This window comes from Cydia strobilella, chromosome 9, assembly GCF_947568885.1.
Source record: "Cydia strobilella chromosome 9, ilCydStro3.1, whole genome shotgun sequence".
In the NCBI taxonomy this organism is placed as follows: domain Eukaryota; kingdom Metazoa; phylum Arthropoda; class Insecta; order Lepidoptera; family Tortricidae; genus Cydia; species Cydia strobilella.
In genome coordinates, this window is record NC_086049.1 from 6885542 (window position 1) to 6953460 (window position 67919).

Consider the following 67919-nt stretch of genomic DNA (forward strand, 5'->3'; position numbering starts at 1 on the left):
CCCTTTTGGGCAAACGGTTATCTTCCATTTGAAGTTGTTTTACCTTAAGCTGCACCTCACGTTTGTTCGAACCTGAAGGAAAACAAAATTATAATATTATACGTATAATTTTTAATAAATTTTGGTTTTAGTCTGTCACTATAAATTTAAGTTTTTTATGTCACCAAATTTATTGTTAATACAACTTTTTATCATCAACTGTATTTTTATTTCTACAATAGGCTAAGATGTCAAATTTTTATTTATGGTATCAATCGATCAGGTTTGTTTTTAGGATGGGATGAGATCCATTGCAAAAGACAAAAGTCAGAAATGATAGTCAAAGTCCGACGTCAACTACTGATGTGGAACACATACGGGCAGAAACAATGCCACTAACGGGAGCACACGCTCACACGCAACTAGCATACAGGGTTAAGCATTCCCTAAGTAAGGCTACAGACGAAAATCGCTAGTAGGCTATATAAACCCCCCATTGTAAAACTGTATCCTCGTCTATCATTCCAAAACTTAATCTTCTTGAGCGGTTGTTCAATATTCTTGCGGTATGCGGCCGGAGCGATAATATAAGTATATCAACTTTAGCGGGCTACAATTGCTATTCAATATTGTCCTGTCTCGTTGGCCAGTAGTCCTAGTAGTAGTACCTTCGAGTTTTTATGTAAAAGAGGTTATGCCGAAAAGGAATTTGGCGCAGCAGCGCATAATGCAGAGGTGGTGGCATTATAATCACACACCAGGAATACTAATCCACACCTTTTTGTAAAACAAAATATAACTAAATGTCAAAACTAAATGTAACTAAATATAACTAAATCTATATATATATATATTACGCGAGGCCGATTTTTGTTCATCCCATCAGATCTACAGTTATGGTCCGATTTTAATAAATTATATGTCATTTGATTCGTCTCATGCTACAGATTTGCAATAAGCTCTTAGTTTTTTGATTTTTTCCCGAAAAAGTACTAAATAGTTAATTTGAAAAAATGTACCACGTGACCTTTGTTCTGATTTGAGATTGAATTGAACTCAAACCTATATATGTAAGGTATGTAAGGTATCCAATCCATTCAAATCATAGACCTAGCATTACATAGACCAGCTATACGCGTGCGCCCGTAAGGGATAGACATAGATGACGTCATAAACGTGGGGATACCATGTTGGTAAAAATTACCCCAATATTTGATATCACGTTGGGGCGATTACCCTGGAGGCAAAGTTAACTTGTTTGACGGTATTCAAAAATTGTTAAATAAAATGTCAATGGGCCGTTCTTTTTAGGCGTATAAAGAATGAAATACCTCCTATAATGCGCGCAGGTGGTACAAACCTTGATTTACCGTATCATATCGCGGTCGCGTATCATGATTTTTAGTTTAGAAAGATGCAAAAAGATAGACAATAATTATGTCTTTTTTGCATCAAAACTAACGATCACAAAACATGCTGGTAGGTGCTACGCGACCGAAATATAATACGCTAAAATTATACAAACGTGTCGCCATTTTATAAGAAATAATTATGTGTAAGATTTCATATTCTGTGGGTATAGTCAGCATCAAATAGATAGTGACAGCCAGTGATTCATCTGAAGGCGTCACATTTCCTGATTTCATTAAGCGTTCAGTTTTAGGCTGCCTGTCCACAGAAGCGGAGCGAGGTGGCGGAGCGATGAGCGAGGAAAAAATCCACCGACTGAATGGCATAAAATCTCCGCTCTGAAATTTTAATGAAATTCTATTGCTGGATTTTCCCCGCTTATCGCTCCGCTTCAGTGGACAGGCAACCTAACTTTTAGAACCATACTCTAGCGGCGTTTTGACGCCGCAACAGGTCTCTAGTGTTATTATATATCTTGTTATAATAATTGGTGACGTTATAAATATTTACCTTCATCTAATGTCTTTCTGTTCGAACGACTCATCACACTATAATTATGTTCTGCAAATACAGAAGAATCTGCAGTACATATGTTGTTGATGATGGTAGGCACCTCAGACTGTTGTATAGCGGGCGTAACTAGAAGAAAACAATACAAATAAATCTACATAATTTTTGTTTAGGTAAGTACTTCCGAAAATAGGAGACCTAACAATTTCACCACTATTTCATAACTATCGAGACCTTAGAAAAATATTTAGTATTCATGTTTCTCACATGTATTTTAATAAAAAAATAAATTAATGGTAATTGATTCCCTTTTTGATCCAGAATCAAAATACAGAAAAGAAAATACAGCTTTTTATCGCTAAGAGCCCTATATCACACTGGCGATTTACGAAATTCACCGAGACTCAATTAGGTTGTGTTGTTTTATCGCAGAGTTCTTATGGCCACTTCCTATGTCCATCATAAGATAAGCTCGATGGAACCATAATATGTACTGTATTGTCACCCGACTTACATAATAAGTAAGTGAACTTTTAGCTCAACCTAATAATGAGAAGTTGGTCTAGGCTTGTAAGATTTGACCCGAACATGCGTACAATATATACGTACATACAAATATTGCTAGAAAAATAAAAGCTTGTAATAAAAACCGGTCAAGAGCAGGTTGAGCCATGCTCAGTGTAGGGCTCCGTAGTTACCATTCTGTCCAAGAGAAGACCTATCCAATAAGTCCAATAACACGTTGGATGTTGTACAGGTTAACATAGGGTTGAAGCGAAAAAAATACGTGTGGGGGAGGTACGCTAAAATAGTTATTTACGATACAAGTGCGGAAAAGAGAAAATTCGAAACGAGTGGCGATAAATTAAAACACGACCGCAGGGAGTGTTTTAAATCGACACGAGTTGCGAATTACCTTTTCGCACGTGTATCGTACAATGTTTTACAGTACATATGGCCCTTTAAACTTTCGACATATGGACGAAAAGTGCTCTTTACGCACTAGTGCGAGAAAGTAGCACCATATGTACTGTAAAATATTTTTTCACCTCAGCAGCTCGAACAAGCCTACTTTCGTCACTCCCTGGAGTGAGGAAAGTGCGACTTTCCTCACTCCAGGGAGTGAAACAATGTAGCTTTTTAATTTAGTGAAGGCCATGAACTTCATACTACGGTACGGTACGGTACGATACAAATAACTATTTCTAGTCTTTATTCTACCATTTGTCGGCATCATTGTTTTTTATATATCCATATCAAATTGCAGCTTTCTAGTACTAAGGCACATGGCACACTGCGTCCGATTCCGACGTGCAAGCGGAATGTCGCTATAATACGCGCATAGCGTTTTATCGCTAAAATACCGGAGCGATGTGCGAATCGGATGCCTTTCGATCATGTAACAAAGCTACGGACGGACAGACATACAGACAGGCATGTAGACGGACATGGCGAAACTACAAAATAAAAGCTTCCTCGGTATGTAGTTGACTACTACTACTCATGCTCTTCAATCCTATATCACTTCACTTGACATAATAGAAACCATCAAATACCTGGCATAGAAGCAGCAGAATGAAAGATGTGCTGATAGTCAATTCTAGGAGCAAATGTTGGGCGCTGGCAGTGCCTGGTGCCTGAAAGTATTATAAAGCTTATATTTATAAAAAAGAAAACTCCAACGTAATGCTACGACTTATGACATAAAGGGTCAAACTCTTCAGTAGACTTAGAGGTGTCATTCATAATTCTAAACTATATGTACCTACTTCGTATTTTTTACATTAGAAAATTTAGAAAGAAGGTAAGCGATTTTGAAGTGTCTTTTTATTAAAAACACTCTTGAAAAATAAGTCACAGCAAATATATAACAATTATAAATCATAATCATGCAATGAACCTGCTTTCTGTAGGTACCTAGTAACTAACACAGTACGTCAGTATAAATCCAATGCGTTTATGTATTGCCTGCGTATATTATTTTTAACTGTCCATAGCACGCAAGCGTAGGATTGAGACTAAATTATATTGCCGTCCCTCTACCAGATAAATTAAAAATATAAAACAAATCAAGACTACCTGCAGGGCTTAAACTTTTTAGCTTCATGCAGAATTTCACCTAAATCAGTTGAATCGGTTCAGTTGTTTAGCCGTGAAAATGATAAAAAAAAATTTTTTATTTTTTTATTTAATCATTTAATCCAGATAACATTGATCCATAATTAAAACATACAAAACATTTGCAATACAAATAAAAATAAATAAGATTAAGTATAAAAGATAGATCCATTAAAATTAAATTGACTAAGCATTTGATAATTGAATGATAAAATATAAAAGATCTTGACAATTAATTGATGGGTAATAATAAAATTAATTGATTATTAAAAAGATAAAAAATTTAAAACTATAAAATTGAAATTAAGATATATTATGCACAGTCAAATTTAGTTAAAATGTCAAAACTTAAAACTAAAAAAAAAAGAGTCAGACAGAAATATTTTCACGTTTATAAGCCACCTCTCAACTGCCTAGCCTCTCGGATCATGAATCGTCAAGCCCCAATCTCAAAACACCACCCTCTACCGTCTTCAGTCTTCACTTCTCACACCTACCCCTCACCTCTTAGTCTCTTTAGTCATTTCCAGTACTACCTACATTGTAAATCATAATACACTCAATCATAATATACCCAATAATAGAAAAGTTCCACTATATAGTCCGTGGTCTACATCACCAGGTCCACCCCCTAACATTAGTAGTTTTCCGGATTAAATGCTTGAGTTACTTTATAAGAAACCGAAATCACCATATACGTGCCTTAAAAAAACTGGACAAGTGCAAGTCGGACTCGCCCACCGAGGGTTCCGTACTTTTTAGTATTGGTTGTTATAGCGAACATCATCTATCATCTGTGAAAATTTCAACTGTCTAGCTATCACGGTTGATGAGATACAGCCTGGTGACAGACAGACGGACAGCGGAGTCTTAGTAATAGGGTCCCGTTATTACCCTTTTGGTACGGAACCCTAAAAATCAAGGAGTTCCCTCAATTCCTCATGGATAACATATATGTATTCCAACATTACTATCATCAGATCCAAAAAATATATTATGCGACCACTATGGAGGTAACGTCTTTCAAATTAAAAAAAAAATTGTTCAAATCGAACCACAGTGCACAGGAAGGTGTCGGAGTAATCGCTGAACATACTGCATATTATAAAATAACATTATTATCAAAAAATCATCATCATCAGATTCACTTCATCAAATTGATGGTTTTCGAGAGAAAATGTTCAGTTCCTTAAGAAAACACCCAACTCACTATACATGTAATGTACCTTTAAAAATCGGCCAAGTGCGAGTCGGGCTCGCGCACGAAGAGTTCCGTACCATTACGCAAAAAAATCACGTTTGTTGTATGGGAGCCCCACTTAAATATTTATTTTATTCTGTTTCGAGTGGGCCCTCCACACTCATGCGCGAATCACGGCGGAGTATTTGTTATTATAGCGGCAACAGAAATACATCATCTGTGAAAATTTCAACTGTCTAGCTATCACGGTTCGTGAGATACAGCCTGGTGACAGACGGACAGACAGACAGACAGATAGACAGACAGACAGATAGACAGCAGACAGTCTTAGTAATAGGGTCCCGTTTTTACCCTTTGGGTACGTAATCCTAACAATTGAGGACCTCCTTTCAAACTAAAAAATAATTACTCAAATCAGTCAAATCGGATCACGGGTGTCGGAGTTATCGGCGAACATACATAAAAAAACTGGCCAAGTGCAAGTCGGGCTCGCGCACGAAGGGTTCCGTACAATTACGCAAAAAAACGGCAATAAAATCGCATTTGTTGAATAGGAGCCCCACTTAAATATTTATTTTATTCTGTTTTTAGTATTTGATGATAAAGCGGCAACAGAAATATATCATTTGTGAAAATTTCTAATGTCTAAGCACTCACGGTTCATGAGATATAGCCTGGTGACAGACAGACGAACAGACGGACAGAGGAGTCTTAGTAGTCCTAAAAATAAGTTCGGCCAAGCCATGCTTTACCTATTTGTATCATTTCGTATTAATACATTATGTATTATTATATCAAATTTGAGCGTATAGCGCGAGCTAGGTAGTGCTAGGTGTTGGACATCTGTCGATTAAATAAATAAAAACACACACACACACACACACACACATGTACGTAATTTTACGTGTTAGTGTATAAGATCTTCTTCTTTTTAAATTTGTATGGTGCTGTATGTAGATTTTTACAATAAACGTTTTCTATTCTATTCTATTCTAATTACGTGACGCACAGTTAGTATGTGAGTGCAAGGATTGTTATTTACCTGGGGCCACCCTGGGGCAGAAGTAGCGAAATGAAAGGTAGGTTGATTGTGAATCCCAAGAGAAGTACTTATGTTGGGCGCATGATGTGCCTGAAAAAGCGTATTAAACATATGTTTACATACAAAATTTATGTTAAATATAATTTATATCATTTATTTAGAGTTCAACGAGGGTGCGTAGTTTTAGGGTCGGCAACGTGCACGTATAACTATAACAGTAACACCTCTGGAGTTGCAGGCATCCATAGGCTACGGTGACTGCTTACAATCAGGCGGGCCGCATGCTTGTTTGCCACCGACGTATTAAAAAAAAAAAAAGTATATTTATCGGGTGGAAAAATAGGTACGTAGGTAGGTTTGGGACGCAGGTACCAAATCCCGAGTAAATCGAAATTACGATTCGAAAGTACCGTTAACAGTATACCTATATTGCTATAATTAATAATTATAATAATAAGCCCAGACACTGGTGAAGTGATGACTGAGTGAGCGAAAGCAAGCGAAACATCTCCTTTTCAGCTTAGGTAGGTAAATATGCTTTCGTATGTACGCCGTTTGTCATTTCTCAATCGATTCTCATGACATTTTTGAGCAGCTTTGATAATTAGATACATTCGTTTTGCACTTTTTACAAGCTTTTATTTAACTTGACTGTTAGGAGGTAGGTATGAACTGAATGTTAGTTAGCGTGGGTCAAATCTTGGATGTTAAAGCAAATTTGACCCACTACTATTACATAAAAACACTACTACCAAACACTACTACTATTAAATAAAAACATTTTGAACTGTACTCGACTTCCGGTTGAGCTGAAATTTTGCATACACATGTAAATCGGATGACAATCCAATATTATGATGACGTGGAGCTGATCTGATGACGGAGACAGGACTTGGTCTTGAGAACTCTGTGATAAACCAACGCAAACTAATTGTGTTTCGGATTGTTAGCAATGTCTCGAAGAGTATATTCGCACGGCACGTGGAAAGAAAAGTACCTACCTACAGTCAGCAATACGACGACAACAACGTACAAGGTGCAAAGTGCTAAAAGGTTCGAACTACGTCAGCTGTAGCATAATGATCTAGAAGTCGAAACCTATCACCTGGTATAAGAATTTTCTTAAAATGTCACTTAGTATACATTTTTAAATGACGCATACAGTGCCATCTGAGTCGAAAATCTGTATACTAACACGAACACCATTCCAAGTGCCACATCGAATCGTACGCGATGAATGCCATCTCACTCACTCGCGCGTACGGAGCGCTATTTACCACATCGCACTCAGTTCGCGGCGGACCGGCTAGTCAACGGTTGTGAATGCTTCGATCGTTTTCTAGAGAATATTAACATGTTATTACGTTAATTTTGTCCTAATTTTGAGTTTTTGTAAGAATTTTGTTGAATTCATTCGATCGATCAATTTACTACAAATATAAAGTTTGTTAATCATGACGGAGAAACGTGCGAGATGGTTGGAATCATTAAAATCAGGAGCAAAAAGATCGGGTACGGATTACATCAAAAGAGAACTAAATAAATCGACCACAATAAAATGGAGGTATGTAATATTTATTTACATTTTCTTTATATTTTTATGTTTACACGTTTAAAAATGTGTAAAGTGTTCGATGTGACATATAGAACTACATACGCGAAAAGTATTATTTAAGAGAACTACGCCCGCAGGACTATCTGCCACTTAGAACTGTTTACGCCATTTAATCAGTCACTTAGAACTATTTACCTTTTTTTTATTTGTTTTTGAACACACTCAAAATAGTCATATCTTTCATTGCAAGTGCTAATTTAAATAATAAAAAGCGTAAGCGTAATATTATGTTATAATGCTATGCTATGTGTAATAAAATAACTATCCTAGATGAATGTTTTATACGGGCAGTTTTTTTGTACCTATAGCTAATCCTTATTTTGATCACTGTTTACATTGCACCACTAATATAGCTTTACGTATGAATATATGCACATAATGTTAAAGCTTAATCTATGTTGCTTTTAATATGCATGGTAGGTATTTGACTTTCAGAGTCACCACTAAGGATGGACGAAGCATCATGCGAGGAATTATATTAAAAAAAAAACATTGTCACCCCAGTTAGCAAATACAGTTCCAGACAGGTAAGACAACCAAAACTTTGATTGTATGAATAATTTTGAAAATATTAGAGATCCTTCTTTGAATGTCACGAATTATGTATTGTGGCTTGGCCGTTTCGCTACCGTCACATGGACGGAAGGTGAAACATTTATTCATTATTCTTCATTATACAATAGTTCTTGTAGTAACGAAACGGCCAAGCCACATAATTTGACTAAGATGTAGAGCCCTAACTACAAGTAGGTCTACCCACAAGTAGTTAGAAGCTTGGCTCTACAAGAGATCTGATATTAAGTTTTTGACAGTGCGAGCCTAATGGTTTCTTTCATCTTGGCAACATTTTACATGAACATGTTTTTGATGGGATTTCACTTCTATTTGTAAGTTGCGTATGACAATTTTCCATCCCCTAATTTAAAGGATTGGGAGTAATTTACTATTAAAAATCCTGAAATACGTATCTGAAGGCATATTTTCCACAATCTGCTTTTTACTGATTCCCCATACAAACTTCAGCCCCCTTTTTTCCCCTAACGCTCTTTTCCACCCCCTTACGGGGTGATTTGAGGGTTGAAAACTATTTTATATCCTTCCCCATAACAAAATCGGTTCAGCGGTTATTAATTCCCTATACAAAATGCTACCCCCCTTTTCACCCCTTAGGGGCTAAAAATTTCAAGTTTTTGAATTTTTCTCTTGTTTGTGTACTAAGACTGTGTTATATACCAAATTTCAGCTTCCTAGGATTTCTGGAAGGACCCTAAATGTTTTGATGATCATCAGTGAGTGAGTGACGAAATTGATTTTTTTAGATGTGAATAAAATCTATAGTAAGAAAGAGTTATGTAATTAAAAGTGTTTATGCTTACTAAGTCTACTAATGACATCATATGCCGAGAATTTTGTTTATCTGGTATAATCTAAGCCCAAGTAATGAGGGTTCAAAAAAACGACAAAGCGCTTCGAGAAAAGGTAGGTAGTGCGCTTCGCTTTGCTCGTCTTGGCGGGGGCACCGTGCCCCCAGATTCTTCGCGAAAATATCTTGATCCTGACGTTTGTTTTTATTTTTATTGTAAGACATTATTCATTTGATTGAATTATGTCTCACAATTGATTGATTCAAAGACTTGTTTGAATACGTAATTTTGTCAGAAAGACTGATAACTCACGTGATATTAAAGAAGATTTATCAATGTGATAGTAAACCCTAAGGTAAATAAGTAAGAAGAATGTTTAAAGGTGCTCCTTTTTTTCTGACTAATTTCGTGATGTAGACTGATATGTAAGGTGTTAGTATAATAGGTTATAACAGGTTTACATTTTTATTACATAATATTGAATAAATAACACATCTAATAAATTTTAATAACAACTAATAAACTTTTACTTTTATTTAGTACTTTCTACATAATTATTAAGTTATAAAACTAATGTCGAATATGATTCTATCTGCAAAATGTGTCAAAATTATAATTATTCAGATTTATATAAAATAATTATGCAACCAAAAATAAAATAAAAAATAGTGCGTTAAAACTATGTTATATAACTTAAAAAAATAATCAAAATAAATGACTTAAATTTGATGACTTACTTCACACATAGAATCTTTTACAGTGAGTCGGACACTTTTTTTACCAAGTATAATATTCTAAGTCCCAGATAGAGCTACATACGAAAATTTGATAGAAAATTACAACCAAGTATAATGTTCTAAGTCCCAGATAGACCTGCTTACGTAGTTCTTAAAGAAAATTGAAACCAAGTATAATATTCTAAGTGGTAGATAGAACAGTATACACAACGGTGAGCATATCGTTATAACTTAATCTAGTGGGCTATCTGCATTTTCTCGAAAAATACCATTAAATTGAGTTATATGAAAATAAAATAAGCAATAAAATAAAATTATAATCATGTGTGCCAAATTTCAGTTTATTATCTTTAACACAAAAAAAAGTATAAGGATTCTACTTCTGATTTGCTCTCCTGTAAAGTTGTCATTTTTCAATTAGGATCATATACGTTGTTGTCGTCGAATAAAAAGTTGTACATACCAAACTATTTTTTTCGCAAAAACTTATTTATATAGATAATCGCAATGACATAAACAGTCACTACCCACATATTTGGGGGCTAATTTGATAAATATTGTGCCTTTTAGGGTGCGACTCTGTACGTCCGCTGTCACGTCGCTAAAGATCTTTTATCTCGAGAAGTCGTGGAGGTATAGAGTAGAAATCAAAACTATATACCTAAGTATAACTCAGGTCTACAGTCCCTTGAAGCTGAGACAAAATCAAACTTCTAAGTTGACGTAAATAAAACCGGCCAAGTGCGAGTCGGACTCGCGCACGAAGGGTTCCATACCATTACGGAAAAAAACAGCAAAAAAATCACGTTTGTTGTATGGGAGCCCCATTTAAATATTTATATTATTCTGTTTTTAGTATTTGTTGTTATAGCGGCAACAGAAATACATCATCTGTGAAAATTTCAACTGTCTAGCTATCACGGTTCATGAGATACAGTCTGGTGACAGACAGACAGACGGACAGACGGACGGACAGACGGACAGCGGAGTCTTAGTAATACCCTTTGGGTACGGAACCCTAAAAAAAGGATACCTATGGCGGAAGGATCGTGAATTACCTGGCGCGGAAGCAGCAGAATGAAAGGTGGGCTGAATGTCAGTTACAGGAGCAACATCTTGAAAGGTGGATGTTGTGGTGGATTCTCATGTTGTCGGCTATGCTCGTAGCGCGTAGCTCGCGCTGGTAGAGTCATCTGCAGAAAAAAGTGACCCCCCCCCCTGCAATGGCATTGCTGACTTTACACAAGGCATATAATATTCAGTTCAGTTCCAAATTTTAATGTCATTCGCATTCACTTTTGACGACCTGTCTGGCCTAGTAGGTAGTGACCCTGCCTATGAAGCCGATGGTCCCGTCCCGGGTTCTAAACCGGTAGGTAACGGCATTCTTTCGTGTGATGAGCTCGGACATTTGTTGCTGAGTCATGGGTGTTTTATATGTATTTAAGTATTTATATAAAAGTTTATATGTTATATATATCGTCGTCTAGTGCCCACAACGCAAGCCTTATAGAGCTTACTGCGGGACTTGGATTATTTGTGTAAAGTGAGGTTTAGACTAGCAAGAACTTGCATGCAATTTTCAATACATTGCGGTATCTGATAAACATTTTGAATGAAGTTTACCTTAGTAGGCAGCAATGTAACGTAAATTGAATGCAAGTTCTTGCTAGTCTAAACCTCGCTTAATAATGTCCTATATTATTTATTTATTATTATTAGATTTATTAAATTTAACTGCTATTTTTTGGTACAACTTTAGCACAATCAGTATAGTGATTTAGGCTTGAAAACAGTCAGTCAGGCATACTGTGGCGGTTATAAAATGTTATTATTGTGTTTTTACGTTATACATAATAGAAACTTACCAAGTAGACATAGGGTCGGTACTGCTATAGCATTTAATCGCTTAAAGCGATTCCTATGTTCTTCGGTAAAATGAAGATCGCAAATCCTCTTTTTTTTATAAAATTCATAATCTGATGGGGTGCCCAACTTGCCCCCAATAAGCTGAACCCAAACTTTAAATCGATCAGGGGGTTTGTTTGGATTTGGAAAAACGTGCAGCACCGCACCTGAAATAAGTTATTTTTTAAATAAATTCAAATGGTGTAACATCTGCGTGACCATTTTAACATCTCGAATCGCAGTATATTAACATTTCAACAACAGAAAATGTCTAGTAGTAGTAATTCTAGACAAAATAATTTACCTTTCTTCGAACATCCAAATGCACAACAATGCGGCATTGTAAACTTAGTCAAGCATAAGGACGCTGATAAGCAATTGTGTTATCCCACATTCAATTTGCAAAAAATGTTGACACTATGTTGACACCTTTATTACATTGACATATTATTGCTTATCAAGTTATCAGCATCCATTATTAGTGGCCATTTCCCAAATGTAATAGAAATAAAATATTTTAAATGGCTGAAATATAAAAAGAGGAGCACGAAACAAAATTGTTTTACTTTTAAGTCAATAACAGATACAGTGTTGCCAACATGGGTGCGGGGATGCCACATAAAAAAACCAGTTCCGAGTTAAGTAATAAAGATGACGCTATTTTTTCGAATAAATGGCTCTCTAAGGGACTGTCCCCCCCCTGAGGCCAGGCCATAAATGATAAAAAAAAAAAAAAAAAAATCGGTCGAAGGCCTTCAGAGAACTGTCAACACGCCACTGACAGTTTCCTCAACTGTCAACTGTCAGGAGTGTCAGTGTCAGATGCAACTCTGTGTAGTGTAGGTGTATGGGTGTATTGTACTGTCAAGTTTATTGTAAGTGCACTGTTATATTTTTTGCGAAATTGTTGATAAACTGCGATGAAATTGCGGTAAAACAAACAGAATGATACGGGCAGTGCAGGTGAATAACAATAACATATCGTTATGTAAGTGTAATAGTGATAAAAATGGTTTCCGTAAGTCTTTGATCTATACAAGCACAATGACCGAACATAACGGGTATTTTATTATACACATTGTAGAGCAGGCTATATATACAACAAATTTATTTTTATGTGACCTTAAGCGTTATTTTGCGTATAACCTTGAACTTTTTGTAATGCCATTTAAATTTCTATTGAATACTTATATACGAAACCGCTTACCGCTGGCTAGGGCCAGTGAAATCATGTTATGAATTGTTTAAATCTTCCGGTTTCAGTTATCCCATTAAACCGGCTGCTGATTGTGGGAAAGTTTCGCAGATAAACTGCCATTACAATAAGCCAAATGGTGAGCAATGTTTCTGTAATCATAACTATGGTTTTATTATGTTTTATTTGTCGAATTTGAATCGATCGCCTCATATGCATTGGAAGTAAGTGGCACTTCTTACTATATAACCATGTGTGAATACCCTGTATTAAAACCCTTTACCACATACAAAGCCATATATGGCGGATATGATATTCAACTCTATTGAGAGCTATTAAAGTTAAAATTTAAACAAATAAATGTTCTTCTTATGTTGGAGCCTGTTTCATGTAAACTTTTAACAAAAAAGGAAATTCATTATAATAAAGGGCTAGTAACTAAGGATGGTATTCCATCTGTCCAATATCTTGGTCCAGTGTGTATTTGTGTCTCACATTTTGCTTAATGAGAGAGTGAGACGCAATGCACATTGGACCAAGTTATACAGTAGGCTGAGCACATGATTGGCGCGACAGTATCTCGCCGCGAGATAGACTACCCGTCTTTTACTAACTGTATGAATTAAAGAGGGACGGGTAGTCTATGTCGCGGCGAGATACTCTTGCGCCAATCATGTGCTAGCCCGGCAGGTGGAATAAGTGTATTAAGAATCCTGAGATAGTAAAAAGTGTATTAAGAATCCTGAGAGTATTATTACGAAAAATTTATAAATTGTTTGTTTCAGATAATTTGTCTAAAACTGTACATGTTAATTTGCATAATTTTATTCCAGCTTTCAAACTCAACTGAAGTTAAATTATTGGCTACAACAAACTTCATACATTCTGCTAATCATGATGCAACTGGCGGCATGGCAAGTACCAAGACTATTTGTAAAATTACACAGAATTTTGTTAACACTTTAATACATAAGCTATTACCCCCTCCAACGAAAGAACTACAAACAAATCAAACAAATCATGCGCAACAAAACTCTAACCAGTAATCCCAGCGTAACTAAACAACAAAAAACTACACAACAGAAACTTAAACAAAAAAACAATTTCAAAACAAATGAAGAACCTGTACGCAGAAAAACAGAGAAAACATAGAAAATTTAAATGAAACTGCAGGGAAAGAAAAATGGAGAGAATTGGAGAAGGCCTCCACTCAAAGAGGGGTCCAAATTAAATTAAATTAGTAAATAACATACATAAACTTAACACTAACTACTAGCTATAAGAAAATTACTAACAACACGCAAAAACTTTTAATGTAAAATTGGAAATTTGGAAATAAAGGCTTTTTTATTTTTATTTATTTATTTATTTTATTATAGTTAATATTTGCTTAGTTGTGCATATGACGGTAATTTCCAAATTCAATAACTTGTACAGTCACGGAATTTGAAGGTTTGTCACTTTTGAACCTTAATGCCATTACATAGAATCGACCAGTGACAAACCTTCAAATGCCGTGACTATACTTCACTATTCTAGCTAAATTAAAAAACCGGTCAAGTGCGAGTCGGACTCGCACACGAAGGGTTTCGTACCATTATCTATAAAAACGGTCACCCATCCAAGTACTGACCCCGCCCAACGTCAAAAATTCGGTCAAAAATCACGTTTGTTGTATGGGAGCCCCACTTAAATCTCTATTTTATTCTGTTTTTAGTATTTGTTGTTATAGCGGCAACTGAAATTCATCATCTGTGAAAATTTCAGCTGTCTAGCTGTCACAGATCACGAGATACAGCCTGGTGACAGACGGACAGCGAAGTCTTAGTAATAGGGTCCCGTTTTTACCCTTTGGGTACGGAACCCTAAAAAAAACTAAAACACACTTTATTTGAGCTACAGCAAAAACGTTTTTTTTTCTTCTCCAGTACTCTTATTTGTAAATAAAATGACTGCAAGTGAGATCGAAATTAACTTCATAAGAAGCGCGGCGCGGCGGGCGCCAGCGCAGTGTCATAAGGATCCTGACAGCAGTGTTCTTAGGGATATTCATACAATATTATGCAACTGTTGTTTTTTTTTTATTCTAACTTCTAGCAAAGATGTATAAACAATTATTTACTTTGATTTTATTTATAATTTTAGGTGTTGCCTGCTGTCTTAGAAAATATATTGTGTGCACCGGTACATAATTAGGTCTTAAAATTCTCGGGCCTGTCTTCACAAAACTCAACTTCGTTTCATTTTGTAACTTCGACCCTTGAATTTTAAGAACCATTATTATGTATCTGCTGCACAAAATACTATTATAGGATTCCACTTACCTAATGGCATTTGCTTACTCATAAGTATGTACTTCTAGCCACAAACAACAAAATTGCGTGAAAATAAAAAATATTATTATTTAAACTTTATTGCACAATAAAAAATAAGTACAGATGGCAGACCCTGCCTAATGTCCATTATGGCATGAAATAAAATAAGGCATAAAAGTATGTTCAAGATTAATATTCTTCATGTGCAATTGCCTATACACACTTTCATAGACATAATATTGTTCAGGTATCAGAAGAAGATCAGCTCATACGACAAGGAAGAATGGGAGACGATGGTGGAGCAGCTGCTGATGCGCGGCACGTACCGCCGCCGCATCGTCGACTTCTCCTCGCATTCGCGCTCGTACCTCATTGACGTGGACCTGGTCAGAGGTAACATCAGCACAGATCAGATAAAGAATGCGAGACAATGGTAGACTTTGTGGAGCAGCTGCTAATGCGCGGCACGTACCGCCGCCGCATCGTCGACTTCTCCTCGCATTCGCACTCGTACCTCATTGACGTGGACCTGGTCAAAGGTAACATCAGCATAGATCAGAAAAAGAATGGGAGACAATGGTAGACTTGGTGGAGCAGCTGCTGATGCGCGTCACGTACCGCCGCCGCATCGTCGACTTCTCCTCGCATTCGCACTCGTACCTCATTGACGTGAACCTGGTCAGAGGTAACATCAGCACAGATCAGATAAAGAATGCGAGACAATGGTAGACTTTGTGGAGCAGCTGCTGATGCGCGGCACGTACCTCCGCCGCATTGTCGACTTCTCCTCGCATTCGCGCTCGTACCTCATTGACGTGGACCTGGTCAGAGGTCAGAGGTAACACCAGTATAGATGAGGAATGGCAGACGATGATGGAACAGCTACTTCTTGCACTCCCGCTCTTATCTCATTGACGCGGACTTAGTCAGAGGTAACATCAGTACAAAACAGCTCGACAAGAAATGGAAGACGATGGTGGAACATCTACTGATCCTCATACCCCCTATTGGCATTTCATTAACGTGGACCTGGGACCGATTGCATAACAACTTGTAACTAATAATATTAGCGGAAGTGACTTTTCATTTCCTTTGATTAGAAAGAGACTTTCGCTAATATTATTTAGTTGCAAGTTATTAAAATGCAATCGGCCCCTAGTCAGAGGTACAGATTAGCTTGACAAGGAAAAAAATACAATGTTTAAAGGGTTTCTTAAGGACTTGAATCTGCATTAATACATAATAATACGCATAACCAGGGTTATCGATAGGTATCGAAGATCGAATCTATTATTGTTTAATTTCGCTGATTCTTGGATAAAACCCAATCCACTTTAATTAAAACTCAGTGTTTACCACAGGTTCATCATTCCCCAAAGCAAAGCCGACTCTATCCATGCGACGGGTAGTATGGTTCGCACTCGCCCGTCTTCTCTTCTTACCGGCTTTATACGCGTGGTGGGCGCAGCAGACGTCGCCGAGCTGCACGCGCGTGCTGCTCGCGCTGTGGACCGTGCAGGTCGCCAACATCGTGCTGTACTTCGCGGCGCCCACAGACACTGTCGACGTAAGACTCTTTCTGCTCTGTACGTGTAGCGCAGCAGACGTCGCCGAGCTGCACGCGCGTGCTGCTCGCGCTGTGGAATGTGCAGGTCGCCAACATCGTGCTGTACTTCGCGGCGCCCACGGACACTGTCGACGTAAGACTCTCTTCCTGCCCTGTACGTGTAGCGCAGCAGACGTCGCCGAGCTGCACGCGCGTGCTGCTCGCGCTGTGGAATGTGCAGGTCGCCAACATCGTGCTGTACTTCGCGGCGCCCACGGACACTGTCGACGTAAGACTCTCTTCCTGCTCTGTACTCGTGGTGACAACAAACTAAGCGCTATAGAGTCCAGAGAAACAATTGTACCAGATTTAGCAATATTTGTTAGGTAGACGGCCTTGACTGATGACGCTAGTATGTCCAGTTGCTGCTTGCGCACTTAACACGCGCTTTTGATATATATAGTTTTTAAATTGCACTTAAAATTTTTTTTAAATCAAATTGTTGTTAGTGGTGTGCATGGTGGTGTGGTGGTGTGGTCGATCTGTGTTAATGTGTCCCATAATATTTGTTTACTCATGATAGGCAATAAATGAACTATGCATCCATGGATACTAAATGAGATATAATTAATTAAATAATCGATATTAATACATGGATATCATACAATTATATGTCATTGTTCTTTACGTGATAGCCATGTTAATGCGTGAATTATGATAACCATAAAGATAGCATGCTTATTGATTTATTTACAACACCGTGTTCCAAATATAGGAACCGACTAAAATTGGTTTGGGCCGATATACAATAAGCGCACACCAACCCTTGCTTTGTTTCCTTTATAATTAGTTAATTTTTATTACTCCAATAGCCAATTTTGTCAACATCAATATATAAACTTAAGTTTTTTGATTTTTTGACAGTTTTAAAAATTGATAAGAAAAATGCGATACGTTACATCACTAACAAATAGGTAAATAAAGTAGTACATAGAGTTACGTGACATCGCTCTTCTAATAAATTTAAGATTGTATTATACAAAATAATTTTTAAGCTTTTCGCTTGTCAACCTGTTTCAATATTAGGACGAGCGGCACTTAATAACATTAAGTCAGCATAAAAATGGTCTAACTATTCAGTACGCAAAACTTTAAAAAAAATATTTATGTGTAAAGTTTTTTTACAGCCCAACTGCTGGATGGTGCCAGCGGGCCTCATGGTCGTTCTGAGCATCGTGCACTCGCAGATCGTGAGCACCACCGAGATGGAGCTCGCGCGCGTCCGCCCGCGCGCCACCTACCGCCGCAAGCTGCCGCGATACTTCCGGTACTGACCTAACTGCTGGTGTCGTACGGCCTCATGATCCTGATGCACTTGCAATTCGTAAGCACCACTTACGAGTAGATGGAGCCATAGCAAGCTGCCGCAATACTTCCGGTACTGACCGATTCGGCCTGATGCTCCTGAGCAAGTGAGCATCACTCACAGATCTTGAGCACCACTGAGATAAATGCTTGAATATTAGCGAGTGATTAAGATTTTCAATCGGGACCTAAATTGTACAGAAGATCCATACTAACTGAACACTCCTGACCAGCGGTGGATGGTTTGTTATAAAAGTTACAAATTAACAATGTGAGAAGCACCGGCCACACTGTTAACGTAATTCGTAACCCTTATAAGTCTTATAACTGTGTGGGTGGTACTTGGATCCTTTGACAAACTATATTGAACATACTCGTAATTGGTTTGTTATGGTTACCACTTTTATTCATCTGGTGACACTCGTAAAATGTTTGTTTGACATTAATAGTAGATTGTGTCACAAGGGAGCAAAATGACATATTTACGGCGAGGGCGTACAATTGAATCCTAAACGAAGCAAAGGATTCTATAATAGAATCCTGAGCGTAGCGAGGAATTCTAACATAGAATCCTGAGCGTAGTGAGGGATTCAAGTGTTAACGCCCAAGGTGAAAATAATTTTGCTACCATGTGACACATACTGCTTTTCACATCACCTATGAGGAAATTACATACATATATTAGGTTTCAAAACATTATTATTTTAAGCAAAGATCGATACGGACAAAGTGCCAAAAATATGTATACACACCCTAAGTATAGGTACATACTTCTGGCACTTTGTCAGTATCGATATTTTCAGACGTGACTGTACTGACAAATTAAAAGTACCTACAGCTCATAATTATGTACCTAATATCTTTTCAAAGACAGCAGCAAACACCTAAAATGATACAATGAAAATCAAGTACATTATTTTTGTAGATTTTTCTGGTAACAAATTAGCTCTTACCCCTTTGAACCAAATCTTCGGAAGAACACTATGAAGACTGATATCACTTATATTTATTATTATAAAGTTATTGATTTAAACTAAGTATTTACAAACTTATACACAATACAGAACCGCATAATTATGCTTTGTGAAATATTTGTACAAAACTTTAAATATAAACTTTTTAAATTGCATAGACAAGTATGGCTGCGTTTAAGGAGACCTAAAATGTAAAAATTAAAATTAAATTATTAAACTAATGTTTTTTTACTTTTCTTTGTAAATATTACGCTAATTAATTAATTTACTTAATTTAAATATGCTATTAATTAATTTAAAATACGCTAATTACATTTATTGTTTACAATTTCAACAAAATATTATTTAAGTTAGAAAAATTGTATGCACGTAATCGATTATAAAGAAATTGTAATCGATTATATGCATACTAATTTCATATGTCTTTGTGTCAATATTTCATACTGGCAACAAAATGTCCTTGAACAGAAAAGTGCCACTTTGATCCCTCCTAGCAGGGAAGAAAAGTTCCCTTTTCGAATAGGTGATGTGAAAAGTATATTTACAAGTATACTTTGTAGGAGAGCGCGTTCTGAATGCGACGGCGGCAGCGCGGGCGGGTCAGGGGAAAGCGGCGCTACATCCACCCACAGCAAGCCCGCCAAGCCCCCCAAGTACCGGCGCCGCCAGTCCCGGGCTGACGTGTTCAACACGGCACTGAGGTATGTAGCTGGATGTCACTAACTTGCCGTAAGGAATCATTTAATAGTACATTGTGCAACGTGGGGGGTAAGTGAAATATTGTACAAGAGTCTTATATATTCACGACAGCCGCAGGTAACAATATTCTTACCCCCGAAGTTACACACAATGTTTTCATCACACTTGCGAAGAAAAAACTAAATTTTAAACGAAATCATTCTTAAATACGGTGACATTTCAAACATTCGTCCAATTCGTCCGCCATTTTGAATTTTATTGGCAGTTTAGGCATCGGAGGCACAGGCCTTCAGCCACAATTTAAAAATGTGTAAAAATATTTGAAACAGCTATTAAGTTAATCAAATTAAATATTTTAAAGCATAAACAAAAAAAAAATTTGTAAACGTCAGTATTTTCAAAGTAAAACTCATTTATACCTACTTGGTTCGTATGAATTAGTGACATAATAAAAAAAAAAGCTATAACTCACTCGTGAGTTATAGCTTTTTTTTTCAGAATCCATAACTCACAATGAATACTAAATATTCGATTTTATGGATATTTTGTACGACAGACGAGTGTAAGACCTAATGTTTCTTGGAGAAATGTTATCATTAACATTAACAGTATCGACTAGTAGAATGAAATACCGAGTGTTTATTTTTTGGAATTTTTAGTTGGTTCTATTCCTGGGCCAGACAAGCGAATAAAAAAAAAACTTTGAATGCAGTTTTGTTTCTTTTTAAAAATAAAAGAATGTTTCCTTTAAGTAAAATGAGCTAGCTTAAGGTTATAAGGCACTTTCCCTCCAGGGCCCATTAATTTATTCCACACTGTATATTTGTTCGTTTTGTTGTGGAAGATATAAACTGTACTTACTATTTTGAACTACTCCCAGCCTTAAGTCTAACATTCACTATCTTTACCAGTAGCGTACTATTTAAGTAAACAATGTAGGTAGGTACATCTTAACGTTATTCATACTAGTTTATGATAGGCTGGCTTATAAATGATTTTTCTATTGCAGACAACGTAAAAACAAAGAATTGATAAAGGAAAACCTCATCAAAAACATGGAGCCTATCGTTAAAAAAGCCATGAAAGCCAAAGATTCTGACGACGAAGATTACATGGCGTGGTCAAAAACTGACGTCTCCACCCCAATAGTCACATTTACCCCACCGCCAGAAGAAGTGCCACAACCTTCGTTCTCTTATAAGAATGTATTAACTAAGAAAAGGCTCGAAAGTTTCAATGTGCAGGCCCATATGAACCTAGCAAGAGCCATGTTTGCCGAGGGTGACGATGGCTTTGAGAGCCTGAACGGATATTACTCCAACGGCAGCGACGATAGACCAAAGGAAAAACTAGTCAACGAGAAAGAAAAACCAGTGATCGAACCAAGTGTTAAACCAGTTCCTAATCTACTTAGAAATCTTGAAAGGCTGAAGAAGGAAGATGATGAGAAATCGGAGAAGAGTCTTGAGTCTGACGGGTCCGTGCCGGCTCCTGAGGGCAAGAGGGTCGGGGTGCGGTTCAAGAAGTCGTGGGCTGCGGAAATTATACCGAGGGAGACTAGCGACGAGGAGTATCCTATTAAAAATAAAGATAAGGTAAGAATCGATACTGTTATTATGATCATTTTTACTTACAGTCTATAAGTCTTACAGTATATAATATACGCGATATAATCCGTTTTCATAGTTTTATTTCATGAGTAACTATCGCGGTAACCGAAGACAATATTAGTCTATAAGATGTTTAAAGTATCCTTTGAGTTTACGAAATTTTCACATCTATTGATTCTGGGAGCCTGTAATACGTGGTTAAATTCTCTGATTACTTTTTTTCGATTTTATTTGTGATTTTATAACTAGTATTTCTAGTTAAGTTTGCTTTATATTAGACTTATATTGACCGGGATATAGACCGTGATTACCTTTTGTATTGTTTGTGTTTGCTTTATATTATCAAAAAATATTAACATCCCTATTTTTATCATAATAGGCGATAGATGGCATCAATTTTCAGCCTAAGAATCCAGGTAGCTATATATACAGGTAAATTCACGTAAAGTGGCGCGAATGGAATGAATAAATGAAAAGAAATATCATCTAACATCGTGTGCCGCCCTGTAGTTACGCTACGAACATTTTCATTATCACATATTTTATTAATTTAATTCAATCTTTCTTGCCTGTTATGGTGAATCTTTCTGTATTTTATTGACAGCATGATTTGTTCACCACATTGGTGTATATAACAGTTAGTTTTCCATTCTTCACATTTTGACAAGTTTCAAAAAAAGAGCTTATTTCTGTAGCACAAATACTAATAAAGTCCTACTTCTGATAGGTACACTAGATCGAATTTTACTTAGCAGGAGTAATTTTTTGAAATTCGTAAATTTTTGAAACAAAAAATAATAATCATCATCCTTTTTTCTTTTTTTATATAAAATTTAGAACGATTGTACTTAAACTCCGATATTTAATGCAAAGTGTTCTTAATTTAGCAGTAATCTGTTTACATATTCATTTGGGTTACTACTACTGTCACTAGGTCACATCTAAGGTACCTTGACCAAAGAAGGCCCATCGTTATTTTTATTTCTCTGATGATTAATATTAACTTGCAGTTGGTCTTTGGTAATAGCTAAAATGGACGCAACACTTGAACCCAATAGCACGTATAAAAGTATGAAATATTGAAAGAAGACAAGCTTAAAAACCGGGCCTTCTTTGGTGCAGGTACCTTATTAGTAATGCAATCATTCCTTTTATGTACTCGTAGAAATTAGAGAATTACCAGTCATCGTCGTCCGACGGCGAATGCTCGGCGTCGGCGCCGTCCATCGCACTGCCGTCGCACCATACCATGTCGGACTGGGTTGGCCAAACTACTAACAGTAAGCATTTACCACTACATTAACATACTGGGGGCCGATTTTTGAATTTCGACCGCTCGACCGTCGTGTATTTCGTTCAATAATATCTCCACTACTAGCAATTTAAATTCTACTAATATCATTGAAAACGAGTGGTCAATACCACTGGATTCACAATTTCTATCGCTCGTATTTCGAAAATTTTTATTTCGCCGTTTTCCACTGATTTTCGAGTGACGAAACCGAAATTCAAATATCGGCCCCCTGCAGTCTGTTTTTTTTTTTTGGTTATAAAGTACTTCGCGATACATTTTCTATGTAAAAAAACAAATTTATTAGCGTCCATTACTATTTTCTATCGGCAATACCACATAGTAAAAAAAATAGACTATAATGAAAATTCAGTTTTGTACATCTGTGTTAAATATTCAGTTTTACATTGTAGTGATAAAATCACACTGGGTCATTCGCGACATATAAACAATGTTGATTTCCTGGCAACCTCTTAACTTTGATTTGGCGACCGTCCCGACAACGACGACCAACGACTCCGTGTTACTTGTAATTCCATTTGATGACCTATCTACCTACAACATTATAAATACCATGATTCGTTGAGGATTCGAGGACTATCAACACACAACACACCACACGACACACACGAGTAAAACACGACGAGTATAAACACGAGTTATATATTTTGTCAGGTGAGGAAAGCAGCTACGGGTCACAGTCGGAGGGCGCCCATTCGGACGTGGGGTTCCACTGCGCAGACAGCTCGTGGGACCCCTTCGCTTTACTTGACCCTACTAGTGATACAGGTACGGTTAAAAAAAACCCCACCGAGGGTTCCGTACAAATTTAACTTTTTTTTTTCAAATTTTTAGTTTTTAGAATTTTTTGTGTATTTGTATTATAAGACGATATTACTTGCCAAGTTTCATAGTTCTGGGTCAACGGCAAAATACCCTATAAATTTAGATTTCCTTGAGAGTCGAAATATAGATACGTATCTTTTTTACGTTATCTAAGAAGTTTGATTTTTCACAGCTTCATGGGGCTGTAGACCTTACTATATGGTTTTAATTTCAACTCGATACCTCCACGCGTTCTCGAGATAAAGGGTATTGACGGACAACAAAGTGATCCTATAAGGGTTCCGTTTTTTCATTTTGAGGTACGGAACCCTAAAAATCAAGTGATAGGATTCCTAACTTAACTCGTAAGACTTTTGAATTATTTGGGTATTTTAAATTCGAATAGTTTAAAACTTTAAATAACTATAAATTGCCACTCCTATGTATACAATCGCAATTCGACAAACACGTACCTTTTTCTAAATTCCCGACCAAAAATTCCTACTTTGACTGACTGATCGTTTTCCAGATTCCTCAATATATTTAAAAATGAAGATAAATTATATAAATATTGAATATTACAAAATGTTATCAATTTTACAGTGAAATGCACTATGTGGGAGCGCGGCTCGACATTACGCACAGAGCTGTCAGCTGTGGACATCAGCTGGTACGTGGTGGCGCGGGCCGAGCGCGCCATGGCGGCCGACGGCTGCATGTGGGCCGGCCTGCTCATGGCCGCCAGCGTGGCGCTCGTGGCGCCCGCCGCCAGGCTCATCCAGGTATCTATCACACCGGGGCGCACCATGGCGGCCGACGGCTGCATGTGGGCCGGCCTGCTCATGGCCGCCAGCGTGGCGCTCGTGGCGCCCGCCGCCAGGCTCATCCAGGTATCTATCACACCGGGGCGCACCATGGCGGCCGACGGCTGCATGTGGGCCGGCCTGCTCATGGCCGCCAGCGTGGCGCTCGTGGCGCCCGCCGCCAGGCTCATCCAGGTATCTATCACACCGGGGCGCACCATGGCGGCCGACGGCTGCATGTGGGCCGGCCTGCTCATGGCCGCCAGCGTGGCGCTCGAGGCGCCCGCCGCCAGGCTCATCCAGGTATCTATCACACCGGGGCGCACCATGGCGGCCGACGGCTGCATGTGGGCCGGCCTACTCATGGCCGCCAGCGTGGCGCTCGAGGCGCCCGCCGCCAGGCTCATCCAGGTATCTATCACACCGGGGCGCACCATGGCGGCCGACGGCTGCATGTGGGCCGGCCTGCTCATGGCCGCCAGCGTGGCGCTCGAGGCGCCCGCCGCCAGGCTCATCCAGGTATCTATCACACCGGGGCGCACCATGGCGGCCGACGGCTGCATGTGGGCCGGCCTACTCATGGCCGCCAGCGTGGCGCTCGAGGCGCCCGCCGCCAGGCTCATCCAGGTATCTATCACACCGGGGCGCACCATGGCGGCCGACGGCTGCATGTGGGCCGGCCTGCTCATGGCCGCCAGCGTGGCGCTCGTGGCGCCCGCCGCCAGGCTCATCCAGGTATCTATCACACCGGGGCGCACCATGGCGGCCGACGGCTGCATGTGGGCCGGCCTACTCATGGCCGCCAGCGTGGCGCTCGAGGCGCCCGCCGCCAGGCTCATCCAGGTATCTATCACACCGGGGCGCACCATGGCGGCCGACGGCTGCATGTGGGCCGGCCTGCTCATGGCCGCCAGCGTGGCGCTCGTGGCGCCCGCCGCCAGGCTCATCCAGGTATCTATCACACCGGGGCGCACCATGGCGGCCGACGGCTGCATGTGGGCCGGCCTACTCATGGCCGCCAGCGTGGCGCTCGTGGCGCTCGCCGCCAGGCTCATCCAGGTATCTATCACACCGGGGCGCACCATGGCGGCCGACGGCTGCATGTGGGCCGGCCTACTCATGGCCGCCAGCGTGGCGCTCGTGGCGCCCGCCGCCAGGCTCATCCAGGTATCTATCGCACCGGGGCGCACCATGGCGGCCGACGGCTGCATGTGGGCCGGCCTACTCATGGCCGCCAGCGTGGCGCTCGTGGCGCCCGCCGCCAGGCTCATCCAGGTATCTATCACACCGGGGCGCACCATGGCGGCCGACGGCTGCATGTGGGCCGGCCTGCTCATGGCCGCCAGCGTGGCGCTCGTGGCGCCCGCCGCCAGGCTCATCCAGGTATCTATCACACCGGGGCGCACCATGGCGGCCGACGGCTGCATGTGGGCCGGCCTACTCATGGCCGCCAGCGTGGCGCTCGTGGCGCTCGCCGCCAGGCTCATCCAGGTATCTATCACACCGGGGCGCACCATGGCGGCCGACGGCTGCATGTGGGCCGGCCTACTCATGGCCGCCAGCGTGGCGCTCGAGGCGCCCGCCGCCAGGCTCATCCAGGTATCTATCACACCGGGGCGCACCATGGCGGCCGACGGCTGCATGTGGGCCGGCCTGCTCATGGCCGCCAGCGTGGCGCTCGTGGCGCCCGCCGCCAGGCTCATCCAGGTATCTATCGCACCGGGGCGCACCATGGCGGCCGACGGCTGCATGTGGGCCGGCCTACTCATGGCCGCCAGCGTGGTGCTCGTGGCGCCCGCCGCCAGGCTCATCCAGGTATCTATCACACCGGGGCGCACCATGGCGGCCGACGGCTGCATGTGGGCCGGCCTGCTCATGGCCGCCAGCGTGGCGCTCGTGGCGCCCGCCGCCAGGCTCATCCAGGTATCTATCACACCGGGGCGCACCATGGCGGCCGACGGCTGCATGTGGGCCGGCCTACTCATGGCCGCCAGCGTGGCGCTCGTGGCGCTCGCCGCCAGGCTCATCCAGGTATCTATCACACCGGGGCGCACCATGGCGGCCGACGGCTGCATGTGGGCCGGCCTACTCATGGCCGCCAGCGTGGCGCTCGAGGCGCCCGCCGCCAGGCTCATCCAGGTATCTATCACACCGGGGCGCACCATGGCGGCCGACGGCTGCATGTGGGCCGGCCTGCTCATGGCCGCCAGCGTGGCGCTCGTGGCGCCCGCCGCCAGGCTCATCCAGGTATCTATCACACCGGGGCGCACCATGGCGGCCGACGGCTGCATGTGGGCCGGCCTACTCATGGCCGCCAGCGTGGCGCTCGTGGCGCTCGCCGCCAGGCTCATCCAGGTATCTATCACACCGGGGCGCACCATGGCGGCCGACGGCTGCATGTGGGCCGGCCTACTCATGGCCGCCAGCGTGGCGCTCGTGGCGCTCGCCGCCAGGCTCATCCAGGTATCTATCACACCGGGGCGCACCATGGCGGCCGACGGCTGCATGTGGGCCGGCCTACTCATGGCCGCCAGCGTGGCGCTCGTGGCGCCCGCCGCCAGGCTCATCCAGGTATCTATCGCACCGGGGCGCACCATGGCGGCCGACGGCTGCATGTGGGCCGGCCTACTCATGGCCGCCAGCGTGGCGCTCGTGGCGCCCGCCGCCAGGCTCATCCAGGTATCTATCACACCGGGGCGCACCATGGCGGCCGACGGCTGCATGTGGGCCGGCCTGCTCATGGCCGCCAGCGTGGCGCTCGTGGCGCCCGCCGCCAGGCTCATCCAGGTATCTATCACACCGGGGCGCACCATGGCGGCCGACGGCTGCATGTGGGCCGGCCTACTCATGGCCGCCAGCGTGGCGCTCGTGGCGCCCGCCGCCAGGCTCATCCAGGTATCTATCACACCGGGGCGCACCATGGCGGCCGACGGCTGCATGTGGGCCGGGCCGGTCTGCTCATGCTCGTAAAAGCTAGTGCCTACGCCAATTCTTGGGATTACTTTTCAAGAGGACCCCAGGCTCCTTTACAAAGTTACACTGTTGTATTTGCCGGCAGTCGGCACCTATACTCTTACTCGTGAAGGTTACGCAGCTGTATATATAGTTAGTTAATTGCGAGTTAAACAATAGCAGCACAGGTATAATTGACTAAGGCCCACTTGTACCATCCCACTAACCCGAGGCTAAGCGGTTAAACAGTTAACCCAGTGTCAAATTGTACTGGTAACCATGGTAACACCAGGTTTAACCGGTTAACCCCGGGATAGTGGAATGGTGCAAGTGGGCCTGTGTTAAGTTGAAAACAAATACGAAAGGCAAAGCCAACCTTTTTGTTTGCAGGTTGCCATAGAACAAGATACTAGATGTGAGGAGGAGCTGCAATCGCTGTCGCTACTGACTTACATTCCCTCGTTGATCTGCAACTATAGTCAGGGGTCTCTGATCTCGACATTCAATGGTGCTTTTGGTGATAATATATGGTAAGTCCGTCATCCACTGGATAGTACCTATGTATGATATTTAGATTTAATTAAAAATAGTTTAAATTTAAAAAAAAAAAAAAAAAATGCACTTTAATTCAAATGTTTGACGCTCTAGTTTAGATTTAGATCCGAAGGAAGTCAGTTGGATTTGAAAAAAACCGGACAAGTGCGAGTCGGTCTCGCCCACCGAGTGTTTTGTAATTTTTAGTTTTAGTTTCCGTAAGGGTAAAAACGGGACCCTATTACTAAGACTCCGCTGTCCGTCTGTCACCAGGCTGTATCTCATGAACCGTGACAGCTAGACAGTTGAAATTTTCACAGATGATATATTCCCGTTGCCGCTATAACAACAAATACTAAAAACAGAATAATATAAATATTTAAGTGGGGCTCCCATACAACAAACGTGTTTTTTTTGCTGTTTTTTTTTCGTAATTGTACGGAACCCTTCGTGCGCGAGTCCGACTCGCACGTGGCCGGTTTTTATTGTTATAGAAATACATCATCTGTGAAAATTTCAACTGTCTAGCTATCACGGTTCATGAATACTGCCTGGTGACAGACAGACAGACGGATATTGTAGTCTTAGGAATTTTACCCTTTGGGTACGGAACCCTAAAAAGTACCTATAAAATATAAACCTCTCAAACGGCAAAAGGTGGCGTTTTCTCGGGGATTCTCGAATTAAGTAGTTATTAACAATTTAAAGTAATCTTAACATGCTTTTTATTTTTATTGAATGTTTTATACTTTTATGTAAAGTACAGCAGGTACTGTAGACAGCAAGTAATGAACTGTTCTTTATTTAACCTTTAAAAAGGTGTCACATAACTCACAACAGTGAATGTTTTACAATATGGTTCATTAAAATTGGACCTTATTTCCAGGGAAATAACGACGAATATAATATCATGCGCACTACGCTTTGCACTCAGCGGTCTCGTATTTTTCCTACTGGCCGTGGCAGAGAGGGCCTTCAAGCAGCGGTTTCTCTACGCGAAACTTTTCTCGCATCTGACTTCGGCGAGACGCGCGAGAAAAAGCGAGTTGCCACATTTTAGACTGAATACCGTGAGGAATATCAAGACTTGGCTCTCCACTCGGTCATATTTACGGGTATGTTTAAATTTATGTAATATAGCTTTTGCCCGCGACTTCGTCTGGGTGGAGTTAGTAATTTGCGTAGCTTATTTTTTACCCAATCTGCTTTTTATCGATTCCCCATACAAACTTCCAGCCTTTTCACCCCCATAAAGAATGATTTCTGGGATAAAATCTACCCTATGTCCTTCCCCGGGACTCAAAAATCTCTATACAAAATTTCAACTAAATCGGTTTAGCGGTTTAAGCGTGAAGAGGTAACAGACAGACAGACAGATACACTTTCGCATTTATAATATTAGTATGGATATACAGGCCGATTCACGAAAGTTGGCACGAATGGAATGAATGAGTGAATGAAAATATCTGTGTTTCACACTAACCATTAAAATGGTGGCTCTGACTCTGACAAATAACTTGTAACCCTAACCCTAGTCAGCGCTTGAACCGATAAATTGACCGGACACAATGGGTAATTTTTTCTTTCGTTGTGTAATCTTGAATCTATTATTCCTTGTCCACAGCGCCGCGGGCCTCAGCGCTCAGTAGACGTGATCGTATCTGCCGCCTTCATGCTCACAATAATATTGCTTGCCTGCGTCAGCGCTCATTTGCTCAGGGTAAGGATATAAGCGCTTCTCTAAGCGTATATTTTGGTCAGCCATTTCCGCCAGTAGAAAATAGGCGGCAAATTTAAAAAATGTAGACGCGAAGGGTTTTCCTCCTACAGAATATTTGAAATTTCGCGCCTTTTTCTAGAGACAAAGTGGATTTGCCAGGGTATAGTTACTGAACAGTCTGATTTGTCGTGAAAAATATAAACAAGCAGACAATTTTTTATGAACATTATCCAGGACATTAGCCATATAGTATATATATATATATATATATATATATATATATATATATGTGTGTGTACATGTATGTATAATAGAAAAGAATTGGTGCAGTGAATTGCTTTCTAAAAAAATTTTTTTTCGACACTCATTTAAACACGGTTATCATCCGACATGCTAATTTATTTCCGGAAAAGAACCAGCTTGAACTATTAAAGAGTTAATTGATTTTATGAACCGAACGTAGCGAATTCTTTATTTCAACTGGAGGTGCACTTTCCATTTACGAATATTAGATGATATGATGATCTCATATTTTTTATCCAATATCCATAAAATTTTGTAGAAACGGAGGACGTAGGAATTCAAATTTGAGAAGCATAACGAGTTAGGGGATCAGATTGTATATTCCACGAGGTGTATGTTCGGGGCGAACTACTAGTTATTTTCATTTTCAGGACTCCATAACCCTCGAATCGAGCTGGCTACTCGAAGCCCTCGTGTGGAGCAGCTGCCTCGGCATCTACCTCCTCCGCCTTCTAACCCTGGGCAGCAACGTAAATCGCAAATACCGCGGCTGCCTGTCCGCCATACTGACGGAGCAGATCAACCTGCACTTAGCCATCGAGCAGCGCCCGGAGAGCAAGGAGCAGCTCACGGTCGCCAACAATGTGCTCAAACTCGCCGCGGACTTGCTCAAGGTACTGTACTAGTCTGTAGCTATCCCTACTGACGCTGGGCAGCAACGTGAACCGCAAGTACCGCGGCTGCCTGTCCGCCATACTGATGGAGCAGATCAACCTGCACTTAGCCATCGAGGAGCCCCTTAATTGTGACATTGCTATAAATAAACATAACGTTTGCTGGATACACCATCTGATCGAAAATTTGTCATATCGACCTTGTGCCACAGTCTCACCTCACCTTGTAGGCCTTGACGCGGGCCCCTATATTCGTGGCGTTTGAAATTTGAATTTTAAATGGGTTTAATAAATTCGATTTCCTAACTTAACCCCGATAACATAAGGTAGAAAATCAATCATTGTTCTTAGATAAGAATATGTATTTTCAATTGTTTTAGAAAACTAGCTAGGATGATAGTAGTCACCTATAAATACTATTTAGCGTTTCATTAATGATCATCAAGAAAAGAAAGGAATAATCGTGCCCCGAGTTTGTAGAAACTGAACTGAATTGTCAAACGTCAACTTTTGGCAACCAGAGTTATACCGCAGCGCAGTTAATGTACGGAGCCGTACAGCGCCATTTACATTAGCTATCTAATTCGAAGTACAAATTTGTACAAAGTACAAATTAGGCTTCTAAAACGATCAATGAATCTTTGTTAATTGTAATGTTTTTGTTGCAGGAGCTGGATTCGCCCTTCAAGATATCTGGAATATGTGCCAATCATTACTTATACACTATAACAAAGGTAGTCATACTGTCTGCCCTCTCTGGGGTCTTATCGGAAATGCTGGGTTTCAAGTTAAAACTACACAAAATCAAAATCAAATAATATAATGAAATATTTTACCGTTGTATAATGCACGTCGTTCAAAGTAGGTCACTAGAAAAAGAAATGAAGTAGCTAGTAATTTTCTTATCAAGTTTGTTTACGTTTCTAGCAAGTTACAATATCAAATCGCTACCTACCTGCTTTGTAGTAGGTTTTTAACAAATGACAAACAACTTTTGAATATTGTCTAGCAAAAACATAAGGCTACAAACGTTGCAATAAATTGCATGCGATTTTAGATTGCTGGTTAAGTTGGAGCAACGAATTCAATCGATCGACCAAATGCCGCAATGTATTGCAAATCGCATGCGATTACCGTGACGTTTGGCCAAGCCATAGTGAAGCATTTATAACTACTCGCGCGACCAATTAGTTCGGAGACCCTACCGCTAAAAACGAAAATCGGAATTTCTTTATCTGCCTCACTATCGCTCGAATATTCTAGAGCGATAGAGAAACAGATAACGAAATTTCGATATTGGTTGTCTACGGTAGGCCCTCAGATACGTAGTTACGTATATACAAACTATACGCGCCTGAAAAAGGGCATTGATAAAACAGAAATTCAATTTCGTCTCTTGAATGGTACTCCAAAATTTATAATCTGTGGAAGATAGCCTATACTTTATTACCTCGTGTCTACTTAATAATGATAGTATATTATAATTATTCAACGTGTATGCATTGTATTGTAGCCAAAATAGTTACTTAGTGCACAAAATTGTTGCATAAATAGTTCAGTGTTCCTACCTTTTTTGCCGTTCAACAATGTGCAGTTTAGCAAATGTCTAGATAACAAGAAATAGTTTTAAGTGAAGTGACCCATTTTATCTTATGTTTAAAATCAATATTTATTTTCACAATTATCAAAATTAATCTACATCAAAAGCAGTTATGAAAGCAAAAATGAGAAAAGCCTTGTTCTGATAATTAAATAGAGTACATAATGTACCGATTTGATTATATTGTTCACGTAGCTATTTCTGCTGTGACTTAGTTGACGAAATATAGTTTGCACCGATTACTCATAAATTTTTTATCTTTACGAATACAAGAAAGACAAAAAGAGCGAGCAGTCTCGGTAAAGCACATACCATCCATGTTATTGCTTTCATTATACTATTGTAAAATAATATTAAAGTAATTTCGAGCGATATTAACATTCATCAGTGCAAATAGTTTTTTTTCAACTATACCAAATTTCACACATCTGACAGTTTGTAAACCTTATTGCAATGACATAAGGTTCACCGATGCTCAGTTGCTTTTCATGATAACTGATCATGAATGCGAGACTGATTTATTTTGTAGGTATGTAATAAAGTAAAAAATTAACTTCTTATAGACGCATAATTAACAGAAAAATTACCTTGATATTTCATTCACTATCGTTTTGATCTCAATTTACCACTATGATTATATGTTGACTTGAGTTAATATTGATATCGAAACCTGTGTAACCTCTGCCTTATTATAATAGTACATTTTGAGTTTATCAAGGTTTGTGAACTAAATATTATTATAATTCGGGCTTTTCCGCCATTAGTTATCTGGCTAGTACGATTAACAAAGACGTTATTTACCTAAATCAATCATGATAAAAGCTACCATTGTCGGTTGTCAATATGTCGCTACCAACTGACAAAATGGATCTATTGCCTGATGTCACAAATAAATATTATCTTGGGAGCACAATTATATTTTCTCGGTAACTCGTGGCGAAAATGTCAATTTTCTTTAATAAGTAGATGTTTTTTTTTTTTTTTTTTTTTTTTTTTTAATACCACGTCGGTGGCAATCAAGCATACGGCCCGCCTGATGGTAAGCAGTTACCGTAGCCTATGAACGCCTGCAACACCAGAGATATTACACGCGCGTTGCCGACCCTTTAAAAACCTGTACACTCCTTTTTTGAAGAACCCCATACTGTAGCCCCTCGGGAAAACCTCGGCAGGGAGCTCATTCCACAGCCGAAGCGTACGCGGGAGGAAATTCCTCTTAAACCGCACAGTACGCGACCATTTAGGTGCTAGGGTGTGAGGATGAACACCCTGCCGATGGCGAGCGGTGCGGTGATAGAAAGCGGCCGTTGGCATCATGTCAAACAATTCCTACAATGTAGGATTGTAGGTGTGTTAGTAGTTTAAATAATACTTGTTACAATGTGAAAATTGTGATATGTTTATGGACTGGGTTAAGATGGAAAAGTGTGGGGTGAAAAAACTTGTTGCGTCGAAGGATTTATCTTTCCGTAACTAAGAGGTTAGTCCAAATTGTAGCAACAAGTTGGTAGTGAGAGTTGATAAGTATCATGGATATATATATTTCATGAAATCTACGTTTCCAATTACGATTAATGTTAAAAGTTTAATAACGTAGTCTGTCTTTTTTGGTTACTTATACGAGTAGGTGTTCAAGTAAAAGACAGTTTTTATTGGAGAATAAATAAAAATAATCCAACATTATGTGTTTTAAAAGTAGGCTAAGTACATATTTTTATCAGGTTGCCATGCCAACAAATTCACAGCAACCATTTATGCATTAGCTTGGTTATTTAGTCAGTACACTAGATTCTTGTTCGTTTTGAATTGCTCCTAGTTTATCTTAGTTAAATAATTACAGTCACACTTAAATGTTGCTATTCTATTTTCATAAGTAGATATAGATGTAGTGCATAAATGTTTGTTATCGTATTTTCTCGGAAACGTTCGTACCTATTTGTCATGCTACTTCAGTCAACCTATAACATAAGATTAGTTATTATTCTGAGGATAAGATAATACCCTGAATTTGGACAACGCTAAATAGCCGAAAGGGATAGTACCACACATAAGAACGGGACAGCAGCCCTGAATCGCTGTCAAACTTTAGTTTTGTAGAAAGTTTCCTTTCTGTACGGTAGTACTATTACTTATTCTGTGGTCCCGCGAAAAATGTAGCCAACTGTCAAGCGAAGTCGCTCGGAATCGCTTTTCGCTTGACATTCTCATACATATTAATTCAATTTGCAAGAATAGTACCTAAGTAAATTAACGCTTTAATCGATTTCATCATTAATTCATCGACCACATAGGTACCTACGTGTCAATTTAATTTTAACCTAAGCAATCCGATTTATGGTTCAAACTAGATTGGTCTTTCGGGAAATGTGACAAGTGAATCACCGTAATTTAACGCTGAGGCGAATCTGATCACGATGAAATAGTTATTTGTGCAACAAGAGAGGAAAGTTAGTTTTTCTTGCGAGTGTTTATTTTCTCGCTTCGCTCGTGATTCAATTATAGAATCTTTCGCTTTCTCGGGACTCAAAAACACGAGATGTAAAATAACTTTGCTCTCGTGTTGCACACATAATTTTTCACATCAGTAGTGAGAACATATTAAAGGTTACCGTACCGTACCGTACCACACCATAAATTTTTTTTTAATAAAAGTATGAAGTTCATGGCCTTCACTAAATTAAAAAGTTACATTGTTTCATTTCCTGGAGTGACGAAAGTAGGCTTGTTCGAGCTGCTGAGGTGAAAAATCTGTTAATAATTTCAAATATTGCATTGATATGAGCGAATCCTTCTGGCACAAGTATCTGTTTACTTAAAAGAAGGTTCTTGTTTAGATTCTAGTTAAAACCTGTTGTGTAACCAATAAATCATTTTTCATTTCATTTTCATATGACCACACTAAAATTGCACCTTACGCAGTCATAAGAAATATTTTAAATAATAAATATCAATAGATTTTTTGTTCTGATTCGATTCGACTCGGTTTACTATATTTGGATTTGTTGGGAAAATTTTCTAGGTGCGACCTGGAAAAGGGTCAACAAACTCTTGCCAAACTCCCTTAGTCCACCTTTTAAATTTATATAAAGACTCAATTCGTGTAGTGGCAGTTTTCTGGCACGACGGTATTTTTTAGGGTTCCGTATCCAAAGGGTAAAAACGGGACCCTATTATATACTAAGACTCCGCTGTCCGTCTGTCTGTCACCAGGCTGTATCTCATGAACCGTGATAGCTAGACAGTTGAAATTTTCACAGATGATGTATTTCTGTTGCCGCTACAACAAATACTAAAAAGTACGGAACCCTCGGTGGGCGAGTCCGACTCGCACTTGTCAGGTTTTTTTATGAAATAGTTTTATGGTTTCTACGTGTTTTCTCGTATTTTAGGACTGAATACGAGTTCTACTTATCTCGAATAATTTACGTATGAGAAGTTGAGAACGCACCTATAGGTATAGGTATGTGTCCAAGTCTATCATTTTATTCAATAAATTCACAGTATGACAGTTAAAACCAATTCACTGTGTAATTTCATATAAAAGTGTATACATACAATTATGTAATCAATATAATATAGTTTGTCAAAGGACTGTCTCAATTCAAACATCATACTATTTTTGTCTTACTCTAGCACCCAAAAGAAAAGCATGAGTATGGTTTTTTTGGTTCTTATTTAATGACAATTTGGTTTGAGCAACTATATGTGTAACTTATACTATGGATGGTATAGAAAGGATGCCAATCTCTTATGGCATAATTGTTGCAAAAGTGACCGCTTTCAGCTTTAAATAATAGTTCCTAATCTCTCCGGCGGCGCTAGTTAGGCTCTGGGACATGAGTATAACATGAACCATATAAGGCAACAAATAACCCGACCAAATTACGTAGGTTGTTTTTGATAGTATTTCGGTGTATGGTGGCGCCGCCTAGTTACTGTTTTTTACGGTCACTTTTTGATACATGAAGATTCATTTCCTTACCTCTACCTTCCATAACTTATACATTTAACCTTTTCGACGCCGCGTCAAACACAAAAGCTGTCATCTAGACGCCACGTCACTGAAGCGTCAAAACTGAAATTGAACTTTATGCACATGCACGTAGGTCCGTAGGTCTATGTTGCTCTGTGGTTTATGACCGATTAATCGGTCTTTAGCGTTGGACCTGCGGTGCCGATATATACGTCATTGGCGTCCTCCTCCTCCTCCTCCATAGATGAACTCGATCTAAGTCGTCTTGTAAAGATACGCAGTCCGATAAATGCTGTGCTCCATAAATAAGCTTCAAGTCGTCAGCATAAAGTAGGCATCTTGCATACTTAGGTACTGAGGCCAAGTCATTTGCCATAATCCCGAAGAGATACGGACCCAAAATCGAACCCTGGCTGACTCCCGAACGTGTGTGGTATGGTTCGGATACAATTATACAAAGCATCCGTGCTGTACATACTGCTGTCTGTCGCGCAGATAACTGGCGAAAAACTGAAGCAGCTTAGGCAAAAAGTCAATGATACACAGCTTACTTAGCAGCACGTCGCTTATCTACGCGATCAAAAAGCTTTTTGAAATCAAACGTCGCCCTGTACTGCTTGTATCTTGCTCGATCACGCTTATATCCGACGCAACACGAGCGTATTAGGTAGGTACGAGTGCTACGCTACGACCCTGTAAATATTATAAATGTGCCTGTCTCTTACCTCTTCACGCTTAAACCGCTGAACCGATTTAGTTGAAATTTGGTATAGAGATAGTTAGAGACCCGGGGAAGGACATAGGGTAGTTTTTATCCCAGAAGTCATCATTTAAGGAGGTGAAAAGGGGGGTGGAAGTTTGTATGGGGAATCGATAAAAAGCAGTTTGGATTGGAGCAGACGAAGTCGCGGGCAAAAGCTAGTAGGTATAGTATTATACAACGAGCAAAATATGTTATATTATATAGTTCCCAAACGACAATCGGTCAACCATATATATTGTCTGGCATAAACGTGATGTTGCAAATGTAAACATTTCTCAGTGATCTTTCACAATCATAGTACAGTTGCATTTTTGGTGCTTATTATTTTGTTTGTAGTTGCACATTAATGTGCAATATAAAGAACTTTTAAAAATAGTATGATAAAAATCTAGAATAAAATAACATGAATAGCATGAAATGCGAATTTGAATAAATTTTATCCACCTACTCACCATTTTTTATTTATCACCAATTTATACAATTTTAACCTTTTCGACGCCGCGTCAAACATAAAAGCTGTCACTCGAACGCCACGTCACCGACATGCACGTAGGTCTACGTTGCTCTGTGGTCTGTGACGCATTAATCCGTCTTTGGCGTTGGACCTGCGGTTCCGATATATCCGTCGTTGGCGTCCAGAAGGTTAACCCTTAGATGCATAAAGTATCAACATCAATATTGATATACTGAAACAAGACAAGTGCTAACCAAGTTCCCTTGATGACTTGTTATGACTTATGACGATATAAATTCTTAATTTATGTGAATTTGGTTGTTTTTAGCAATATGAGTATGATACTTCATGCATCAGGGTTTTAGGTAAGTAGAATAGATGCCTAACCACCCATGAATCGGCATCCATAAAGCCAGACATATAGGTACATAATATCAACTGACGATTCGTAAACCTTATTGCAGCGACATAAGGTCTAGCGATGGTCAATTACCGCATTAACTGCCAACGTTTTCGTAGCGCTACACGCGGCCTAGCGTTTTCCCGCTTTGTAGAGGAAAGCAACTACGAACAGACATGTGTTAAGCTTGCAGTAGTAGATAAGCGGTCGTAGCCGAAATTGACTGAACACAACTTTGGAAACAAATCAAATAATTTTATTAAATATTTTTGATTTGTGTTTTTTAAGTAGTCACACTACGATATATAAATTATATACTTTATTGGTATAATAATAAGGGCTAGTGTCGATAATTTGCAGAGCACATAGCTATTTCTGAGACCATACGTAACAGATGCCTGCAACAAAATGTATTTTTTTCCTAACTGTCCACCTTAGGTATTAAGTGAAGTGGTGATTTCATATATATCATGCCCAATAATTAGAACTGACCGTACGATTCAGTTCTCACCATAAAATCAAACATGGATGTAATAAACTAAACTTAGTTTCCTTTCATGGTCAGTTTAATGCTGCTGGCTTCTCCAACCATGATTTAATATACGCTGCTTTTAAAATCCGTCCTCCAAAACGAAAGCACAAAATTATAATGCGGCGAAACCTGCGGGACTTGGATTTGCAAGCCTTTTATGCTGACTTATCTAGTGCAGATTGGCAAGGGTTAGATCGTCTTGCAGATATAGACATGAGGGTGAGGGCTTTTAATGATATGTTGCTTGCGACTTTTGACAAATATGCGCCGTTGAAACCTATGCGCGTTAAACACTTTCCTGCGCCTTGGCTTACGCCGGATATTAAACTACTGATGGCCAAGCGAGATCGAGCCCGCGTAAAATTTCGATTGAATCCCTCTGATGATAATCGCCAGAAGTATCTGTCACTGCGTAACCGCTGCAACAAAGTCTGTAGGGAGTCAAAGCGTCGATACATTCACAGCTCAATTAAAGACTGTCCCCCTGCGAAGTTATGGAAGTTTTTAAAATCCCTTGGCTTGGGCAAATCCCAATCAAGTTGCTCTAGTTTTCTCGATGTAAACGGTATTAATCAATTTTTCAGTATTTCGCCGGTAACACTTGATCCGTCAGTTAAAAGTTCCACCTTATCGCTTCTTGCGACTACTACATCTAACTCCAATTTAGAATTTTTTGAGCTCGGCTGTATTTCTGCACAAGAGACACAAGCAATCCTCAAAACTATCAAGTCGAAAGCCGTCGGTGACGATAACCTCAGTGTAGATATGCTCATGCTCGCGGCGGATTTCATCTCTCCTATCATTTCCAACATTATAAATTTTTCCCTATCCACGGGCACGTTTCCGGCTTCCTGGAAGTGTGCCCATGTCACCCCTCTACCGAAAACCTCCATTCCTGCTTCTTTCTCCCAATATCGTCCTATTTCCATTCTTCCTGTAGTATCAAAAATTATTGAACATTATGTTAATCGCCGTCTCCTATCCTATCTTAATAGAAATTTGTTATTTAACTCATTCCAATCTGGATTCCGCCCCGGGCACAGCACAGTCACCGCTTTAGTTAAAGTCACCGACGACATCCGGTTTAATATAGAGTGCAAAATGCTAACTGTCCTTGTTCTTCTCGACTTCAGTAGTGCCTTTAACACAGTGGACTTTGACATCCTTCTGGGCACACTCAGCAGTCTTAACATATCCCAAACCACTCTATCCTGGTTTCGTAGCTACCTTACTGGCAGACGCCAGCGTGTCAGAGTCGACGACAAGCTGTCCGACTGGTGTGAGCTTTCCGCTGGCGTCCCGCAAGGAGGAGTACTTTCGCCACTTCTTTTTTCTATTTTCATTAATGGTATCACGAAAGCACTTACGTCATCATACCATCTTTACGCGGACGACCTACAGATTTATGCAGCGGCTAATATAGATGATCTTGCTTCAATGATTACTCAAATCAATTCTGATTTAGAGTCCATACGGGATTGGGCGTGCAAATTCGGTTTGAAGATTAATGCCCAGAAGTCGCAGGCAATTGTCATTGGTGGCCCTTACTATGTAGCTAAGCTCTCAGACATGGTGATACCTGACATTTTTTTTGATGGGACTAAAATCCCCTTTTCCTCTACTGTCCGAAATTTGGGTGTCATCATGGACCAGACGCTTTCCTGGGAACCCCACGTGGCTGAGGTGAGTAAAAAAATGTTTGGTTCCCTACACTCTCTTCGACGACTTCAGAATTTCCTCCCTCTTCGTACCAAACTGACTCTTGCCCGCTCTCTCTTGCTCCCTCTACTAGACTATGGTGACATTGCGTTCTTGGATCGTAATGAGGAATTGCTGAATAAACTTGAGCGCTTACAAAATGTCTGTATCAGGTATGTGTATGGCCTCCGTAAATACGACCACATTTCTAATTTTCGTAAGCAGCTCGGGTGGTTACCGATCCGCCAGCGCAGGGATGTGCATGTTCTGTCGTTGCTTTTCAACACTCTTCAACCCCTGTTCCCCATCTTACCTAACCGAGAGATTTAACTATCTGGCTGAAGGAAGTGATCACCGCTTACGTTCTAGTGCTAATCTTACGCTTGCTATCCCTTCGAATAAGTCTCGAACGTACGCAAATTCATTCACAGTGCGCGCGGTGAAGTTGTGGAACGAGTTGCCCCTGTCGCTCAAACGGTCCCGGTCTGTAGCATCACTCAAAGTTAATCTGAAAAAGCTTTGGCTTTCCCACGAACTGTGATTTGGTTGAGTGCTAATATATATATATTATTTATATATTATACATATATATATATATATATATATATATATTTATTTAATATTTATTTAGTACTATATATTTAATGTATGCTAGTACATATTTATTTTATTGCATAATGCAATTGATGTATTTTAGTTATTCGTAGACGTTAATATTGTAGTTTTCCTTTTCAAATATTATTGTACGTTCTGTAAGTTTGTCTATCTATCTAATTCGAATTTTCCACTCATTTACTCTAAGGTTAGCTGGAAGAAATCCCTTATAGGGATAAGCTCGCCTTTGTACCTAAATTTATATGAATTTCATGTTATCAATTTTTGTTTTGTACAATAAAGTGATTTACTACTACTACTACTACTACTACTAATAAATTAAACACAATTTAATAGGTAAAGATTTATTAAATCAACGAGTGCAGAGCAGTAATCTTTGTACAAGTTGCTACCTACTCCCGATCCGATTTTAACACAAACGTGAGCTGATACATAAAACCTTTTACACTTACTTATTGGTAAACCTATTACAAATAAAAGTATTGTATGAAATACTAACAAAACATCAAACAAAAATAGTGCGTGTCCTTATTGCTTTATTTCATTTTTGCTATATTTTCTACTTTAAAACAAAACAACTAACCTAAATATTAATTACATTAATGTTCCTATTTTTTAAACAGTCGCGCAAGAATTGGCTTCGAATTGTTTTACTTCAAATTAAATTAATGAAGATGGAAATAGTTCGATATAACGAAACTGAACCTGCTAAAACCAATGAGTTATCTGATATTTTTCGCACTAGATGGCAATACTTGAAGGCTACCCACGGATAATTTTAGACCCGGACTACCCGGTGTTACTTTTTTGCTATTGGTCCTTATCACCGAGCAAGACAGGTGATCTGAGGTCTGAGAAGACTAGAGAACACGATTCGAAAGAGTATCAAACCAGAAGACTGTGTCACACTTACACAAGTTAGTTATATTACATATTGTTTTTTGTCACGTCATTATTGTCAAATGACGTCGTTAATTCCGTAATCAAAACGAGATGCAATCCTCCAGTTTCACTTTTCTTTCGATCACACTTTAGCCGTAGTAAATATTCACTCCGGAATAACTTCGTGGGGCTACCTCGAATAGTACAAAAAAAGAATAAGTTTCGATGTTCGCGGTAGGCACCTGCTACAGCGTTAATGTTTCAGATAACCCTAATCGACCACAAAACTGTACACGTTAAAACTGTTAATTATTTCATTATAATCACCATGGGAATGCAAATCGGTTATAACCGTAACCGAAATAATCAATAATAACCGCTTATTTTGACAAAAAATCATAAACGATTATTTGAAACTCTAATAATCGGTGACGTTATTTATTTATGACAAATTCTATGAACTGACCTTCTAATGATTACAAAATCCTGCCTTTTTTTTGGCTGTGACGCCTGTGACTATAATTTTTGTCATTCGCGTACTTTAAACGAAATACATATACCTAATTTACTTGCCTTATTTATGAAATATTTTGATTGAATATTGTACCACGTCCAAGGTCATCATTTCACTTTCACTATATGTTGTGTGTTTTATTAAAAAACGAAGACACATTCCCTAATACTGTACCTTTATTTTCGTAATTTATTGATTACTTGGTTGTTTATCATTTTTTGTCGAAAATAACCGTAACCGTTCATATTAAAACCAATTATCGCTTATTTTTTGGGCATAACCGAAACCGGTTATATGAACTATGGTCGGTTATTGCATTCCCTGATGGCAGCGCTTGAGACAACTACTGATATCCGTCTCCGACAAATGAGTCAATCTTGCGCCTGTAAACCATTATAAACACCAAAAAAGGCGTAAAATGGAATAGTAATTTCTTTAAACATCATTTACAATATTTTTCGTCATTCAACTCACTATATATTAAATCTACTCTACTTTTTCTTTGTCAATGTGATTTTGACGCATTTTTAACATTAATTATTATTAGACAAATGTAATGAAGCAACTAAAACAGGCCTGAATAATCATAGACAACTGAGCAACCAGGCTAATACAACAAGTTACAGTCATCTTGCTAGCTGCGCTCATTTGAAATGAGCTAGCATGATGAAATCTGGGGGCACGGCAGTCGAGCATCTTTTCGTCTGTAACTTCTATGATACTCCAGTTGCCCCTGGTATAAATCACTAGTTTTCTTTACATTCATAGGTCAAAATACTCAAAATGAAACAGGTCAACCTTCAGGTTTCAGATTCGTATGGCGCGTCAATATTGTCCCGTATTAATATCCTAGGAACGCGGCGCTAGTCCCGCCGGTGGTCGCGCGACGACGACAGATGCGAGCGGCTGCGGCGCGAGTCGCGCTCGCGGTTGCGGTCGCGGTCGCGGTCGCGCGACCGCTCCCGGGAACCGTCCCGCTTGCTTTTGCTGCGTGATCGACTCCTCCTGTATATGAAGTCTGAATTATTTTCTTGAACTAATTCAAGAATTTAATTGCGGTGGCGGTGGAAATCCATTCGTGATTGTATGACATATCGTGAATTGACAGTAAGTATCAGGGGTTTCCTGGTTCAAGCATGTCTTGTGGTAAAAATAAATTATACTCTCTTTTATTTTTAGAAGGAAGAGAAAAGCCAGAAAATCTTTTTATTCGTTTTATTTGTAAGGCGCTCCGTGTCCTTTTGCCATCTTCCGAAGCGTACCCGCTGGTTTAGAACTCTTAGTACACTCCTAGGACACTGCTACATAGCATGATAGCAGTAGCATGATTAGGTACAACATAATTCGAGACGAGTTGTATGTGCATTCATGTGTGGCGGCGCTCTGTTGAGAAGGAGCTGAATGCTGATAAAATCAGCTGGAGTGACATTTAGAGCGCTGCTAGGGATTGAAAGACATGACGTGATCTCGTAAAGACTCTGTACCTTTGGGGTACCATAGGAACAGAAGAAAAGTTTAGCACTTACGCTCCCGCTTTCAGTCGTGGTGGCCGCGATCGCGTTTATCGTCCTCGCGGTCACGCGTGGTAGCTCACTTATTCATGATCATGATCTGATAAGGTTCACACTTACTTGCGTTCTCGGTCCCGCTCGCCCCTATCCCGCTCCCGGTCCCGGTCGCCGCGGTCGCGCTTGTCGTCCTTTCGGTCGGCGTCCTTGCGGTCGGCTTCCTTGCGGTCGGCGTCCTTGCGGTCGGCTTCCTTGCGGTCGGCGTCCTTGCGGTCGGCGCGGTCGTCGCGGCGGTCGCGCGCGGTCTCGCGGTGGCGGCGCGCGCGGCGGTCGAGCTCGCGGCCGCCGACGTAGTGGCGCCGCCCGCCGCCCCCGCCGCGCTCCCGCTCGGACGCACCGCGCTCTTCGCGCCTTTTTTCTACGTTTTTCTGGAAAAAAAAAAATGTGTGCGTTGGAGGCAGTTTGGAGGGTATTCCTCCTTGGGGCTTGATAGAGAAAGTTAAAGTTCACTTTGACACTTCGCGCCAATAGATAGGAAACTTCTGTTCTACCCGCTCGCCTTTATTTTAACGATCAACTGATAGGAAGAAAAACTTACAAATACATATGAATTTACGTACGAATGACTGACATGCTGTCTTTTTACTTAGGTACCTTCAAGTCAGCAAGCTTTTCACGAATAGTGATAAATCCGAGATGCAATTTTCCTCCAAAATGGTCGGCAAGCCGCCTGTCGTTGTCGTGTATGCCGAGGTAGGCGGAGCACACCTCGCAGACGCGCAACTTCTGTTGCTGGTAGGACGACGCCGGCATTGAGTTGCGGTATTCCTGTTCCGCCACTGCTTTCTTTTTACGCAATTCGTCTATCTGTAATGTAAAGGAATTTTAGTAGTACGGATAGGACACTACTTCTAATAATTCTTCTTTTCTAGGCCGCACTAACCCACAAGGTTTACCGAAAATCTAAACAAATTCCATATACTTAATCAAGTTTTTTCAAAATGGAGAGAATGGAGGCCTCCACTCAAAGAGGGGTCCAAATTAAATTAAATTAGTAAATAACATACACAAACTTAACACTAACTACTAGCTATAAGAAAATTACTAACAACACGCAAAATCTTTTAATGTAAAATTGGAAATTTGGAAATAAAGGCTTTTTATTATTATTATTATTAATCAAGTTTTGACGATACATTTGAAGAATGACTTAAGTCCAATCTAATTTGAAAATTAAATCAGAATGCAGGGAAATCAGGGAATGCTAAGATTGAAATCCTATTGATATATATTTGGTCGATAAATCTTACTATAGAATAGGCTTGAGTCGGTCATGAACTAAGAACTGTTAAGAATGAAATCCCGTGAAGGACCGAAAGGAACTAAATCTTTTTGCACGCTCTTAATCGGTCTTTAGGTCCTTTAGTTCAGTGGGAGTGGAGAGCGCTTGACTGAGTGAAACGGTAAATGGATGGAACGAAACGGTTGGCACTGTCCCTGGCACGAATGTGAACGAGATGAATGAACGACGTGACACTCCTAAGCCCGTAAAATACGATGGAAAATCAAATATTTTTCATAAATCTGATATTTGTTTTTTTTTTTTGTATTGTTAAGGTGTTTTAATGTTTGATATCGACAAATCGTATTGTACAAGTTAAATTGTATTCAGTTACTAAACATTCGAAAAAAAATCCAATTCCCGGCTCTCAACAACCGAACTGAACTAAAGGAACTAAAAGACCGAACTAGTTCGTTTGACCGATTGACCGAGAGCGGAGCGCTCTCTGTAGTGACCGAGCAGGCACAAGCCTACTATAGAAAAGGGTTAGTTTATACCATTATAAGGATATTATTTTTATAAATTACGGTTACCAGTGTTTCCATGTCAGACAGCGAAATCACGTCGTAGTGGTTACGATACGTGACTACGAATCAATGAGGTCACTCGATAGTAACATACCTACTACCTGGTTACTCATTTACGCATATCATAAATAATGAAACGCTTTCTCTCAAGTTTAAGTCTGATTTAAGTCTGTTAATTTTAAAGTGTTACTATTTTAATTAGTATAAAAACCATATTAATATTTACGATAACAGTACAGTAAGCCACACCTCTCCCATCAGCTTGACACTCTCTTCCACCATACCCTCCTCTCCAAGCGCCTCGGCCCTCGCCAGTTTCTGGCCGATCTGCTCAGCGAGCTCATGGACCGAGTTGGCTTTCTCGGTCACTTCGGCGGACAGCTCCTCTTGGGTCTCGGCCAGGCGCTGCTTGGCGGCATTAGTCCGACGGTCACAGTCTGCTATGAATGCCTCTAAGTGCTCCGTTGCCTTTGTCAGTACACAAAACGGATTAGAAAATCATGGAAAAACATCTTGAGTAGATATCACATATATAATTATAAATCACTTCGCAGTTTAGGTACATTTGGCCGGCGCGCCTCCCGGGCAGGCGTATGGCAATGGGCTGCCGCTCAGCTCAACTCGCACAAAATTGAAAATACATAATGCCTTCGAAACCTAAATCTATAGATATTGTTCTGTTTACGGATGTCTGAATAAACGGAAGAACAAGAAACCAGTTTTTTTTTTCCGGACTATATTGACCGACATATTTTCAAAGGAATAAGTACTTCTGTGGCATACCTACTTCCGTGAGAATCAGACATACTATCTCCGGATAAAAAAAAATATGTATACAGAATCAACGTTTGTAATTCCTACATATTTATCTTAAAAATAATAAATCAGTAGGTATAGGTACAAAACTTGTAAAGTGACAACCCCGTGCCGACACTCGCAGCTCGGTCATGAAACTGCGGCGCGCAAAGAAGATTCACGGTTCGTGCGCGGTTATAAGTTTCAATTTTGCTTGCAGGCGACGAGTATAGGTATAATTTTATACCTAAATCTGACTTTTGTGAAGGAGTGAATTTTCTGTACGGTAGTACTATTAGTTATTCTGGGCCTAATGTCCTAATAGTTAACTCTTATTCACAAAAGTTGTCTAAAATCTACAAACCGACGAAAAGAGATACCTTCTGGCCATAAATTGCTATCTAAAAACATAGACAACTTATAATTCGGGACCAAAATTTTGTACGCGAGATAATTTTTCTCAGCCTTAACATTAATTCTTTCCGCCTTCACTATTACACGCGTTACGCGTATTTTGACAGAACCATTAGTATAGCCAAATGATTGATATTATTTAGTTGAAAATTTTATCAATTTGGTTAGTTATTTCAGAAATGGTAATTAAAATATAAGACTAAGTTTGTTTTTGTAAATTAAGCTAGTACTTACGTCAATGTCGTAGAAATAATCTTTGGTCTTTGACGCTAACTCATAATCCGCCCGCAGTGCCAGATCATGTATTTTTGGACACTCACCTAGATCCATTCGCTGCAAACGAAACAAGTCAAACCACGTAAATTAATTAATTCAATAATATGCTTATCCCGGTTATAGAGGGCACATTGAATATTTGAAATAATTACCTATAATCACATACAATAATCAATATAGAGATCTAAAGTTTAGCCCCCTTATTCATAAAACTAATACGAGCCTGAATTAGTCAAATTATGTTTTATCCCTTTCTTACAAATACATAAGTCACAATGACAGATAAAGACAAACGACTCATGTGTTGCTTAACTTCAAACTCGGGTAAATCCATTCGACGCTCTCAGCAAATATCTACCCTATTCCTTTTTCTTAATACCAAAATTGCATCTGACAGATGGATTTAGCGGCGTTTGAAGTTAAGCGACTCTCATAGCTAATTCAGCCTTGTAATGCGTTTATGAATAACGCCATACTCAAATGTTTACGAAAACAAAATATTTCATTACACTGGTTGACACCTACAGTGTCCTACGATTGTAAAAATATTTTTCTGTAAAGTGTCAAACAATGTAGACATATAAGTGGCCATGTATTTAGGTTCATCTTTTTCCAAATGTGACTAATTCTATGGCAGTATTGATCAAGAAGACTAATACTTAAATTTCGAGGAAGCAAAATGAGCGCGAGGCACACCCTCATGATGGCTTAGCCCCCGAATCAATAGAATTGTTAAGTATTTATTAAGATGAAATTGTCAGACATAATTTTGAACTATTGGAAAAAGATGCCCACATTTACATATTCACCGAGAAATTAGTAAGATAGAGCAAGTTAAAAACTGTCAATCTCTTTTGAGCTTAGTTCTTAAGAGTTTGATGCAGCATTAAATATTGACCATTAATTTGTATTGTTTGTTATGAAATAAATGGGTTACTTATTATTTTGTTCAACAAAGTTTTAGGACTTACTCTCAGTGAATACATATTTTATGGTTAAAATCATAAAACAACATATCAAGATTGTCATTGGATATGAAAAAGAAAAAATACAAACAACCACTGCCAGTAAGAGCAATTCAATCAAAGACAAATTGGAATCTTATTACAGAGAAAAAAAATGTGAGCCAACATTAACGAAGCAAAAGAAAATTGCACCATATAGCCTCATACATTAACATTTGATATTCCAGTTATTCCAGACTATGGCTTCCAACAGCACCATCTAAGAAATTGGTGGTTATATAATTTTGCATCTCTTAATGCATTGTTTATTTTATCACAAAAACTACTGGCAGTGAATGTCAAATATTTAAATGACATATAAAACCCCTCCAGCACATTTTATAAACCATCTCATAAGTTAATGTTGGAATAAAATACATACAATCCACACCATCAGCTCGCGCCTGGCACACCCGACGGAAAATGACAAATATTATGTACTTACAAATCATAGTGGAAACACCCAGCCATTACAACTTAGATCCTAATGTGATGACTAAACTGATTGAATATATAAATATTTTTTAAGAGTGGTAACATCAAGATAATAATTATATTAGTTTCATTATAATTTAACTGTGAAAGTTTAAAAACCATAGGAAAATTTACATAAAATAGAGCAATGTAGGAAAATGATGTAAATAATTAAATAGTTGTATTGTAGGGTAACCTAGCTGTCGAATTCAAATTTATTAATAACAATTTTTGTAGTTTTTTCATGCAATCATATGTTTTCTTTTTCTAGCTATGTCATATAGCTCAGTACGTACCCAATGTAGTTAGATTATCACCAAATTGCTCTCACCCGGCTTTACAATTTGTTCCTAAAATTTTTTACTTGTACTCACCAAAGCAGCATATGAACCGTTGATTTTTAATCAATTTTATATAAAGCCTGGAAGACTTATTAAATAAGAACTGCTTAGCAGTAAGTGTACAACCAGCTAACTATAAATGTTTATACGTACATCTTGGTACTTACAGAACAGCCTAACTCATACAATCTATCCCTCATCTGTTAAGTATTGTGATGAGCAATAAAGACTAGTGTTGGGCATTTTCTGAAAAGCATATTTCACCACAGTTAATGCCACTCCAATAGATGTTTCCAGGGGTACTACAGGTTCATGGCAACAGACGAAATAGGAAGGGATGAAACTTGGCAGCATACACATTGGGATGATTAAAACAAATACTACATAATAGTAAATAATATAAGCTGGCCAGTCAATGGAGTCCATAGAAAAGCAGCTAAAATAAAAATATACTCATCAATTTTTTTGATGATGGTAAGGTATGAGACCACATAAGTCTCATAGCTGTTTTCTAGTGACTAAATTGATAGACTCAACTATAATAACACCACAAAATTGTGTCTACATCGCATAAATAATCCCACTGTATAATAGCAATCAATCCCATATACAGCTTTTACATTCTGAATTCCTGAATTATCTTCAACTTGGGAAAAAAAATGTTAAAACTTAGATAATCTTGTGACAATATCAGAAATTCAGTATGTGCAGCTTTCCCTTGGAATACAAAAAAAGCATATTATAAAACTTACCGTTGAAGATAGAATTTCATGTGGGCAACATTGTAGTAAAAATGATTTACACACAGAATCATCAAAAAACTTGACACCATGACTGTCAGCTTCACCTGAAATAAATGAAAGCACCTTCTTAATGCAGTGGAATTCACAGTCAACTGCAAACTATGATTGAAACTTGCCGATGTGGACTTAAAAGAGGAAGCAGAAGCTTGAGCATTGTGAATAAAGTAACTACTTACTGCTCCACCATATACAGTGCGACAAACCATCCTAATTCAAATGCTCAAGGCGGTCTCAACACTCCCCTGAGGCCGGCTGGATGTGGCTGACATGCTATTACACCGGAAATATTCAACACTAGCGACCCGTCCCGGCTTCGTACGGGTAACACAAAATCATAACAAATTATACACCTTCCTTAAGAATCACTTTATTGATATGTGAAAACAGCATGAAAATCTGTTAAGTAGTTTTTGAGTTTATCGCGAACATACATACATACAGACAGACGCGGCAGGGGACTGCGTTTTATAAGGTGCAGTGATATAAATAAAGTTACTGTGCTAGTCAGATTCAGCAGACTTACGGATTGAAAAACAATTAAAATTAATATAATTACCATTGCGAGCTGTGCCCATCAATTGATCCAACATCGCCCTCATTTGCTCGTGTGCAGACATTCTGAATGCTTGTTGTGGTAAGAGCTATTCAGAAGTATGGACTAGACTATAAAGTCTAGTGAGCTACGAGGCGCTTCTCTAAACGAAATTGTTAGGTCTTTCACGCTTACAACTAAATAAATTTAATTTTAAATCATTCGCAATAGCCAAATTATGAACAGTTAAACAAGATGGCGAAACGCGACGTCACATTAACCACAGATAAAACAAAAAATAGGGATGTACCCTGCAACAGAACTTGGCATTGCCAAGTTTACCAACAAGTAGCTTGGTGACTTGGATTCATGTACTGATTGACTACTATGGGCTCTACCAATACATTGCGGCATTTTATCCAATTTTATCTATCAATCAAATTAATAAATACAAACAATCTCAGTAGTCGGCAATGAATAAAAAATCGCATGCAATTTCGATGACGTCTGTAGAGTCCATTAGACTTTATTTTTCAATGGCAATATTAATTTTATGTCAGTGTCAACTGTCATCCATACGTCAAGTCGAGTCAACAAATATTTGTAATTTTGTAAACAACCAAATTAAGAACAAATAAAGTACATTAAATATTTATCATTTTCACACAATTTTAAATTATATTTAATTAGTGAACGGTGATAACAATGTTGCAAAGAACTATACGAATATTTCTTCCAGCATTTCTGTTGAATTTGAAAGATACAATTTATCTTAAAGGTTATTATAGTTTTTCGGAGAATACCGTTATAGTTTATTTTGTGGAATATTCTTACATAGGGTGGAAGTCTAGTGGAAACCAGGAAGATGTTATTTATGGAATCTGGAACCTAACAAAAAAAGAGAAAAATCTAGATATTTTTAAAAACATTATTGTTTTTACCTATCAAAGTCATACTCCAATAAAAAACATTACAATACATGGGCGCCCAATAGATTTTACAAATAACTGTATATTGATGCTGTATGAATACGATAAAATTAAACAGACAGAAATTAAGTTTAAATCAAATGAAGAGTTATTGCATCTACAAAGTTTGATACAAAAACATAGGAATCAAATTGAAATCTATGAGCCATTTTTTATACCTCCCTTCTGGTTATCATACTCCATGGTTGGCCAGCATGTTTGTAATTATTTAAATTTGGCTCACTGGTTCCTGATAAGTGTATGGAGAAACAAGAAGGTAAGCAAGGTTCTGAATACTGTAAAATCAGGTAACTAGTCCACAACTTACAACTATGGTCCAAATTCAAGTTACAGTAAAATATGTTTAAGTATTTTTCATATTATGTTAAGTATATTATATAGAAAGAGCATTAGTGTATCTAAGCACCAAAATAAATGTAACGAGTACAAATCATAAAGGCTTGTTTTAAGAATCAACATTAAAAACTGGACCATAGTTCTACTTAAGGACTATAGTTACCTGAGTTTACGGTATATAAAAAGTAGTAACTTCACAGAAAAAATTCATGGATTACAAATTTATTTCGAACTTTATTTCAAATCAAGTTCAAATTATATTAAGTGTGCTGAAATGGGAAGAGAACATGATAATACCTGTTTTTTTTTAAAGTTGGCATGTTTTCACAATGCTGTTTCAGATATCTATAAAACAAGGCAATCTCATATTAGCAGTCCTTGTTGATATTCTTCTAGGGTATCTTGCCCTGCAATTTATTATGATAAATGAAAAAGAACTTAGTGACATTTTGATGAATATGCTTGAGGTATGTATATAAGTATTTTAGGTTTACTTCCAATATTTCTTCTGGATTTACACTATGTATGTTGGACATTATAACTGCAGCTATATCCTATGTGCCATAATATCAACGTAATTTGACAAAAGAGCCTACAAATCTAAATTTTCAGGTTGTTCCCACTAGTTATCACCAAGTTGTTACCAGTGGTAACAACTGAGATTTTTTTTGTCACCTGTCCCCCAGTGGTAACCCCTGAGTTTTTTTTTCAGTAGTTACCACAACTCACTTGCTTTGGTGGTAAAGAAGATAATTCTCTAAGATGAAAAAACTAATTCTCAGTTGTTAAATACCACTGGTAAGAACTTGGTGGTAACTAGTGGGAATAACACAATTTTTCAAACTTGGACCCACTTACTGTTCTGGCGTTGCGTTCTCTGTTAAGAGAAGTGTGTGTATTGTTTTATTTATGAGAGAAAATGTGTTTCAGAACTTAGTGAACTCCTTGTACACATTATTAAAATGGTTGATGGGTGTTCCTGCAGGTCTAAAATTAAACAATGCATTCAATAAAATGCTTGGAAAGTATTTCTCGTACCATATACAACTTTGGTGGTTATTTCTAGGTAAGCTTAATTAATTTTTTCTACTAGTAAGGCAAGTGTGCCTATTCCTGGTTAGAGGCAATACCATGGGTGGCATCCTTATGTGGTAGAAGAGCCGACTACAAAATTTCGTACCGACTTGATACTGTGATGAAATGCACAATGGTTTCCCATAAGTGATCTTCTTCTTCTTCTTCTTTTTCTAGGGGCTATGTAAGGCTCCAGAGCCTATGTATCACTGCGACCATCTCTGATCTATTGTGATCGCCACCTACTACAACTCTCGATCCAAACCTGCAACTTCGAACAGCTGCAGGATCTTTTTGGTTTCGAGAGACTTTAACTCCTCCGGGCGCAATATATGTCCACCCAGGATCAAGTCACGAGTGCGCATTAGGCAGGGGCACTCTGTGAGGATGTGTAGGGGCGTCTCCTCTGCCTCCATACAGAGTCTGCACCGCCCCATGTCACGTTTCCCCATAGTGTGCATGTGCTTATTTAGGCCGCAGTGCCCGGTAAGCACCCTGACCAAGTTGCGCAGTTGGTTCCTAGGCAGCGCCAAGGCGCTCGAAGACGCCTTTTTGCTGAAGGCCTTGATAAGCGCTTTGGAATGGTTCAACCCTGGTTTTTCCCTCCAGAGTTGAATGGTTTTGTAGTGACAGTAGGTCTTTAGGGTGAGCCGCGTTAGGCTTCTGGGAATCCCACAAAACGGCTCAGGACTGTAGTTCTTCCCCTTAGCCCCTGCTCGTGCGAGTTCGTCGGCCTTTTCGTTTCCAACGATACCCGCATGCCCCGGGACCCAACGTAGAACAACCTTGTTCCTGGCTCCAAGGTTGTTCAATAATTGCCTGCAGTTCTCAACCAGCCTCGATGTGGTGACATCAGAGGTTAGGGCTAAGAGTGCCGCCTGGCTATCCGAATGGATATAGATAGTATGGTTGCCGTAGTTGCTTTGCAGATTTATTGACGCACATTCAATAATGGCGTATACCTCTGCCTGGAATATAGAGCAAAAACGCCCTAGGTTTAAGCTGATGCTTTTCCTGGGCGCTTCACCATATACTCCGCAGCCTACTTCAGATCCGGATTTGGAGCCATCAGTGTACCACCTCAGGCTTCCTTCTTTCCACTTAATTTGACTGTTTGACCAGTCCTCCCTTTTGGGAAGTTCCACTGAGTAGAGTTTGAGTGGACAAAATTTGGGTGCCATAGTGTCGGACGGCATCCCAAGAACAGGAATATCGTACACTGATTCCTTAAACAGTCTCAGGGTTTGCGATAACCAATTACCTCTCCTAGCGCCCGCTATTCTAAGCATACTAGATCTCGCCTCCAATTCCAGATGCAGGTGAAGGGGCGGTAGATTTAGTATGGCCTCTAGGGCTGCCGTCGGGGAGGATGACATGGCTCCAGTGACGATGACACAGGCAGTTCTTTGCAGGCTGCCAAGCCTCGTCACTGTTGCCTTCTGCGTCGTTTTCCTGTACCATGCTACGGAGGCGTAAGACACTATCGGCCTCACTATAGCTGTGTACAGCCACAAGGCAATTTTGGGTTTTAGACCCCATCGGTTGCCTGCTAAACGACAGCATATTGCCAAGGCTGATCTAGCCTTTTGTATAGTTCCGTCCACATGCTTGTTCCAGGTCAGTTTCTGGTCCAGTGTTACCCCCAGATATTTGACCTCTGTTGAGAACGGAATAGTTTTACCATTCATGACAAGCGGCTTAAGTTTGTCTAGTTTCCGCTTGTTCGTGAATGGAACTATAATTGTCTTGTCCGCATTGATAGACAATTCATTATCTCTGCACCATGTATTTATGGTGTTGAGAGCCCTCTGCATAAGGTCTGATAAAGTACTTTGACAGTTGCCCCTCACCGTCACAACAAGGTCGTCTGCGTACCCCTGAGTGTCGATTCGGAGCTCCGCCATCTTATGCAGAAGTCCATCCACCGCAAGAGTCCAGAGCAAGGGAGATAGGACACCCCCGGCAGCCTCTCACAGTGGCCACTTCCAGTGTAGTGTTAAGCAAGTCTAGCCTAACCATTCTGCTTGAGAGCATGCTTTGCACCCAGCGGATAGTGGTGCCGTCCACCTCCTTGGCCCTGAGCCCTTCCACTAGTGTCCGAGTGGGTGTATTATCAAAAGCGCCCTCAATATCTAGGATGTGAGTGATGCTAAGTCCGAATTTGATAGTCTGTAATGGTGGAACTTGCCGAAAGCACAAATAGACATAGAATAGATAGGCGTCAATTTGTAATAGTCAAAAGTCAATTCTTACGTTATTCCGATTATAGCCTGTCAAATGTGCCCACAGTTGAAGTTCATCTTACCTTTGTTTTTACATTTACCTCCCCTTACTCTGCATGTGAATTATTGAAAAGTACAAACAAGGTTTACCTTTTTTTCAGAGGTGACTGGTGAAAAACTGGAAGTCATCTTACAGTTGTTTCACTATATTGGATATGCTGGGATTACGTTTCAAGCAGCTATAATTTCAGATATGTTATGCATAGCAACATTTCATTCGTACTGTATCTACGTATATGCTGCAAGGTACCTACCTATAGTTAAGTCACTACAAACGAAAATATTTTTTTATTTACACAAATAATAATTACACACAAATTTGAATTGATTTTTGTTAGATACTTGTACATGGCTTCAAGGTGGACCAAAACAAGATCGTTAATTAATTTAGTGTATTTTGTATGGAATAAACAAATTACTACTTTATCTCCTTTGCAAAAGGTTGAAAATCTATTGTATCATTTTTTTCCTCAGGTTATTCAACATACAAGTATCTGGACTCATTGCTTTATTGAGGTTATTTGTTGGACGCAAATATAATCCTCTCCGAGGTGGCATAGATTCGTGTGAATACACCAATCAAGAACTATTTGTTGGCACAGTTGCGTTTACCATACTGTTGCTTTTGTTGCCAACTACTGCTATGTATTATGCAGTGTTTACACTGGTATGTATAACAGCTGTCAAATTATTATCGGGGACAATAAATGATAAATATCATATCTATTCAAAACAGAAACAAGTACCATCAAAACCATTCAAATAGGTCTCACTATGCTTGTGATTGGAGACTATAATTATTACGGTAAGGTATTAGAAAATCAAATGTATAAAAACCATTTTGTCTATCACAAACCGAACCGTAAGTACCTAGTAATAAAGCCCTCGCTAGTTGATTGACAGTCTAAGTTTATTACTTTCTTTCTCAAAACAAGTATATAGGTAGTATAGAATTGCTACTCGCGTGCGCCCGTGAGGGACAGAGGGCCTAACGGGAAACACGAAATTTTCGTTATCTGCCTCTCTATCATTCGAATATGCAAGTGATAGGTAGAAATTTTGATTTTTGTGTTCCACGGTACTCCCTACTAGGTAGAAATTTTGATTTTTGTGTCCCTCTGAACAGAATGCGACGAAATTAGAAATATATACAAAAAAAACCTACGTAATTTACGTAAATTAGTCGGGTTCATTGTTGCCCACGAAGCTTTGGCGGGGAACAACAATACGTACTCTACCGTTTTACGTGGCACTTAGGACTTTTTAGAAGGAGGTATAAATGAAACTATGACAAGGACAAACAACAATAGTGCTTTCTCTGCTACTCCTACCGAAAGTTTCACATGACCATCTCGTTCTGTCTTCTCTTCTCCCCCCTTTCTCTATAATATTGTTTTTCTGAGTTTTCTGTTAGAATCATAATAATACTTCTAACAGTTCTAACAGCAACACAGTTGGTGGACATTTTTCCATTGCAATAATTATGGTTCATGAGCAGTAAGTTAACCCTGTCAATAATGGTATGTACTCGTACTTACATATTTTTTCAGTTCCGGCTGCTGTCATTGGTGCTGCAACATGTCCTTGCCAAATTAATTTACTTGATGCATACGCTGTCAATTTACGTAGTCGCACTGTGGCTTACTAACTCATCTAAAGTAGCGGGTGAGTGTAATTATTTGATAATTCAGTGGTATTTACATCAATTAGTAATATTAAAATCGATGGGCAGCATCTAAATGGGCCTTTATAATAGTAACATTATTATTTACATTGTCACTCGTAATTTAACGTTTTTTTTTCGAAATGCTGAAATATTTAGTCAACCAACCAAGAAAATTGTATTCCTCTTTTGGGTTTGGTTGTAAAGTATCTTTGCTACTTTGCCACAGGCACAGTTCGCTCGCAAGCCGTACGTTGCATTCCACCTGTCCTGTTTAAAAACAGCAAAATTACGTCGCGCAACCTTAGAGGATACGCAACGATACTCCTCACCAGGGTAGATAATGTAAAATACTTTAAAAAAATTACAGGTAATATTCTGTTGGAGGTGGTCAGCAATGAAGATTCTTCACCAATGATACTCAAGCTGAAGCTGTTTAAGAAATCGATACACGATTTAGTGAAAAGTTTCACACCCCCTGTTGAAGTCCCCAAGCAAATAGAATGGACCAATTTATTTTCCAATTTGTTGATGGGAAACCAAATCATTTGATTGTCAATTTATCATTAAACTAGATGAAATTATTGGAGGTGTAATTTTGTAACAAAACAATCCGTTCAAATATCGCCCTTACGATCTTAGTAAGAAGATACAATTCTATAGAGGTCGTTTGAAATAATTTCAATTATATCCGGCTATGTATAAGAATGGAAGAATAAATACAAATTAAAAACAGTCTTATGTTATGACTTATTGTTTAATATTGTTCAATATTAAATTGCGCACAAAATAACTGTTTCACCTCCATCACATGGAATAAATGCTTGAAAATTTAACAAAACATCAGAACTGAATTGAAGAATCTGGTTGTAAAAATAGTTCTCACTTCACGCCTAGCATTAGCAAAAACTTGTTACAGGCAGCTACGACGTAAGTCGTATGTAAATAATTAAGACTTCTAAACATTTCAAAAAGTCGTGTTAATAATTTGTCGACAGCATCACTTTAGTGAAGCCTCATTACCATTTATTTTGTACAGCGTTTTGGCCTTTGCTTGTAAAATATTATTACGACATCTAAAACTTAAATAGATGAAGTTATAATTTTATAACAGGAGCGACGGCCAAACACCATAATTACACAATTATATAGGACTGAAACTACTGAAAGCCTACAATGGCTACAATTAACACTATTTTACAAAAAACGATTTTTGTTTTATACTTACACGATTTAGAAGTACTCATTACTTACTTTCCCTTTTCATCTGAATATAATCTACTTAACACTCGTGACGACAGGCGAGGCGTGGCAGTAAGACAACGTGGAAACTATTACAATTTTACAGTCAATTCATATCATTAGATATCATTACCACACAAATTTAAAAAACTAGTTGGTTCTATTAGAGCTAAAGAGAGAGGCTAAATCTCTTGTCATACAAATGAAATCTATACTGACGTAGTACAATAAGGCAAGACTATGTGTAACAAGAGTATATGTATTATCTTATCTATATTTTATTATAAACTTGATCATTTCATCAGTTAATAGTGTGAGCACAAATTACGATGCTTACAACAGTAATTATATCTATTAGAAATTATTTTATTGCTATGATCGGAACTGAGGAACATTGTTTTTTTTATGTTAGAAAGGCTACTTACAGATTACAGAACGACAGACATAACATGCTTACAAAATGGAGTTTAGGGGTAAAATGGATTAACAATGAAGATGACCAATAATTATAGAAATGAAATATTAAAAATATAATATATATTATTTTATATGACAATGGTTAATTACGATGTTTAATAAACTATCTTATCCACATTGAATGCCCATTAGTTATTTTTGATCATAAAAGTAAAGAATTGAAATTAGTTGTCCAATTGGCTTAGTAAATGACTACAGATAATTGCAACAGCCTACTATGGCTAAATTTAACGCTGCATGAAAAAGACTGAAAAATGTTTGGCGCTGTTCCAACACTTCAGCTAGTTTGTTGACGCCACAAATTCGTGCTACTCTTTTGAAGGCGGAACTCAACAATTTCTTTCAAATGCAATTTCTGTGTTTTTAGTGTTCCGTACCAAAAACTTTGTTCACGGACCACTCATTTTAAATGTGGCTTTGGACACAAAATTTCAACTCTTCATGAATGATTCAAGATTTTGTTAAACCAAACACGTATATTATCATATATAGGGTATTAACTGCAAGAAAATGTAACATTACGGTAACATGTCCTGTAAACAACTGCCAATATTTTGTCTACCTATTTTTGTTATTATCTGCATCTATTAGTTTATTTATTTTATCCCTTAACGAAAACAACTAAGATATCAAAATCAGTCCGGTGAGTATAAGAAAGATTCTACAAATTTGTTTGTATATTCAAGAAATTAATTAAATTAATATTATAAAAAAATCTAATTTTAACAATTTCATATGAATTCTAATTATTTACATAAAGTATCATTCCAAAATATTTTGTCCACCAATTTCAGCTAGCGATAGCTAACACGCGCGCAGGCAAATAACCATATCAAGATTTGATTCGAGCGCCATTGCAATATAGTTCATTAATAAAGAATACATATATCTGATACAATTAACGATTTTAAAATATTACGGTAAATTAAATCATACTTTTATTTATATCGTTCAGATCTTAGACGGACGGCACACTTTTTTACAAGTACTTAAATGATGGCCCATTATATTAGACACTATGTGGCCGCGAAGCCTTCAAACTCATAATCCAAAGGTATCTACAGATCTATAAGCCTCTGTGTGCCGCAAATAACGTGTTTTGACGCCAGTGGGTAGGCCAAAATTATATTATAAGTACTATATTTACCGATCCTTAAATATCTTCATTTATCATCACAGTTTTTAGCAAAATATAGGAAAAGTGATGTTAATTTTAGTACACAAGCTAGTTATATTTAATTATGAAGCAGATTTAAAGCTTCTTTGATATTATTACTTTTGTTAAGTGCTTAACTCCGACAATTTTACGAAAATATACATTCAATCTACATTGTTTAAGGTAAATTGCCAATACTGGCCACTGTTTAATAACTGGTCACCTTATACTAAAAATGAATTCTATTCACCTATACACAGAATTCATTTTAGTATAAGGTTTCAATAACTGGCCACCCTTCAATAACTAGCCACCTTATATTAAAAGGAATCTTGTATAAATAGGGGAATAGAATTTAACTTTTAGGTTAAGGTGGCCAGTTATTAAACAGTGGCCAGTAATTGACAATTTACCCTACTTGTGTACCAATATCACACTAAGTGCTAAGTCTGCAACTAAGCTTTGCAGTGCAGTGGCGATGAGATGCCGATGACAAACAGCGTATTAGTTCTTGAGTACACACCTGTAGTCCTTATTCACATCTGAGCTTGAATTTGGTGAATGCTCTTTAGGTCTAACCGTACCACGACACGATGCTAACTTTGATTCCAACGCCTACAATGAAGAAAAGTACAATATATGAATGATACTAATATTAGTAGGTGATAGGAAATAATGTGCGGTTAAAGCCTTCACCGTGACTAATTACGCATAGCACACAAAAAAGATTACTGGGGAAATATAACTTAATACATAGTATAATAAATTTACGTGTGAAACATGCATCTAAAAATATCATTTCAAAAATGAAAAACAGTACAAAATAGTACAGTATTATACATCATGTTATGTACACTGCAATTAAGTAAACACCGTAATCTAAGTAAGTCATATGCAACAGATTTTAATCATTTATTCCCGACCATGTTAAGATACTAAAATGTTACTTTGAATACAGGATTCGGGTGTAGAAAATATTAACCAATTTCATGAATGTTGTGCTATAACTCGATCAGTACAAACTTTTTTATCGAGTTAAAACTTGACTAGTTCAATCTGAAGGATTGATTTTCGTGTTACAGAAAAGATTATAATCCTTTTTTGTGCACTAAAAAATCATCAATAAACATTTGTTTGCCAGTTACGGCAAACAGTTATTTTGTTTTTACTTTATGGTCACAGGAATGCGTGATTAAATTCTGTCCGGTCAAGTTTTTTTAAGATTACGGTTACCAACTCCTACTAACAACAACTACAAACTGAAGAATTAAAACATAAAAAATACTAAACACAATGATGGTATGTTTTTGTGCCCTGTAAACCACCTCAGCTTTGAGGAATATAAATATAGGAAAAAACTATCTAGAACTATATCAATCTTAAGTATTTAATGTTCTTAGAAGCAGAGGTGAACCTTCCGGGTAGTATTAAACAGGTATTTGTGTACGAGCCACTACACAATTCTCTACTACAGGTATATGTTATCTTGCTAAAGTTTGCTTTGGCTTGGCTCGCGGCTGTCCATACAATTTACTACTACAGGTATATATGTTATCATGCTAAAGTCTGCTTTGGCTTGGCTCGCGGCTGTCCATACAATTTACTACTACAGGTATATGTTATCATGCTAAAGTCTGCTTTGGCTTGGCTCGCGGCTGTCCATACAATTCACTACTACCGGTATATGTTATCGTGCTAAAGTCTGCTTTGGCTTGGCTCGCGGCTGTCCATTCCGAATAGAGGCGAAGCTCAACAGATTTTCAAGCCCCTCCCTAGACCTCACAGCAAAAGATCGTCTCAATTTCCCATTCTCTCCCACGCCGGGCCTAGAAAATCCTTCCTCGGAGTATCTCTGCTTTAACTGATGTTTATGTGTTATTGGATCAGGCCCAGAAGATTGTCGTATGAACACTTTAGGGTTTCTATATTCTATGGAAGCGTCTATGCTGTTATCAGTGTTATCACAGGCATGGGAGATCTCGGTTGACTTGGCGGCTTCACTCAAGTCTGGAGGTTGACTGTCACACGAGCATTTGATCTTACCACATTCACGGCAAAGAAACCTTTCAAGCTGGAAGCAATAAATATCATGCACACTACATACAATTTAAGCACAACTAAAATTAACATGCAAATGCAAATATTGGTGCATAAAGTGTACAGATGTAGTGCATAATTGTTTCCTTCGTATTTTCTCGGAAACGTTCGTATTTGTCATGCTACTTCAGTCCACCTAAGTTTTTTTTTGTACCGAGACTAACTGAAATAGCAAGACACGTTCGTACGTTTCCGTGAAAATAAAAAGGAAAATAATTATGCACTACATATGTACATATCTACTTGGTGCTTTGTGAACCTAACTATGTAACACTATTTATTTATGGGTTATTATTATAATGCACATATAAAATTTGGTAATTTTTATACATATTTTTAATAAATAACGGGAACATATTAAAATTACTTGTAAAACAATTGTGAGAAAACACCTGACTTAGTTGTTCAACCAATTATAATTATAAACACGTGTTTTTTATTTACTTTTGGAATGAAATAAGACTAGAGATACAAGGACATGAAGAAGCCCTCATGTAACTTTATCTGGTCAACTGATGTACGATGACAAAATAAATAAATATTAACAATAAAATAGTAATTAGTCAACCTGAAAGATGGTGTTATAGACAGTTGAAAATACTTACAAATGCATTTGAATATAAATAAATAAGAAAAATAAAGTTCAAATATAACAATGTTTTTATTTTATGTTAAACAATACATATATACATACTTGATAACAATATCGAAGTATCATGTGACAATAACTCTAAAAAATAAAATACATATAACATAAATACATATAATAATGACTAGCATTTATATTAAGATAATATCACACATTTTCATGTTATATCAATTGAGTTATTCCTGGCAAAAATGCTTTACTTGAAACTTAAAGTAATTTCAAAATGTTTCAATAAAGTATTGAAAGGTAACTAGCATCACAACAACAACTAAAAAAGCTTTAACTAAAGTTTGAATAATTTGGTTATCACTTACCCCAACTTTACGGAGCAAATCACCAACAATGTTGATAGCGGATACTCTGGCAGACGGTGTCATAGCATTACCATTGATCTCTCCTAAAAAAACATGAGCTTAGAGCTTAGAACTATAAAACAATAACTAGAAACCAACACAATGATAAAAATAAATCTGATGGATTTCTGAAAGAAGAAAAATAATAATAATAGTGCACATGATTATCTCCCCTTTACTTAGTCAAATGAATGTATGAAATTACTAATTGTTGTGTAAATAACACAATAATTATAAGTATTATATGACAATAAGTACTTGTGGTAGTTACAAATGTTACAATCCTATTTATGTAAATGACTAATTGTTGTCTAAATAACACAATAATTATAAATATTATATGACAATTAGTACTTGTGGTAGTTACAATCCTATTTTTGGAGCTAACTAACTTTTGTGTAATTATTATCTTTTAATTTAATATTCAAACAAAATAAAAAAAGGACCAACATAAATAATGGAAATAGCAGTTTTGCATGATTCACGGTTAGTTTGACTTATATTGACCGGGATATGGACGTGATTACCTTTTGTATTGTTTTCGAGCTCCCGATATTGAAATAAATTGAGGTATGGAAATAAATTTATCAGTCAAATTTCACAACTTACGTTTTTGTGGTGAAGGTAAAACTGTTTGGGTTTCTGTTTCAACTGCTCTGGAGGAAGTGTTGTGCCCATTGACCATTGCATTTTCATTTGTACTATCATCTTCCTTTCTGTGCACTGGGATTTTTTCTACTACTTTCAATTCCTGCTTCAGATCTAAAAAAAAATTCACAATAAAAAAAAAATGTTTACTCCTCATGCTCGTAAAGTTCGACTTTAAGTCGTGCGTAGACGACATAAAGTTGCTTTTTTATGTTCTAGAGCATAAAGTAAAATCATCTATTACGACCCTTATTGACTTAGCAATAAAGTCCAAAATCTGCCATACAAACTGCCAGCCTTGCCGGGGCGCCCCCGACCGGCGCGCTTCCGACGTGAATAAATACGGTAAAACAACCTAAAATATTGGATATTTTGTATATTTTACTTACATTCGAAGTGCCAAACAGAGTGTATAACTCAGGCATAAATGTCCATTTTTATCCTCGACGCGCTTGAACCAATAAATTGCCTAAGATATAGATGGATCGCTTTATGCCATTGTTGTACAATCTACTATAGTATAACTGGCTTGAAAATGAAAATATACTTACATGTTTAAAAATTATAAAAGTAACTTCTCAAAAACCAAATTGAAGCATTGGCCTCTTGGAGAAAACTTTTACCAATATAGTCAGGTCAGCAAAAAAAATGCAAATCAACCTTGTTTCACAAGTTTGGGAACAAATCAAATTATTTTATTAAATATTTTGATTTGTGTTTTTTTAAGTAGTCACACTACTATATATAAATTAAAAACTGTAATAGATGTCATATATTACAGTTTTTTTCAACCTTGTTTCAGTTTTAGTATAGTTCACTATGGTCATGAACTTGTGGTAGTAATTAGATTTTTGTTTCATTTGTTCAGAAGTTTTGTTTGTCTTTCATCTGCATTACAAGGCAGTGTGCCTTTCAGTCTAATTAGAACCTTCCATAAACTATATAAAGTAGTATTTCTTTTAATTCATTGCTTTGTCAAACATGAGGATATTTCTTTAGAAATGACTTCAAAGATTAAGAAACTTAAGTCAATATACATAAAAATTATCATGTATACAAATACAGAACCCGATTATTTTTATATAAATAGTGGCAATAAATCAGATTCTAAATTAAAATAAATATACATACCTCTAGCTTCATCTGTAGCTCGTTGTAATCTCACTTTTAGTGTTTCTATTTCATCAACTTCATTTTCTAAAACTGCGTTTCTTTCATATGCCTGATTTAACAATGCCTCTATGCAAGACACTGATTCAGAGACAACTCTGTAATCATTGTAAACTAAAATTAGTATGTGTATGTGTAATGTGGATAAAATAAATGGGTCAATAAACTTTTTAGTTTAACTCATTGCCATGTTTAGGGTCAGTAAAGTTGTCCAGGTTAACGCTTAAAAATCATGATTTTAAGTTTAAATTTGCCAAGTTAAACAAGCATTTTCATGGTACCCATAAGCAATTTTCTTAATGGGCCATCTAGGCATATTGTTAGTAGAATGTGATACAACATTTCTTCTTATTATTTAGACAACAACCCAGAATAACAACACAAAAAAATTGATCCCCCCAAATGTATTTCTGCAACTACTTTCCACACCCACAGGATTATTAATGGGATACTACTTTTACTATATTTTTTTGTATTTGTAACCCAGTTGTAAGTAGGTATAGTATATTTTTTGTATTACCTTTAAAGTAATCTACAGGACACTGTCATTGAGTGTTTTTTTTATATCAATATTATATCAAGATTAGTTCTGCTCCAAAGCACTGCAAATACTGTTATTTTGTAAAATATAGGTCATACCTTTGCCCTCTTTCCAAATCATCATTTTTTTGCTCCAACTCTCTGATGTATTCAGCTTTTTTGTCCTGTTCTATTTTGAGTGATTGCACTTCATTTTCCAATGCATTTGTTTCATGTTGACTTCTTTCTAATTTATTCTAAAATGTGAATAGTACATATGAAAAACCGGCCAAGTGGGAGTCGGACTCACGCACCAAGGGTTCAGTACCATTACGCAGAAAAATCACGTTTTGTTGTATGGGAGCTCCACGTAAATATTTATTTTATTTTGTTTTTAGTATTTGTTGTTATAGCGGCAACAGAAACACATCTGTAAAAATGTCAACTATCTAGCTATCACAGTTCATGAGATACAGCCTTGTGACAGACAGACAGTGGAGTTTTAGTAACAGGGTCCCGATTTTACCCTTTGGGTATGGAACCCTAAAAACAATGAAACCATAACAATACACCTTAAGTTTTATTCCCATAGATTGACAAATACACTAATTGAAACCATATGACAAGAGGTGCAAAATTCTTTCTCAGTGAGTTGCTATTTTTTCTACTTTATTTGTTTAGTGTACTTATTGTGTTATTGATATTAATTCCGCATTTGTGATCAACAATGATAGAGCCCGCAAAGTACGACTTAAGTATAATAACAATGTGAGTCATCAATCATCATTATCCACTGTGATAGATTATGACCTACCTTAAGTGATTCTATTTCATTTTTTAGCCGCTGATTTTGATGTTCTAGATCTCTGTTCTGTTTCTCAACTTGTAAGAGTGAAGCTTCAAGTTCTTTTTCCAACTGTGCTGAATTTTCCGTGTACTCATCCAACTCTTGTTGCATATCAATTGCCCTTGAAATAGGACAAAATTAAGACCAAAGAAATTATACAGGCAGGGATTTTATACTATGGCGTTAAAGGTTAATTAGAATATACATAAACAGATACGGAAGTTAATGCAAGGGTAAAAAGATATGGAGTTATTATGTTCTCGTTCTAGTTCATTTATTATTTACCAAGTGGTGAAAGAACTATATCGAAGTTGATCACAATCATAAGCACTTACTTTTGCTCATAGTGTTTAGCTTGTTTCTTCCAGTGTTCCACAGTATCTGATTCTGATTGACGCGGAGGTTCCATGTTTTCTACGTTCCAAAAAATACTCAAGGATAAACCTTTATCATAACAAAAGTACGTTATGGGGTTTACACCACACTCATGTAGCTAATATTAATCAAAATATGTACTATTTTAAAATTAGTATCTAAATAAAATACTAAATTGTTTCTAACTGTTAGAAGCCGTTAAAACGCAAAATGTGACACAGTTTTTGCTCATCCAAAAACAAGTAAAATGCCAATTGCAACAAGATGGCGCTCGGCTAAAATATTGCCAGCTGTAAAAAATACATACGGTGCGTTCAAAAATTATTTCACCACGAGATTACAAACAATGATTTCCCTTGCCCTATTGGCTGACATTTTCGTACTGCATCCCATTTTTGGTTTAAAAACACAAGAGATGATTTGTCGTATTTGCACGAAAAAGATGTATTTTGTGAGAAGAAAGCTTGAATAAAGTGCTAGCAAATACATTATTGCATTAGAGGCCACAAATACGAGCGCTTTTTCAATAAGCGTTAAAAAAGCGCTTGAATCCGCCCGCACGCTAAATTCGATTTAACGGCCAACGCTTAAAGTCTAAAATCTAACAACGCTTGATAAAAAGCGCCACCGCCATCGTGTGAATAAATACACATGTACCTAGTCGGCTCATAAGTTCTGTCACTGGCCTTTAAAATTTAAATTTGGAACTCCTAAAACAAAAACCGTTCTGCATTTGAATTTCGAATCTTTATTAAATATTTGAGTAGTATAATTTTGCAATTTTCTGTTTTCTTCAACATAGAGTGGACGCTTAAAGATAGCCGTACCGCAATAATTGCACTATATCGTTGTGGTCACTCGCCGACTAAAATTTTTAAGCTACTTGAAAATTTAAAATTCTCTCTAAGATTTGTGTATCGTACCATAGAAAGATACAGTGAGGTCTCTAGTTTAAATGACAAGAAAAGAAGCGGTCGTCCGCGTACAGCTAGGACTCCAGCGGTTGTACAAGCAATTAGGGCACGCATTGCCAGAAATCCCGCTAGGAAACAAAAAGTTATGGCCCTCCAGATGGGTTTGAGCAAAAACACGGTGAAAAGAGTGCTTAATCAAGACCTGAGACTTCGTGCTTATAAACGAAAAACTGGCCATCTTCTCAATGGTCGGCTTAAAGCTTTAAGGCTTAAAAGATCTAAAGCTTTATTGAAGAAGTACGCTAAAAATAAGCACCGTTGTATACTGTTTTCGGACGAGAAAATTTTTGACATAGAAGAAAACTGTAATAAACAAAATGATAGAGTGTACGCTCGCAATAGTAAAGAAGCGTCTAATAGCATTCCCCGTATTCAAAGAGGTCATCACCCTTCATCTGTGATGGTTTGGCTGGGAGTTTCTTATGCGGGCGTCACTAGTATGCATTTTTGTGAGAAAGGAGTAAAAACTAGTGCCAAAGTGTACCAAGACACGGTGTTGACTAATATTGTGAAACCACTATCCCATACGATGTTTCTAAACCAGCATTGGGTTTTCCAGCAGGACTCTGCTCCAGCCCATAAGGCAAAGTCTACACAAGCCTGGCTCGCCTCCAATAAAATCGACTTTATACGGCATGAAGATTGGCCCTCCTCTAGCCCAGATCTTAATCCTTTAGACTATAAAATATGGTAGTATTTAGAGGAAAAGGTGTGCCCAAAACCTCATGCAAATCTAGACTCGCTGAAAAAATCTCTTGCTACGGCAGTGGCCAATATCGACATGAAAGTGGTGCGTGAATCCATTGACGACTGGCCACGAAGACTTCAAGCCTGTGTAGATAATTATGGCGGTCATTTTGAATAAATGTTATACATTTAGATTCTCTAGTTTATAAGCTTTCAAACGCTGTACAAATTATACGGAATAAACTTAACCTTTTGATTTTATTTGATACTATGTATATGACAGAACTTATGAGCCGACTAGGTA

At 38.5% G+C, this 67919-nt stretch overlaps 4 protein-coding genes and 1 long non-coding RNA gene across 8 annotated transcripts; 2 read left to right on the forward strand and 3 right to left on the reverse strand.

Annotated features, from left to right (window-relative positions):
- Positions 1-3452: 3452 nt before the first annotated feature.
- On the reverse strand, positions 3453-12327 carry LOC134743884 (uncharacterized). Its single transcript, XR_010128053.1, has 5 exons — positions 12189-12327; positions 11845-12051; positions 11035-11169; positions 6261-6350; positions 3453-3536 (listed from the first exon to the last, which is right to left on the reverse strand). It is a non-coding gene; the product is annotated as an uncharacterized LOC134743884 (long non-coding RNA).
- A 751-nt stretch (positions 12328-13078) lies between these two features.
- LOC134744141 (protein PHTF1) lies at positions 13079-33220 on the forward strand. Its single transcript, XM_063677840.1, has 15 exons — positions 13079-13218; positions 13913-13993; positions 15642-15787; positions 16756-16961; positions 18128-18267; positions 19840-19980; positions 20988-21573; positions 22754-22868; positions 23555-23668; positions 24308-24486; positions 27850-27989; positions 28880-29108; positions 29618-29713; positions 30388-30630; positions 31299-33220. Exons 2-15 carry the CDS (start codon positions 13974-13976, stop codon positions 31446-31448), a joined length of 2505 nt encoding a protein of 834 aa, XP_063533910.1. The 5' UTR covers positions 13079-13218; positions 13913-13973; the 3' UTR covers positions 31449-33220.
- Positions 33221-40993: 7773 nt separating this feature from the next.
- Positions 40994-50327, reverse strand: LOC134744143 (putative RNA-binding protein Luc7-like 1). 3 transcript variants are annotated; one of them, XM_063677843.1, is made up of 8 exons: positions 50102-50147; positions 49495-49589; positions 48910-48988; positions 46882-46980; positions 45688-45906; positions 44224-44436; positions 43693-43997; positions 40994-43066 (listed from the first exon to the last, which is right to left on the reverse strand). In XM_063677843.1, exons 3-8 carry the CDS (start codon positions 48940-48942, stop codon positions 42925-42927), a joined length of 1011 nt encoding a protein of 336 aa, XP_063533913.1. In that variant the 5' UTR covers positions 48943-48988; positions 49495-49589; positions 50102-50147; the 3' UTR covers positions 40994-42924. The 3 variants fall into 3 exon arrangements, with proteins under 3 accessions (XP_063533913.1, XP_063533914.1, XP_063533912.1); XM_063677844.1 differs by having other exon boundaries at positions 48896-48988; XM_063677842.1 differs by lacking the exon at positions 48910-48988 and having other exon boundaries at positions 50102-50327.
- A 350-nt stretch (positions 50328-50677) lies between these two features.
- On the forward strand, positions 50678-57095 carry LOC134744142 (phosphatidylinositol N-acetylglucosaminyltransferase subunit Q). Its single transcript, XM_063677841.1, has 7 exons — positions 50678-51322; positions 51744-51869; positions 52333-52468; positions 54860-55004; positions 55233-55425; positions 56309-56423; positions 56792-57095. Exons 1-7 carry the CDS (start codon positions 50783-50785, stop codon positions 56971-56973), a joined length of 1437 nt encoding a protein of 478 aa, XP_063533911.1. The 5' UTR covers positions 50678-50782; the 3' UTR covers positions 56974-57095.
- A 64-nt stretch (positions 57096-57159) lies between these two features.
- LOC134744145 (nuclear distribution protein nudE-like 1) lies at positions 57160-66216 on the reverse strand. Of its 2 annotated transcripts, XM_063677845.1 has the most exons (8): positions 65915-66216; positions 65547-65700; positions 64853-64989; positions 64175-64311; positions 63005-63157; positions 62357-62439; positions 60969-61367; positions 57160-60761 (listed from the first exon to the last, which is right to left on the reverse strand). In XM_063677845.1, exons 1-7 carry the CDS (start codon positions 65986-65988, stop codon positions 60984-60986), a joined length of 1122 nt encoding a protein of 373 aa, XP_063533915.1. In that variant the 5' UTR covers positions 65989-66216; the 3' UTR covers positions 57160-60761; positions 60969-60983. The 2 variants fall into 2 exon arrangements, with proteins under 2 accessions (XP_063533915.1, XP_063533916.1); XM_063677846.1 differs by lacking the exon at positions 60969-61367 and having other exon boundaries at positions 57160-59911; positions 65915-66211.
- Between the last annotated feature and the right edge of the window lie 1703 nt (positions 66217-67919).

What these genes read in the sequence shown, in the direction of transcription:
- LOC134744141 (XM_063677840.1), top strand. Translation starts at nt 13,974, where the DNA reads ATGATGCAACTGGCGGCATG. An exon ending in CGCCCACAGACACTGTCGAC is followed by an intron (nt 16,962 to 18,127) that starts GTAAGACTCTTT and finishes GTTTTTTTACAG; the next exon opens with CCCAACTGCTGGATGGTGCC. An exon ending in GGTTGGCCAAACTACTAACA is followed by an intron (nt 22,869 to 23,554) that starts GTAAGCATTTAC and finishes ATATTTTGTCAG; the next exon opens with GTGAGGAAAGCAGCTACGGG.
- LOC134744143 (XM_063677842.1), bottom strand. Translation starts at nt 50,162, where the DNA reads ATGTCTGCACACGAGCAAATGAGGGCGATGTTGGATCAATTGATGGGC. An exon ending in GTGTCAAGCTGATGGGAGAG is followed by an intron (nt 44,437 to 45,687) that starts GTGTGGCTTACT and finishes TTTACATTACAG; the next exon opens with ATAGACGAATTGCGTAAAAA. An exon ending in GAGCGGGACCGAGAACGCAA is followed by an intron (nt 43,067 to 43,692) that starts GTAAGTGTGAAC and finishes CTTCATATACAG; the next exon opens with GAGGAGTCGATCACGCAGCA.
- LOC134744142 (XM_063677841.1), top strand. Translation starts at nt 50,783, where the DNA reads ATGTTGCAAAGAACTATACGAATATTTCTTCCAGCATTTCTGTTGAAT. An exon ending in GTGTATGGAGAAACAAGAAG is followed by an intron (nt 51,323 to 51,743) that starts GTAAGCAAGGTT and finishes ATGCTGTTTCAG; the next exon opens with ATATCTATAAAACAAGGCAA. An exon ending in ATCTACGTATATGCTGCAAG is followed by an intron (nt 55,005 to 55,232) that starts GTACCTACCTAT and finishes TTTTTTCCTCAG; the next exon opens with GTTATTCAACATACAAGTAT.
- LOC134744145 (XM_063677845.1), bottom strand. Translation starts at nt 65,988, where the DNA reads ATGGAACCTCCGCGTCAATCAGAATCAGATACTGTGGAACACTGGAAG. An exon ending in AGCTACAGATGAAGCTAGAG is followed by an intron (nt 63,158 to 64,174) that starts GTATGTATATTT and finishes ATTTTTTTTTAG; the next exon opens with ATCTGAAGCAGGAATTGAAA. An exon ending in TTTACCTTCACCACAAAAAC is followed by an intron (nt 62,440 to 63,004) that starts GTAAGTTGTGAA and finishes ATGTTTTTTTAG; the next exon opens with GAGAGATCAATGGTAATGCT.